This window comes from Spinacia oleracea, chromosome 4 (genome assembly GCF_020520425.1).
Source record: "Spinacia oleracea cultivar Varoflay chromosome 4, BTI_SOV_V1, whole genome shotgun sequence".
In the NCBI taxonomy this organism is placed as follows: domain Eukaryota; kingdom Viridiplantae; phylum Streptophyta; class Magnoliopsida; order Caryophyllales; family Amaranthaceae; genus Spinacia; species Spinacia oleracea.
In genome coordinates this window covers 48,125,477-48,197,565 of record NC_079490.1, presented here as the reverse complement: position 1 = coordinate 48,197,565, position 72,089 = coordinate 48,125,477, and the positions used below count along the sequence as shown (strand labels likewise).

At 39.9% G+C, this 72,089-nt stretch overlaps 5 protein-coding genes and 1 non-coding gene across 6 annotated transcripts; 1 reads left to right on the top strand and 5 right to left on the bottom strand.

The window, feature by feature from the left end:
* Positions 1 to 10,217: 10,217 nt before the first annotated feature.
* LOC130471517 (uncharacterized) lies at positions 10,218 to 11,186 on the bottom strand. The gene has a single exon (XM_056841698.1). The coding sequence runs from the start codon at positions 11,184 to 11,186 to the stop codon at positions 10,218 to 10,220; it is 969 nt and encodes a 322-aa protein (XP_056697676.1).
* A 12,461-nt stretch (positions 11,187 to 23,647) lies between these two features.
* On the top strand, positions 23,648 to 23,753 carry LOC130460156 (small nucleolar RNA R71). The gene has a single exon (XR_008920100.1). It is a non-coding gene; the product is annotated as a small nucleolar RNA R71 (small nucleolar RNA).
* A 26,447-nt stretch (positions 23,754 to 50,200) lies between these two features.
* Positions 50,201 to 52,623, bottom strand: LOC130459746 (uncharacterized). Its single transcript, XM_056827275.1, has 5 exons — positions 52,442 to 52,623; positions 50,920 to 51,024; positions 50,757 to 50,826; positions 50,565 to 50,663; positions 50,201 to 50,482 (listed from the first exon to the last, which is right to left on the bottom strand). The coding sequence occupies exons 1-5, from the start codon at positions 52,576 to 52,578 to the stop codon at positions 50,390 to 50,392; spliced, it is 504 nt and encodes a 167-aa protein (XP_056683253.1). The 5' UTR covers positions 52,579 to 52,623; the 3' UTR covers positions 50,201 to 50,389.
* A 77-nt stretch (positions 52,624 to 52,700) lies between these two features.
* LOC130471516 (uncharacterized) lies at positions 52,701 to 54,602 on the bottom strand. Its single transcript, XM_056841697.1, has 2 exons — positions 54,572 to 54,602; positions 52,701 to 53,024 (listed from the first exon to the last, which is right to left on the bottom strand). The coding sequence occupies exons 1-2, from the start codon at positions 54,587 to 54,589 to the stop codon at positions 52,701 to 52,703; spliced, it is 342 nt and encodes a 113-aa protein (XP_056697675.1). The 5' UTR covers positions 54,590 to 54,602.
* A 608-nt stretch (positions 54,603 to 55,210) lies between these two features.
* Positions 55,211 to 63,448, bottom strand: LOC130471515 (uncharacterized). Its single transcript, XM_056841696.1, has 7 exons — positions 63,116 to 63,448; positions 62,730 to 62,846; positions 59,798 to 59,843; positions 56,496 to 56,823; positions 56,174 to 56,392; positions 55,779 to 56,021; positions 55,211 to 55,660 (listed from the first exon to the last, which is right to left on the bottom strand). The coding sequence occupies exons 4-7, from the start codon at positions 56,811 to 56,813 to the stop codon at positions 55,211 to 55,213; spliced, it is 1,230 nt and encodes a 409-aa protein (XP_056697674.1). The 5' UTR covers positions 56,814 to 56,823; positions 59,798 to 59,843; positions 62,730 to 62,846; positions 63,116 to 63,448.
* On the bottom strand, positions 57,053 to 58,921 carry LOC130471514 (uncharacterized). The gene has a single exon (XM_056841695.1). The coding sequence runs from the start codon at positions 58,919 to 58,921 to the stop codon at positions 57,053 to 57,055; it is 1,869 nt and encodes a 622-aa protein (XP_056697673.1).
* Positions 63,449 to 72,089: the final 8,641 nt, after the last annotated feature.

Genomic DNA, 72,089 nt, shown 5'->3' with positions numbered 1-72,089 from the left:
GCTGAATTTGTGGTTGTGAGGTAGAGCCTGAGGGGAATCCTTGGCATGGTTGGCTTTAGTACTGGTGGGTTGGAAAGGTAATTTTTGATAGTGTCAAATGCATGCTGACAGTCGTCATCCCACACTTTGGGCTCGCTTTTTCGGAGCTTTCGAAATATCGGTTCACAGATCATCGTGAGTCTTGAAATGAACCTACTGATATATTGTAGTCTGCCAAGAAAACCCCGAATTTCCTTTTCATTTCGTTGGTGGTTGCATCTCGAGAATTGCCTTGATTTTCGAAGGATCGGCCTCTATGCCCCGAGAGCTGATAACATATCCGAGTAACTTGCCTGACGTTACCCCGAATGCACACTTTTGCGGATTGAGCCTCATGTTGTATTGCCTGAGCCTGTTGAAAAACTTTCGAAGTACTGAGGTATGCTTTCTCGCTCTTTGGATTTGACAATCATGTTGTCGACATATACCTCAATTTCCCTGTGAATCATATCGCTCATGATGGCTGTGGCTGTTCTTTGATAGGTTGCTCCTGCGTTCTTCAGTCCGAACGGCATAACTGTATAGCAATATGTACCCCACTGGGTGATGAAGGTTGTCTTCTCTATGTCCTCCTCTGCCATGGGAATTTGATTGTAGCTTGCATACCCGTCCATAAAAGAGAGTAAGGCATGATTTGCGGTGTTGTCGACCAGGATGTCGATGTGGGGTAATGGAAAACCGTCTTTAGGGCTGGCCTTGTTAAGATCTCTGTAGTCCACACACATTTGTACTTTTCCATCCTTCTTTGGAACCGGGATGACATTTGCAATCCATTCTGGATACTTTGCTTCTCGAATAAACCCGGCCTCTAGCTGATTGGAGACCTCTTCTTGAATTTTGAGGGAAACGTCCGGTTTCATGCGACGGAGCTTCTGCTTGATGGGCTTTGAACCTGGAATAAGGGGAATTGTATGATGACCGATGCTTGGATCAACCCCCGGCATATCATGATAGGACCATGCGAAGACGTCTATGTACTCTGAAAGTAGCTTGATAAAATCATCCCGCTCTGCTTGAGATAGAGTTAAACCAATTTGAACTAGCTTTGAATCACTATTGTTAGAAAGGTTGATTTTTTCTGTTTCCTCAATTATGGGCGTCCTGTTTTCATGATTTTCGATAGCTTTTAGAATTTCAAAGTCAGTTTCTTGTGAAGCAAAGTTGTTTGGATTAGGATTGTGTTTTGAATTAGAACTCGAAGAGTAAGTAGAAATTGAAGTGTTATTGAAATCAGCAATCATTACATCGATTGTTTTGACTTGAAGCTCGGCCTTTAGAGGCTCTTGATTGATGCAAGACTCTAGTTCTAGACTCTTAGACTCATTCCTAGACTCAGATCCAGACTCATCCTCCGACTCGGACTCGCTCATCATAAATCCTTCGCCCACAGTAATCTTGAACATCTTGCCATTTGGAGCAGATATCTTGAGAGACTTTCTCCAGCCTTTGACCATCTTCTCACTTGGAGTAATTAGCTTAGATGGGTCGAAGTCTTCGATTTGAGTGATCATCTGAACCATGGTGTCTTCGAAAATGGTTGGGGTTATTTCCTGGCCAAACAATAGACCGAAAGCTGACGAATTAAGGCATTCAGGGGTAGCCTTGTCTTGTATTGGAGGAGCATCCTCTAGAAAGTGACAATCTTGAAAGATCTCGAATCCGGGGTAAAGGATCCCCTCTGAAGAGTCATAGAAAGGATCTGGAAAGTCGAAGTATAGGTCCTCCTCTCCTTCTTTTACGAATTTCCCATTGAGTGTAAGTTGATGAGGAGGTATTTTGAATTGATCATTGCTAGCTCGACGGGCCTTTAGCTTAGCCTTTTGCTGCCTGTTATCGAACTTAGTTGGCTTGTATCCCAGACCGCAACAGTTGGTTTGTCCTTGGGCCTTGAAAGGAGATTCGGTAGGTGGTGGCAGAGTAGTGCCCAAGAAGCGCCCACGCTTGATCATCATGCGCTTTGCCGTGGGATTCATTTTGGACTCGATGGCTCCAACTTCAGCACTGAATCCCCAAAGGTCTTCATCATTGTCATCATGTTCGATTAATATCAGAGCTATCCTCGGATGGGACGCATGCAGGGTAATGACATTTCCTTGGACCTCCATTCACACTTTCTGATGGAGTGAGGATGGCACTGCTTTGAGGTCATGGATCCAAGGTCTCCCCAAAAGGAGATTGAAACTTGCTTTGATGTTGAGCACTTGAAAGCTTACTTTGCGCTCGATCGGTCCTGTGCGGAGTAGTAGAGTGAGAGTTCCCATTGCTTCCCGACGAGTGTTGTCATAGGCACGAACACCTTGTGAGGAACTAGAAAAGTCACTAGGGAGAAACCCAAATTTTCAGCAGTGCGAAGAGGACACACGTTGATGGCTGACCCATTGTCCACTAGAGTCATGGGAATGATTTTGTCTTTGTATTCAACAGACAGATAGAGAGCCTTGTGATGGCCTGCCCCCTTAGGTGGGAGGTCTTCATTTGTAAAGGTGATTCCTTCTTCCAGATTTGTAAGCAACCCGATTAACTCGTCAGGAGTGACTTCTGGGGTGACATTCAACTTGACAAGAGCATTGATAAGAGCAGTGCGGTGCTCCACGGAGGAAGCCATGAGTTGCCAAATATTAACCTCTGCCTTAGTGCGCTTCAATTGTTTGATCAAATGGTTCTCCTCGGTGGGTAGAGGGATATTAGTTGCCGGTGTCGTCCTGTTGACTGGCTCTTGAATTCGACCGGACCTAGTCATGACTTGAACACTGTTTTCTGCTTTAGGGCCCAAGTACCCGTCGGCGCTCACAATTTCTCGGCATTCATCGTCATAGATTTTTTCAATAGGAGGGTCCTGATATGTGTCTTCATCATCGCTGGCCCATATCCCACAAATGTCTTCTTGAGGTAATCCAGGCTACGAGTTTTCACTTGGCTGCGCAAGGTGGAGCACAGGCTTCTGGTGATGAAAGATTTCCCCTACCTCGAAAGGGCCCAGAACATGGAAAAGAGTTTCTTGATTGTCCTCGAGAGCCTTTATGCGAGTCTCAGCTTCCTCAACACGTTCATAGAGCTCTGCTATAGCTTCTGCTAGTGAAGTCATCTTGAATAGGATTCTGAGAGAAGGAGTCCGAGCACCTATTTAGAACATGATTTTGAACCTTAGAACTTGAACTTCCCGACACATGATATGATATGCATGCAATGAATGAGACCTAGACTTGACTCTAAGTGCCACTCCGATGATTAAGGATTTCGGATTTTTGTACTTGTATTCGGGATTTGCAACCCGTTGGAAGTTTTTGAGAGGAGCCTTTATTCTTTTGTGGGAGTTGACTCTTTGTACTAGAACTTGAAATATCGAAAAAGGATATTTCGACCAATTGGAAATTGAACTATTTTAGGGGAGTGTCAACCCATTGAGAATTTCGAAATTGGACTTGTACTAGGAAATAGAATTTTGTATTATTTGAAGGGAATTTCAACCCATCAATATTTTAGGGGAATTTCAACCCGTTGACTTGGAATATTTGAAGGGAATTTCAACCCATTTGGAAGGGAATTGATTTTGTATTTATTTCAAGGGAATTTCAACCCGTCAATATTTAGGGGAATTTCAACCCGTTGATAGGACTTGGAATATTTTAGGGGAGTTTCAACCCATTGATAGGATGCGAAATTTGAACTTGTACTATTTCAGGGGATTTTCAACCCATTGGAGAATTGGAACTTGTATTATTTCAGGGGATTTTCAACCCATTGGAAAAGAGGGTTTTGAACTTGTATTATTTCAGGGGATTTTCAACCCATTTGACAATTGGACTTGTATTATTTCAGGGGATTTCCAACCCATTGGAGAATTGGAACTTGTATTATTTCAGGGAATTTTCAACCCATTGGAAGTGTTTTGAGGGATCGAATATGTATTTATTCGGGGGAGTTTCAACCCATTGAAAATGTTTGGAATTTTGAATTTGAGAGCAACGGAAGGCAAGGATTTGCAGCTCGAAAATGAGTTTGAAGTTTGAATTTGATTCGAAGTTTGAACTTTGAACTGGAAAAGACGCACTTTTGTATATAGAATGCGAGGCTTTGAATATGGAAAATCCGGCATTATGCCGTCATGAATTTGAGAATTTGAAAGTCCGGCATTATGCCGCCGTGGACTTGGAATTTTGAAGTGTTTGAAAATGAGATTGAATGAGGGAGATTATGCCATCATGGATTTGGAATTGGAAGATTCGAGATTTGAAGGTTTGGAATTTAGAACTTCAAGTTTGAGGTTTGAAATATGGAATGGAAAAGTCGGCATTACGACGGTATGAATTTGGAACTTGAAACTTTGAGCATAGGACTTGAAACTCGAAAGATTGACATGGGATTTGAGGTTTGAAAGATTGAGTTGAAAAGGTTGGCATTACGCCGGTCATGAGCTTGAACATTTGAACTTGAGGTTTTGAGATTGGCAACTCGAACTTGAGGTTTGAAGACTCGAATGTTTGAACTAAAAAAATCTGGCATGACGCCGTTGGATTTGGGTTTTGAATTTGGAATTTGAAATTTTGATTAGGAAATCCAGCATTATGACGCCGTTGGATTTGAGTTTGAAAATTGAGGTTTGGACTAGAAAATCCGGCATTATGACGCAGTTGGATTGAATCTTGACTTGAAACTCGAAACTCGAAATTTGAATTGGAAAATCCGGTATTATGACGCCGTTGGATTTGGATTTGAAAATTGAGGTTTGGACTAGAAATTTGGACTTGAAACTCAAAATTTGGACTAGAAAATTTGGCATTATGACGCCGTTGGATTTGAACTTGAATTTGAGGTTTTGAAATGGAAAATCCGGCATTATGAAGCCGTTGGATTGGGACTTGAATTTGAAACTTGAGGTTTGAAATGGAAAATCCGGCATTATGACGCAGTTGGATTGGAACTCGAATTTGAAATTTGAGATTTGAAATGGAAAATCCGGCATTATGACGCCGTTGGATTTGAACTCGAATTTGAAACTTGAGGTTTGAAATGGAAAATTCGGCGTTATGACGCCGTTGGATTGCATTTTGAATTTGGAACTTGGAATTTGGACTCGAAAATCCGGCATTATGACGCCGTTGGATTGAATTTTGAATTTGGCATTTGTGCGTGAGGCGTGTTTAAGGGTTTTGAATCAAAAGGAGTGGCACTCCTAAAAGACCTTAAATCGGCGATTTTAGATGCATGAGGTTTGAATGATGCTCCTAAGGGTTTGGCTTCCTAGTTGGAGGCTAATTGGTTTTGGCAAGCTAGAACTCGAGGTTAGCCATTCACGCGTGCAAAGATGCCCACACAATGCACAAATAGCACGTTGTCACACTAACATGAATATGAATGCGACATGCAAAGTTCTGAACCTAAGGTCGGTCTAAGTTTTGTATGATGCAAGTGGTCGGCTTAGGGTGTCAAAAGGTACTCGACTAAGAGACGGATCAAGCGACAACTTGCACATCCGCCTAAGGGACGTGTGTGTTGGCAGACGGCCTCCATACTTGACATCGGGAATGTCAAGCAAATGCCAAGTTTTGGTAGGCGCGGAAATGGTCACACACTTTGGTCGGGAACCGTATGGAGAGTCACCATTTCGTTGCCCCCGGGGCTAGCCCGAATGTAGAACACATCCGTTTGGGCAAGGTAGAAATTCATTTTGCACAATATGGTTTTCGAAAAATGCATGAAATGCCTAGAAATTGAAATTTGAAATCGTACTAGAATTTGTATTTGTAAAACTCGTTTTTCGACATTCGTTCACGAGGTTTGGGAGCGTCCTTCCAGATTCAAAAACAGACAAACTCCCAACACGAAAAGTTGAGCAAAAGTGGGCGACAAGCCACTGTGAGCCACTGTCCTGGATGCAGGCAGGGGCCTTGGGCGCAGGTGGCTGTGCCTGGCGCCAGTGCTGGCATCCAGTACTTAAGCAGATCAGTGGCTTGCTGCTCGAAATCTGCTCGCATTTTCGAAATTGAAATTAGAAAGGTCCCCAGTGGAGTCGCCAGAATTGTAGGGGGTGTTTTTTGGTTCCGCATCGCAAGTATGCTCTTTCCCTACAAGGGGGAGGTTTTTTAGAAAACCATTGTATTTTTGTACCTCGAAGGAGTCGCCACCAAACTTTATTTAAAGTCTCGTTTGGAAAGACCGCAAGTGACTCTATTTTGGATAAGGCTTTGAATCCTCGAAACGGATGGGTGAGATCCGGGCACGGGAACGAGATGCTTATTCCGCGAGCTTTAGAAATTATTCGAGTACGTGACATAGCATTTTCGAAAATATACCCTAGATTAGACTATGTGGGTTTGAAATTTAGAACAAATAGAATCTCTAATTGTATGGTGGTCACTTTGCTTTAAAGGTAATTTAAGGGAACCTAAGATCGGTTTGTCCAAGAAATTATCTTTGTTAAGCGTGATGTAACCTTGCATTTTGTTGTATTTAGCATGTATGGTGATGAAAGCAATAAAGCAAATAAAGCAACATCACAATTGTAAATAAGTGCGGAATTAGTAAATACAAGACCCCCTAGAAACGGACTAGGGAGTAGGTCCACATTTCCTAGAAAGACTAGGCAAGTAAAGGTGCAGAATTGAAATGCGGAATTGAAAGTGCGATATTGAAATTGCGGAATTGAAAGTGCGATATTGAAATTGCGGTATTGAAAGGTGCATAATTGAAATTGCAATATTGAAAGGTGCATAATTGAAATTGCGATATTGAAATTTGTACTTGGGAACATGAGATTCGAATGCCAAGCGGCTCCTTAAAAATAAGTGCGCCCGACACGAATTCAAAGCCAAAAATCTCAACTTGGGAGAAGTTGCTCATCCCAAAGTATCCTAGATTTTGCATATAGAACTTGAACTTGAAAGTGTGAATCTTGAAATATTGAACTTGAAATAATTGAACTTGAACTTGAAATATTGAACTTGTACTTGAAATATTGAAACTTAAGAGACTTGAATCTCAAAGATCGAGCCTTTTAATGTTGAAAAAGTTAGATCTTTGATGTGCTCTTACTTTGAAAGGATCCTAGTTTAGGGAAGTAGTCATGAGCAACCCTAAACATTGTGGGATCTTGAAATTTTAAAACTTGAACTTGTATGTTGAAAAATGGAGTCTTGAATCTCAAAAGATTAAACCTTTAGAAGCTAAAAAGGTGTCATCTTTGATTACTCCATACTTGAAAGTGATTCTAGTTCAAAGAGGTGATTGCAAACAACTTTGAACATCCTTGAATCTTGAAAGTTTGCATTTTTGTATTTTGAAAAGTTTGGATTTTGAAAAGATGTATGATTGTTGCAAGTGACATTTTTAGTAGTAAAAATGCCAACTTGCTAATCATTTTTGAAATAGGAAAATCAAAGAAACATGATTTAATATTGTGGGATTCGGAATTACCTATTTAGGTTTAGGAAATAATTCCTTTTAGGGCTCCCAATTGCTTAGAACTTGAAGTTTGTATGTGTTTTTGAAGGTTTTTGGACTTGAATTTGAGGCGTAATTTTTGTATTACGACGTTGTATCTTGAAGTTGCCTCCCCAAATGCTGATAATTAGGGGGTATTTATAGGAAAAATGGCTGGAAACCGCCAGCCAGTGCCAGCGCAGCACGCCAAACCAGCGCTGGGCACTGGTGACGTGGCATGCGTGCTGCCAAAATCAAGGACGCGGGCTCCGTCCTTGATTTGTCTTGTATTGATGTACCTTCGTACGGATAGTACGATGCTTGGCACGTAGTGCTTTCTTGGAGGTTAAGACTTAATTTAGTGTAAAAAAACTAGTCGTTTCGGGTTTTGAATTCCGGTTGTACGGGACGGGGCCCGGCTTGCTCGGTTTTGTGGGTCGGCGCCCGAATTTGACTTGCCTTATATGATTTTGAGTGGAAAAGGCCTAGTAAAGCCAATGGAATGGTCTACTAGATAAGATTGTACTTGGATTTTGAAATTGGTTTTTGAAGATTGTATTTGTACCGAGTTCCGGGAGGGGAACGACCTCGGGGATTGGATTTTGGACCTTGTATTTTGGAGATGTTCTTAGCAATTGGGATTTTCGCACGGAGTTGCTCCAACCTCCTAGTAAGGATAATGGTATCGTCATCATCCTAGAGGGGAGACACAGATTAGGTGTCTACACAACCAGTATCTTATACCCAAGAAGTAGAATTTGCAAGATTACAATGTATAACATACATAGCTGAAGGAGAAGCAACGTTTACGTCCTTCTTCTCTTCCCTTAGTTTAAGGAAATCTAGTTTGTAATGACCAATTTCATTACAATTGAAGCATTGCGATGTAGATGGAGAACGATCCTTCTTCATTTTCTTCTTGGAGGGCGCCACTTGCCCTTCTGGAGTAGATGGAGATGCACCCTTGCTTTCGATCTTCCCCGGAACCCTTTTCTTTATTTTCTTACTCTTTACTTTTAACGACGCTTGCTTATCACTTACAAAGTCCAATTCATATTGATGAAGCAAATAAATTAGCTCACTAAGAGTGTTTTCCCTTTTCTTGGAGAAATAGAGTAATTTGAATTTTTAATAACCAGGGTGAAGAGAATTCAAAAGTATTCCCGCAGCAGCAGAATCTGGGAATGGATCACCAAGTAACTCAAGGCGGTTGAGAAGCCCAACCATTTTCTTTGTATGAGTTCTAATTGGCGTTCCTTCTGTCATGTTCAGATCAATGACCCTTTCCCTTGCCTTTTGTCTTTCGACGTCAAAGCAACAACCCAGTGGAGCATTAAGCTTTAGATCCCCAAATGAATGTACCAATTCAAAGACATTTTGGTCGACATGATGACCACCATGTTGGAATCTACCACGACATATATTCCTAAGATGCCTTAGGAGTGCCCATGGCTCGTATGCAACGAACCTTCCACTCCAATCCTTGGGGATTGAGCCAAGAATAAGATCAATCACTAGCAACATGTGGTTCGCCCACGCACAGTGCTTTTCTGGAGTTATATCCTTTGAGTAATAGCTGGGGATGGGATGGTCAACTACATATTCAATGTTGTTGCACCTGAAAGACTTGCTGAAGCTTCCTCTCCCAATCAAGAAAGTTTGATAGGTTCAATTTTACATCCAGAATTTCGGTTACTTTGAGTGTTGTTTTGATTGCGGCCATTTGATTACTACATTTGAAAAGAATTCGCAATAAATAACCATTCATAACTTAATAACTTTAAAATAAATGCTAGCATGCAATCATTAAAGCTATTAAACATTTCATTCATGCAAAAACAAAAACATGGTCCAAAATGAATGAAACGATTCCAAGACCCTAAAAGTCCTAAATCCTTAAGCAGCTTTGGCATGTCTTAAGTAGTTTAAGATTCTAGGTAAGCAAAACGTATTTCTAGTAATCTCCAAATTACTCTTGGTTAATAAATTAATACCATAATTTATCCCATTGCCACAACATAATGTCATTGTTGTTTGAGTTGAAACCACAATCAACGTGCTCCTTTGGGACGCCTTACCATCTAAGTCAACTAATATAGCACCTCGCTTTGGCGTAAACCTACTACGTACATTAGATCCTTAGATTTTTGTAAGTGCTTGATTTGGAAGGCAATTTTTAAACTCAATATTTCTTTGGACCTAGTTGTTTCTATGTTGGTTCGATTATTTAGTGAACTAAATCTAATCGAGTCATACAAACAACCTATTCATGCATAATATACATTCATTCAAGCATTATATATATAAAGTGCATAAATAATAGGTGAACTGGTATGGCCCAAAACTCTTGTCTTGAAGCATCCAATCTTCTTCACCATCTTGTTTGCTTGGCATCGTCTTGAATCTTCATTCAATGCTAACTTAAAGTTCTAAACTAGAAATACTTGAAAATAATAAAATTACATCAAAATTTCCATGGTTCGCAGACCATATTTATAACTTTACATTCAAAGATAGAACGGTTCGCATACCGTATTTAACTATCCTAAAATGGCCATACTAGTCACTTGGAGTACATGCATTACATAAAATATACATTCTATGCATTCACCCATTCGTATGCTAAAACGAATAGCCCATATAATTATGCAAGTATTTACATGAATTAATTAAAATTCACGTTCACATAAAAGCGTCCTAAAAGATTAATCAATTTCCAATTTTTTTTTTTTTTTTTTGACAGTAACATAACAAACACATCAAACAACCAGCCCCTTTCTTGTCCTGGAGGCAATGATATGGGCTGGCTTTACACACTCTCTTCCTACCTTTAGACAAATTACATAATCAAAATTCCTTGCAATCTCTCTAATTTCCCTAGCCATGTCCGCAACTCGGAAGTCCGCTCGTCCCGGGTCTGCTATGGCCATGATGGCGTCTTGGTAATCAGATTTCACGATGATGTTTCTCGTGATCCCAACACACCCTCTCATGCCATAAGAAATAGCCATGCACTCGGCATGCAGAGGTGATTCAGCAAAAACTCTCGTCCCTCCTTCAATGTGGTCATCTTCCCTCCTTTCGCCTTTCCACGCAACTGTAGCACCCCATTTCTTCGAGTTCCTTTTCTGAAAAGCCTTCCACGCTGCGTCCACCACTATTGACACAAAGCTCCGACCGACTGGCCTACCGTACACCCATCGAGCTGCGGTAAGCTTCCTCTCACCACCATGAACACTCTTACCTTCCACATTCCCTTCTCGAGCGTATGGAACCCCCCTTGAGCTCCACTCATTTTCCAGTCCCATTATTCGCTCCGGGGAGCAGGGATTGTTCTTAAATACAACCTCATTTCTATGTAACCATATAGACCATATCGTCGAGATAAACTCGATAGCTCTATAGTTATCCTGACCATCTTGTTTAAAGAATAGGGCTAGGAAATTTACCACCCAACTTCCCAAACCAATACTCGGACTAGTGGACCCGCATATGCCAAGCCCTCTCGCTTGCCAAATCCTCGAACTAATTGGGCACTCCCTAAAAAAATGCTCCGCTGTTTCTTGACAAACTTTGCACATCGGGCGCACGCCCTCAACACTCACTAGCCTTCTCCTCAAGTTACAACTTGTGGGCATTGCATTATTAATAATTTTCCAGCAAAAAACTTTCCATTTCGGGATTATTTTTTTCTTCCAGAACTGCTTCCAGAACCCGGGATTCACCATTGCTACTTAATGGGGGGTGATCAACTGCCAATAGGCAGACTTAGTAGCCAGACTACCCAACTTATCCTTGCTCCACCAGAACCCGTCTTCGCATCCCTCTCTTGGCGGTCTTGAAGCCATGATCCTCTCAACCGACTCATTATTGAACAATGACCTAATAAGAGACAAGTTCCACCGCCCAGCATTGCTTCCCAAATCCGCGACGCACTTAACATTGCCTAGATCGATGGTTGGACGTCTAAGCTTGACCGTCGAGTCCCCCGCCCAGATTTCATCACAAACCCCAATTGATTTTCCATCACCTATTGAACGTCTAAACCCACCCTTCAGCTTTGCTATACTGTTACACAAACTCTTTGCGGACCAAGAGGGTCTACGCAGAGGGCTGCCGCTATACCCTACCCGCACCGGGTCTTGCCCATATTTGCTTCTAAACAATCTACTCGACAGAAGATTCGGTTGTGAGTGGAATCTCCAAGCTTGCTTGGCAAGAAGAGCCGAGTTGAGGGAGTGAATGCTTCAGATCCCTAGCCCACCGTCATTCTTATGCATAAACAAGACTTCCTTCTTTCTCCAGTAGATTGGAGTTTTATCACCAGAAGAACTCCACCAAAATTTCATAATCGAAGCTGTTACCTTGTCTAGAATGTACTTTGGAATTGCGTAGAGTGATAGGACATTCGCCGAGAGAGCTGTGAGAATCCCATTAATAAGAACCACTTTACCTGCTTGAGAAAGATGGCTGAACTTCCACGAGGCTATCGTTCCCGAGACCTTAGAGTGTAGATCAGCAAGTTGTGCCGTGGAGCGGCCATCAACGTCCATCGGACACCCGAGGTAGATACCCAACTTTGACTTAGCCTCCACCCCTAGGGGTCTCTTTAGGGATTCTACGACATTAACCGGAGTATTTGGGCTGAACACCACATATGATTTGGCAAAATTTATTATCTCCCCTGAAATTGAGCAGAACCGATCAATACATTTTCGCAGCACTTTACATGTCTTTTCCGAGGCCTTGAAGCAGAACAGAGCGTCGTCGGCAAAGAATAGGTGAGAAATGGGCGGAGCCAAGCGGGCAACTCTAAGCGGGGGTAGCTGCCGTCTTAGTTGCAACCAAGATAACCTCCTCGAAAGAACTTCCATGCATAAAATGAACAAATATGGGGAAAGAGGATCCCCTTGCCTCAAACCAACGGTCGGAGAGAACGGCTCAGTCGCTTCCCCATTGACTAAAACCGAGTACGAGACGGTAGAGACACACTGCATGATACGCTGAATCCATACCGCAGGGAAGGCCATTGCTTTTAGAACATCTTCGAGGAAGTCCCACCGAACCCTATCGTAGGCTTTACTTAAGTCTACCTTGAGGATACCCGCACACTGCTTGCCTTTAGTTTTCCTCCGCACATAAGCCATTAACTCGGAGGCAATAAAACAATTGTCCACCATTAGCCTTCCCGGGATAAAAGCATTTTGGTAATCCTCCACCAGATCGGGAAGTACAACTTTTAATCTGTTCACAAGACACTTGGAGATAATTTTGTAAGACGAGTTACAGAGGCTTATAGGTCTAAACTTACTTACTTCATCAGGTCTGTCCTCTTTGGGAATAAGAGTAATGAACGTCTTGTTTGCTTCTTGCAGAAGATACCCCGAGGAGAAGAACGAATGGACCCCTTCGTACACATCTGATCTTATTTCACTCCAGAGTTTCTGGATGAACACGGGCGGAACCCCGTCATGTCCCGGAGACTTGAGAGGTTTTGGAGCAAAAGCAGCGGCCCTTATCTCCTCATTAGTGAAAGGTGCTGAAAGAATAGACGACTGATGGTCCGAAATACGGGGTAAGAGGTCCAGCCAAGACCCGTCGATTTTTTCCCCCGTACCTTGACCTTGTAGGATACCCATAAAGTGTTCCCGGAATGCTGCATTGACATCTCGTGGTTGTGAGAGCCACGAACCGTCTGGCCCTTTGATTCCTCTTATTTCATTACGAACCGACCTGCATTTGACGCTCTTAAAAAAGAACTTTGTAGAGTGATCCCCTAACTCGTCCCATCGGCATTTAGACCGCTGCTTCCAATACATCCACGGTCCCAAGCTTGAGTTGCAATGACGTCCCTTCTTTCCATGGCTAAAAGAGCACCCTGAGTATCCGAAATTTGTGCTTGGACCGCCAATAACTCCTTCTCAAACATACTCCAGTTAAGACCCATGTGTTTTTTAAACTCTAGACACCAATTCTTCGTAGCCCTAACCACATCCCGCAGTTTCGCTTGTAGCGAGAACATCTTCGACCCGGAGATGCTTTTCTCCCATATTTGTGACACTATAATTCGCACTTCCTCTTTGTCAAGACACCATGCATCTAGCTTGTATGGAGTGTTTTTCTTCCTTATCTTTCGGTGTAAGCTCAAAATGATCGGGCTATGGTCTGACAAAAAAATCGGGTGGTTGTCAATTGACAGGCTAAAGTCGTATCACCTAATCCAAAATAACCTAAGTCCACTAGCTAGGTAGCAAGGGAAGTCAGGATCGAATCCACAGGGAAACAGGTGTTCTTTCTACTATCAATTAATTAATCTAGACTATTGTGAACAAGAGTTGGTTGATGATTTGTATGCTTAGGCTACGAACGATAATTAAACGAGTATGAATCAAATATATTAAGGAATCTAGGGCAGAGGTTCACCAACAAATAACAATCCAGGACAACGAATAATCACGATAATCAACAAGGTAATTAATTAGACTAGCATGCTCTCTCAAATCGATACTAATCATAGACTTAGAATTAACGGGCTCTCGCTACGTATTTATCCTAATTCCACCTATTGACTCAAGCCTAAACATCAAATTGCATCTCTCGAATCTTAATTTGATATTGCATAACTACCACAATTAAACCTACGCAAATCTAAATGTATAGTGAAATAAACCAATCAATAGGAATTAATTACAATGCCAACAATCACAAATATTCAATGTCCCTTCATATTAATCATGGAACCTCAAACCCTAGAAATTAAACTACTCAAGCATATTAACAATAAACAAAGCAATTAGCATGATTGAAAACATAATTAAGAGCAAAACAAAAGATTGAAATAAAGAATAATACCTAATTGAAGAACAATGGCAAAGGAAAGCTTGAATTTTTGAGTGAAAATAAACTAAGTGTTTAGAACAATTTAGAGAGAAAAACTAAGCTTAAGGAAATAAAACTAAGTGTTTAATACTAGAATATGAGATAATAAGATGTCCTACTAAATTAACAAAGGCGATATTTATAGTTTAGCCCAAAAACACAACAGAAAACCGGAATAAAACTAAGGTAAACCGCGCGCTAAAGGCTCCAGGGTTGTCGTCGCCCGGTCGGGCGGCCTTCCGCCCGACGGGCGGGACGCTCGAAACCCGCCCGACGGGCGCAGGTCTTCCCAGCGGGCGGAGGGAGAAACTTTGGAAACCATCTGCATCCCATCGCCCACCGGGCGAGCAAGCCAAAGAAATCTCCAGTCGCCCGGCGAAAAGCTAAATATGTCCGCAACACCGAGTCTCACTTCCGGGTCTCAATCATGAACATCTAAGGCTCCCTTAAGTCGACAGTAATCGTCCCGAATCCTCTCGGGATCGTGTAGTGGCCTAAGTCATCTTGAAACGGGTCTAAAAAGACCAATTTCTCACTAAGTAGTCCTGAAACTCAAGGCACACTCAAATACATAGATTAGTACTAAAATGGCTCCTAAGAGCTCATTTAACACACAAAAAGTACTAAAGGACGGGGGTAGAATACTATATAAAACATGCATATCAAACTTCCCCAAGCTAGATCCTTGCTTGTCCCTAAGCAAGGAAATCATCGATGAATACAAGACCAACTTCACCCCCGTCATATTTCAAAATGAAAAACACAATTCAAGGCAAAATCCAACAAGCATGCATCAATGTCAACCAATCAAATCCATTCAACCGCTAATCCACCTTAACAATCGTCACGCAAAGCGAACCACAAATGCACAATGGAATTCAAGACTAGTGTTCACACACTCGTCACTCATTTACGTGGCGGATAAAAGATGTACCCGTTCGCTCTCCTCCCAACATATAAGTGAACAATGCCCTCCCAAACTCACAACACTCGTGTGTCTAGAAAAACATACACTCAACCTAATAGTCGACTCGGAATGTGCCATGTCATAACTTGCATTGATAAACAACTACTTTCATATTAATATGACTCTATGCACAAAGGTCGGAAGGTCTTCAAAGCTTGTAATGTTAGGCTTAGGTAAGGGTGCGGTAAATTTGGGTATAATGTGAGCTTTAAAGCCTTGGCTTTGGGGAGCATGAATCCTAAATAACCATGATCAACCATAAGATGATGACCATAAACCTCCCACTCAACACATGATGAAACAACAAACACCAACACCATACTTTCTTGCCTTTTTCACAATTAAAACCAATCACTCCTAGGAATAATGAACTTACGAAACATAAGTGAAACAATACTTCGAAATTTTCGATAGTAACTAATTTTTTTCTTCATTAATTTTTTTCAATCTCTCTCTTTTTTTTTCTTTTAGAAACCTTCACATTTATTTTGCTCTTTCATCCCCTTCATTTTCAGCTCATTTTCAACAACAACCATGATGAGACGAATTCCTTTTTCCACACTCAAAATGCTAAAAAATACACCACACTACAACTCCATCACCTCACTACTATAAGCTCCCCCAAGCTAGGCTTGGGACTAGTAACCAATGGGGAATTCACGGGTTTGTAATGTGGTTAGTCACCGAATAAAGGGCACAAGCACAACATGGGTAGAAAAAGAGGGAACAAATGCATCTACATTCATCTGAAGGCTACTTAAGTAGAAAAATGCCTTCGTCCTCCACAATGTGCATGTATATGAGTCATAAAACACTACTAACAGTCGGAAATCAATACTCAAAATCAATGACACACCAGGAAGATATCACACATCCTAACCAAGTCAACTAGTCAAGCACCAAGTCCACAAGTAGTTAGTCAGAGTTGACTCATGTTAAGGTATCACAACAATCGAATATCAAATCATGGCTGACACATCTACATTGCCCATCATCAAATACCAAGAATCAAAACAATTTTCGTTCAAGGGGCACAGGGAAGCATGATATTGTATTCATCGGAACGTATTTTTGTATTTTTTTTCCAAAGCAATAAACTACCCTAGAAAGCAATAAACACATCAAAAATAAACACACAACAATAAGTAAATGCTGAAATAAAAGGAAAACATACCTAATATGTACAGGTAATGTGAAACCCCCCCCCCCCAAACCAAATCAGACAATGTCCTCATTGGCTCAAGGGGTACCGAACCATCATCATCATCAACAGCATCACTGATGGCCTTGGCCATCATCACCATCATCACCATCGCCACCTTGGCCACCATAGCCGCTACTGCCCGCTCCAAACCCCCTGTAGTGGGTAGGCGTGAAGGTGCCCATGGAACCGGGGGCTCCGTACCCCTCCGCGGGGTAAATAAAACAGGAAGGGTGCTGATGATCTGGGGCAATGTAGCCTTGCCTGGCGTACTGATCGTAGAAAGGGAACATAGTCCTCTGGTGATCAGCGGCGAACTCATGGAAGCCTAGCTCAAGTCGACCCAACCTCTCATGAATGGCCCCCAGCTCCTCTGAAGACCCATGTTCCCCCTGTGGAGCCGGACTACCTCTCTGTCCCGACCCTCTCTCTCTATGCCCTCCCCGCCGGAAATAGGTGCGAGGCGCGGGAGGTGCCTGCTCACCTACATACAGATAATGGGACTGACCCCTCGTAAAACTGGTGAGCCCGGTAGTGTCCGGTAGAGTAAAGAGAGCGTTCCTCTGGAACATCCATGACATCTGACCGGGAAGAAGTTCCCCGTACTCAGAGTGCACTCTGTAAAGGCTCCCAAAATACTCCAAATCTAACAGATTGTTACCCCGGACCGCGGCATGGTCCCTCTCAGCAAAGTTTGCCACCGCTATGGCAATGTGGGTGACTAAACCCCCTAAAGCAATATCGGTCAAGTAGCGGTGGTTAGCAGTAGTGAGCAAATGCATGGCCAGTTGATGGGCCAAATTCATCCTGTATCCTTCATTTCCATCCAACAAAAACCCCCCGAGCACCTCTAACTTTGTGCTCCTCACATTCTCCTTTTGGTCCCTCCCAAAGATGGTAAATGCCATAAACCGGAACCAAACAAAAGGGACGGGGTGTTGCACGCTAGATGCGTGCAAATGCTGCATGCTACTGGGATTGAAATCCCCAGTCACCCCAAACTGATTATTAAGATGTCCCTCCCCGGGGGACCTATCATGCTCAACAGATAATCCAAATATTGCACCAAAATCTTTAATAGGAATATTAAAATCATTATTCAACAATCGGAAAGAAACTCTAGTGACATCCTTATATCCATTTTTTGTGACATTAAATGAGCTAAGGAATTCAAGAGTAAGATCCCTAAATGTCAACCTAACCATGGAAAACATGTGCTTCATGCCCACCCCATGAAATAATCTCCTAATATCCGTCTCAATACCCATGTCATGCAAAGTTTTCTGACAAATAAATCGAGTAGGGACTACCTTCCGAAGCTTGAGGTGTGCAAGACGGGTTAGTTGCTCCTCACTAGTTAGAATCATGTTCGGGAAGGCCGAATCCGGTGCAAACTGAGGTGGTGGTGGTGGACGGCTTGTGGAAGCCTCCTCTTGTCTCCTTGTTGCTCCCGTGCAAGTTCTCTTTGGCCTTGAACCCATTGTTGAAGAGTTTTGAGTTTTTATGAGATTTTGGTGAAAATTGAGGTTTTTGTGGGGAGTGAGAAAGGGTGAAAATTGTTTGGTGGAGGTTGAAGAGGATGTTGTGAGGATGATTTTGGTGTGTGGATTGATGAATTTGGGTGAGAGATGAGGGAGATATGAAGGTTTGAAGTTCTTAGGGTTTGGGGTTTAATGGAGTATGTGAGAGAAAGAAGAAATGATTGAGAGGAAAGTGTGAAGGAAAAGGGAGATTCGTGCCGTTTAAATCCTGTTTTCTCCTTTCGCCCGCCGGGCCAACACCCGCCCGTCGGGCGGGAGGCGACACTGTCAATTGTTTCGACGCGTGCCCAGTCGGGCGCTCCTCGCCCGTGGCCGGTTGGCGATCCTGCCACTTTTCCTTCGACACGCGCCCGGTCGAGCGCTCCTCGCCCGTCGGGCGGTTGGAGTTCAGATGCAAATCTTCGTAATGATCCACCAGTCGGGCGTCAGGCTGCCCGGCGGGCGAGAAGAGATCTTGCGAGTTCTTTCGACACGCGCCCGGTCGGACTGCCGTCGCCCGATGGGCGATATGCGAACGTCCTTCTACTATCGTTCTTCTAACTTTTTGTTTCGCTTAAGAGCCAATCCTGTACAACATCAAACGCCCAAAGCAGTAAAAATACCCTCTCCTCACCTCTCTAAAGCAAAGAATAAGCTACAAAACACACAAAATAGAACTAAACTATCGAAAGCAATGAAATACGGGTTGCCTCCCGCAAAGCGCTGGTTTATTTCTAGGTCCCGCTCGACCTTGTTACCTTGAATATGCAGTCTATGAGGCGGAGGGATTGAGGTGATGGATCTCAACCACTCCTACAGTAGCCCCATCATGGTACAACTTCAGACGTTGCCCGTTGACCTTGAATCGTTCACCATTATCATTCTCTACTTCAACAGACCCAAACTTGCTTACCATAGTCACGGTGAACGGCCCAGACCACCTAGACTTAAGTTTTCCAGGAAATAACTTAAGCCTAGAGTTAAAGAGTAGAACCTTGTCGCCCACCGCGAACTCTCTATGCAAAATGTGATTGTCGTGCCACTTCTTGGTCTTTTCCTTATAGATCCGCGCACTATCATAAGCTTGTAGTCGGAATTCATCGAGCTCACTCAATTGAAGTAACCGCTTCTCACCGGCTAGCTTTGCATCCATGTTGAGCTGTTTGATTGCCCAATAAGCCTTATACTCCATTTCTACTGGTAAGTGACACGCCTTGCCATACACCAACCGATATGGGGAGGTACCAATAGGTGTCTTAAAGGCGGTTCTGTATGCCCATAGAGTATCATCTAGCTTATCGCTCCAATCCTTCCTAGACTTCGCCACTACCTTCTCAAGGATAGATTTGATCTCCCGGTTGGAGACCTCAACTTGACCACTCGTCTGAGGGTGGTAGGCTAGCCCGGTGCGGTGATAAACCCCATACTTGCGCAGGAGCGCATCCAGATGCTTCTCATGGAAGTGTGACCCTCCATCACTAATCAAAGCTCGCGGAACCCCGAATCTTGGAAAGATAACTTTCTTGAACAGAGAAATGACCGTCTTGGCATCGTTAGTAGGTGAGGCAACGGCTTCCACCCACTTGGACACATAATCTACAGCAACAAGGATATACAGATTACCCTTGGACGATGGGAATGGTCCCATGTAGTCAATCCCCCACACATCGAAAACCTCAACCTCAGGAATCCCGTTCTGTGGCATCTTATACCTCCTCGAAATAGTGCCGGCCCTCTGCCACGCATCACAAGCCATAATAAAAGCCTGTGCATCCTTGAACATAGTAGGCCAGTAAAAACCACATTGTGACAACTTAGCGTTAGTCTTTGCCGGTCCATGGTGACCACCATAAGGTGAAGAATGACACCTACTGATAATACCTTGGACTTCCCATTCCGGAATGCAACGCTTGTACAACCCTTCAGCAGTCTCACAAAACAAATAAGGGTCATCCCAGAAATAGAACCGAACATCATGTAGAAATTTCTTCTTCTATTGATATGTAAGATCGGCCGGAAGAATACCCCCTACAATGTAGTTAGCAAAATCTGCGAACCATGGTGACTGACTGGCAAGTGCAAGTAAGTGATCATCCGGAAATCAGTCATCGATCGGTGTAGGCGCTTTACCATCATCATATCTCAATCTAGACAGGTGATCTGCAACAACATTCTCAGCCCCTTTTTTATCGCGAATCTCCAGATGAAATTCTTGTAGCAGTAGTATCCATCGAATAAGTCTGGGCTTGGCTTCCTTCTTTGAGAGCAGATACTTAATAGCCGCATGGTCAGTATAGACTATCACCTTGGACCCAATCAGATAGGTGTGAAACTTGTCCAAGGCATAGACTATGGCTAGAAGCTCCTTCTCAGTAGTAGCATAATTAACTTGAGCTTCATCTAAGGTCTTACTTGCATAGTAGATGGCATGCAAAACCTTTTCCTTTCTCTGACCCAAAACTGCCCCAACTGCATAATCACTTGCATCACACATTATCTCGAACGGAAGATCCAATTCGGGAGAACGAATGATGGGAGCCGAAATCAGTGCCTGTTTAATCCTGTCAAAGGCCTCGAGACAAGCATCAGTAAACACAAACGGGGCATCCTTGAGGAGGAGCTGGGTATGTGGTTTAACAATTTTAGAAAAATCCTTGATAAAGCGGCGATAAAACCCCGCATGACCAAGAAAACTTCTAACACCCTTCACATTAACTGGAGGGGGCAATTGTTCAATCACTTGGACCTTAGCTCGATCCACCTAAATGCCCTTATCAGATATCAAATGTCCCAAAACCACCCCTTCAGTAACCATGACATGACACTTTTCCCAGTTCAAGACTAAATTACACTCTTCACATCTTTTCAAGACTTTAGTCAGATTTAGCAAGCAAGAATCAAAAGAAGTACCATAGACGCTAAAATCATCCATAAATACTTCCATGATAGACTCAATAAAATCAGAAAAGATACTCATCATGCAACGTTGGAAAGTAGCGGGTGCATTACACAGACCAAAAGGCATCCTACGATATGCAAAGGTACCATAGGGACAGGTGAAGGTGGTCTTTTCCTGGTCGTCTGGATGTATGGGAATTTGAAAGAAACCAGAATAACCATCCAGATAACAGAAAAACTTGTGACAGGCTAGCCTTTCTAACATTTGATCAATGAAGGGAAGGGGAAAATGGTCCTTTTTAGTAGCAACATTAAGACGCCTATAATCAATGCACATGCGCCAACCTGTGAGTACCCTAGTAGGTATCAACTCATTTTTTTCATTTCTCACCACAGTTGTCCCCCCTTTCTTAGGCACTACCTGAACAGGACTCACCCACTTAGAATCAGACACATCATAAACAATACCCGCATCAAGCAATTTCATAACTTCAGCTTTGACTACATCTAGCATGACAGGGTTCAAACGACGCTGGGGTTGGATGCATGGTTTATGATTTTCATCTAGATGTATCCTATGCATATAAAAGTCAGGGCTAATACCCTTTAAATCATCAATACTGTACCCAATGGCCTTTTTGTGCCTTTTCAACACAATAAGAAGTTGGGATAACTGGTATGCATCAAGTGCAGTACTGACGATCACAGGGCAAAGCTGTTCATCATCTAAAAACGCATATTTAAGGTTAGCAGGAAGAGGCTTAAGTTCGGGTTTCTTTACCTCTTTAATAGGACAAACCAGCCGAACTAACCTCTTTAATTTGGTGCTCTCCGGCTCAGATTCTCCACCATTAAGAGCAAACTCCAGAGCATCCACTTCAGCAATCCAAGAACTGCTATCACCTGCAGAAGACTCACAACAAAGCACTGCCTCCAAGGGATCTCTTTCGAGAACTTGGGAGACGTTATCACGAGTAATAAAATCAACTACATCTATACGATAGCATTGTTCTTCCTCTAGCATGGGACTTTTTAAGGCACTATTCAGATTAAAAGTCACCTTATCATCCCCAACAGACAAAGTCAATTTCCCACTTTTAACATCAATGACCGCCCCCGCCGTGTGAAGGAAGGGTCTACCTAAGATTATGGGAATTTGAGAATCCTCCTGCATGTCTAGTACTACAAAGTCTACAGGTATATAGAATTTACCTACTCTAACAGGGACGTCCTCTAAAACACCTAAGGGGTATTTGACCGAACGGTCGGCCATTTGTGGAGTGATATTAGTAACCTTAAGCTCACCCATATTCAGTTTAGTACAGACAGACAAAGGCATGACAGACACACTAGCACCTAAATCACATAAAGCTTTATCAATAAATACAGTGCCAATGTTACATGGGATGAAAAAACTCCCGGGGTCCTTAAGTTTAGGTGGAGAGTTATTTTGCAAATAAGCACTACATTCCTTAGTGAAAGCTACAGTCTCTACCTCACAAAAAGCACGTTTCCTGGTCAAAATATCTTTCATGAATTTAGCATAAGCAGGAACGTGTAAAATTAATTCAGTAATAAGGAACCGTTACCTGCAAATTTTTGACCACTTCCAAGAATCTGCCAAACTTCTTGTCTAGCTTATTCTTGAGTTGCCGGTTTGGGAAGGGGAGTGCAATAGGTGGTACTTGAATATCTGTCCCCTTCTTAACCTCAGTTGTAGCCTCATTCTCATTGACTACCTTTTCAGCTTCCTTACCATCCATAACTATCTTTGGGATTTCCTCACTGACCAGACCACTAGCAGACACCCTAGAATCAACTTTAACCGGCATAGAAGGACCATCATAATCCCTACCACTCCTCAACATAATTGCATTAGCAGTCTCCCTATTTTCGGGCTGTGAAGGAAATTGGCCTGGTGGCCTCCCTGCAATAGTAGTAGCCATCTGTGCCAACTGTGTATCAATGATCTTGTTGTGAGCAGTAAGAGCATCGATCTTTGCGTCCTTTTCACTTAGAGATTTTTGCATTTGAAGCATCATGTTTCTCATCTCTACTAGCATAGGGTCAGGCTGTGTGGCTTGAGGTTGTGGTGGTGGAAGTGATGTGTGTTGTCTAGGGAACCCAGGTGGTCCACTAGACTGTTGGTTGTAGTTGTTCCGTGGTTGGTAGGATTGTTGATGTGGGGGTTGGTATGGTTGTTGTGGTGGATGTTGGACTTGGTGAGGGTTCTAGATATTGTTGCTCCTGTAGGATAGTAGAGGGTTGTTTTTGTAGCCCTCATTGTAAGAGTTGGAGAATGGGTTATTTTGTTTGTAGGATTGAAATGCGTTACATTGTTCAACAGAGCTCCTACATTCCTGTGCATAATGACCAGACATTCCACAACTTTCACAAACAGTAGCAGGTTGGGCACTCATAGCAGCTACACTAGCAGGTTGGGCAGATTGAGCATTGGCTGCTTGCATATTATCAAACTTATAGTGTAAAGCAGTCAATTGGGCAGTTAATTGTTCAATAGAATTTAAATCATGCTTACCACCCCTATTAGATAGACCTCTAGGATTCCCATACTGGGCATTGTGAATGGCTATCTCCTCAATCACCTCCATAGCTCTAGGCACCTCAAGTTGCATGAACCTCCCACTGGCAGCCGAATCTAACAAACATCTAGACTCATTGGCAAGACCATTATAAAACTGGTGAATCAAGAACCAATCTTCCAAACCATGGTGCGGGCATTCTCTTTGCAAATCCTTGAATCTCTCCCAAACCTCGAACAAACTCTCATCTGCTTGTTGTGAGATACCTAATATCTGACCCCTCAGATGAGCCGTTTTCTCAGGTGGAAAATATTTAACATAAAAAGCAAGAGCCAAGGACTCCCAATTAGTGATTTTCAAAGCCGCCCGATTCAACCCATTAATCCACAGTTTAGCTTTTCCACTCAAAGAGAACGGGAAAAGTATCTCCATAGTCTGCTCCGGAGTCAATCCCTTTTGTTTGATGGTGGAACAATATTGGATGAAGGACTGAATGTGAAGATTCGGATCTTCACCTGGTTCCCCACCGTACTGGCGTCTCTCAATCATGTTAATCAATGCAGGCTCAATCTTGAAGGTCTCAGCTGAAATAGAAGGCATGATTGCCTTTGGTAGCACGGACAGACTTGGCTTAGAATAGTCTGTAAGCCGTGGGGTAGGTGGCGGTAGTAGAGTTTCGTCACCCATCTCTATCTCTGAAGCTGAATCTGTATCTGAAGGAAAAAGATCGCCAATATTATGATCAGAATCAGAGTAATTCCCACACTGTGCAATGAAAGTTCTTCGTCTACGAAAGGTTCTTTCGGGCTCAGGATCGAATGGAGTAAGATTACTAGTACCTATGGTCCTGGGCATAGACAAAGACTACAAAAGAATGTGAGATCCGGTCTCAAGGAACGTGAGTTCCTTGAGTAGTAACAAACAATAATCTAGGATAAGCAATTAACAGCAGAAAATAAAACCGTTTCCCCGGCAACGACGCCAAAATTTTGACAGGCTAAAGTCGTATAAATTAATCAAAAATAACCTAAGTCCACTAGCTAGGTAGCAAGGGAAGTCAGGATCGAATCCACAGGGAAACAGGCGTTCTTTCTACTATCAATTAATTAATCTAGACTATTGTGAACAAGAGTTGGTTGATGATTTTTATGTTAAGGCTACGAACGATAATTAAACGAGTATGAATCAAATATATTAAGGAATCTAGGGCATAGGTTCACCAACAACTAACAATCCAGGACAACGAATAATCACGATAATCAACAAGGTAATTAATTAGACTAGCATGCTCTCTCAAATCGATACTAATCATAGACTTAGAATTAACGGGCTCTCGCTACGTATTAATCCTAATTCCACCTATTGACTCAAGCCTAAACATCAAATTGCATCTCTCGAATCTTAATTTGATATTGCATAACTACCACAATTAAACCTGCGCAAATCTAACTGTATAGTGAAATAAACCAATCAATAGGAATTAATTACAATGCCAATATATAATCACAAATATTCAATGTCCCTTCATATTGATCATGGATCCCCAAACCCTAGAAATTAAACTACTCAAGCATATTAACAATAAACAAAGCAATTAGCATGATTGAAAACTTAATTAAGAGCAAAACAAAAGATTGAAATAAAGAATAATACCTAATTGAAGAACAATGGCAAAGGAAAGCTTGAATTTTTGATTGAAAATAAACTAAGTGTTTAGAACAATTTAGAGAGAAAAACTAAGCTTAAGGAAATAAAACTAAGTGTTTAATACTAGAATATGAGATAATAAGATGTCCAACTAAATTAACAAAGGCTATATTTATAGTTTAGCCCAAAAACACAAGAGAAAACCGGAATAAAACTAAGGTAAACCGCGCGCTAAAGGCTCCAGGGTTGTCGTCGCCCGGTCGGGCGACCTTCCGCCCGACGGGCGGGACACTCAAAACCCGCCTGACGGGCGCAGGTCTGCCCGGCGGGCGGAGGGAGAAACTTTGGAAACCATCTGCACGCGCCCGGTCGGGCGCCTCTCGCCCGTCGGGCGAGTGGAGATCTTCCATAGCTGCTGCTCTGCTCGGCGCCCGGTGGGCACCGGGCGGATGTCTGCCCGTCGGGCGTCGGGCGACTGGAGATTTCTTTGGCTTGTTCTCCTGGTGGGCGATGGGAGATCTTCCGGGCGAAAAGCTAAATATGTCCGCAATACCGAGTCTAACTTCCGGGTCTCAATCATGAACATCTAAGGCTCCCTTAAGTCGACAGTAATCGTCCCGAATCCTCTCGGAATCGTGTAGTGGCCTAAGTCATCTTGAAACGGGTCTAAAAAGACCAATTTCTCACTAAGTAGTCCTGAAACTCAAGGCACACTCAAATACACAGATTGGTACTAAAATGGCTCCTAAGAGCTCATTTAACACACAAAAAGTACTAAGGGACGGGGGTAGAATACTATATAAAACATGCATATCATCAATCGAAGCATATGGGAAACTAGTCCGCCACCCATCCGTGGCGTAGGCTCTATCAAGCCGTTCCAAAATCAGGTTATCTGCCTTTCTATTATTACTCCATGTATACGACGCCCCAAAGAAGGGGATTTCCGAGAGACCACATTGCAACTTCCAGTCCAAGAAAGCCGCACCCCCACGAACCCTAGACAAACCCCCAAGTTTTTATGACTGATCCTCTATTTGGTTGAAGTCACCAATGAGTAACACTTTCTCCAAGTTGCTGATTCTCGCGTGGATATAATCCCACACTCGAGGCCTATTTTCAAAGTAAGGCGATCCGTAAACAAAAGCTACATAGAATTCATAATTAGGGGTGGTCGAAACCTTACATAAGATAATATTCTCCGATACATCGATAACTACTACAGCAATACGAGGGGACCAACACACAAAAAGCCCCCATTTACTTCCTACACTATCCCACCCTAAACAATTGGAGTAACCCCTAACAGCAAAGATACCCTCCAACTTACCCACACTACACTTAGTTTCTTGCAAGAAAATAACGTCTACATTAGATGAGGATGCTATACTACTAATGAAACTAACTAAAGGGGATGCACCCTCCGAGATCCCCCTACAATTCCATGCCAAAATACTCATACATTGTCAGAAGACTGTCCCTGGCCATTCGCGCCATTTGCACTGCTACTACCGTCATCCCCTTCCGTCGAGCCTGCCTCCTCCGAGGACTCTTCATCATCACCACTACTCAGACCATACTTGAGCTTGCCTTTTCCTTTGTGTGCTTTCTGTATCTTTCTCTTTTTCTGAGCTCCCGGAGAAGAAGCTTCGGAGTTGTGCTCCTTGATCACTGTGCCCTTTCTTTTCGAACCAGATGCTTCTTCCCCTTCCTCTCTGTGCAAATTCAGCCCCAGAAAACCCTTAGGAGACCATACTGTACCCTTGTTCTTCTTTGCTTGATTACCTGCAGACTTCATTCCTCCCCTTTTCTTGATTGATGAACTTTCCCCTCGTTCCTTACCTAGCTGGAGCTTACCCTTAGAGTCCTCACCCCCCAGAGAGCTCTCCCCATCTGATGAGGTCAATATGGAACCGAACTTTAGACCCCGGAGAGAATTCATCATGCCCTCGTCACCGTCAGAAAGAGGGAAATCCGAGAAGGCTGAGTCAAACGAAGAGTCCGATTTAGGCGAGTTTGGGAGTGCTACAAGGAAATAGGATGGGAATTCAGGTAGAGAGCTTTCAGATGCCCTAGGCTTTGGCTTCTCGATGGAACATATGGTTGGAAAGGAAAAACCGTCTTCCGATTTTGGGCCGCTTTGAGTGAGGTTGGGCCTATTCGCTGTGGGTGGTGTGTTTGATGGGTGGGCTACGGGAATGGGAGGGGTGGGTGTGATTGAGTTTGGTGAGTTTTGAATGACCGAATCCGAGGTGGGAGATGGGCTTGGGAGTGTGATTGGGCTAATTTTAGAAGGGGTGTTATTTGAGAGGCTTTGGACTTCTAAAGGAGGGAAGGACCCAAAACTTATGAACATTGACGCCCCATTTGTGACTTGGGGGCCGTCAAAACCGGGTCGGAAAGGATCCTCCATGGGGTCAGATGGGAACATTAATCTGTCTCCCTCACCAAGACAAATCTCAAAATTCGGGTTAAGAAGATACTCCGGGTCATCATTTTCAAAGGATAAGTCTTCCAAGTTTGGAAATTGGTGGACCATTATGCTTAGAATAAACTGGACAAGAATGGAGAATTTAGGGAGAAGTGGGGAACCTAACACTGGATTGGGTGAGGGTTTAAAAGATTTGCATGGTTGGGAATTTATATTGGCTGAAATGGGAAAGACTTCACAACTGGCAAATGGGGGTTTACTATTCCTTCCATAAATAGACTTGTACCTTTCCTTAACACAGCCAGTGGTAGAGCTCGAGTACGAGCTTTGGAACTCACCCATATTAAATGTCTTACAACCAACCACAGGCAATGAAACTTCAACTGGAGAAGGACCATGCGAAAAACCGAACGTACCCTTCTCAAAATCAATTAATACAGAAAGAATAGGGGTAGTGCTGACCTTTCGCGCAAGTTTCCCTTGCATGGCATGAAGAAAGATTATAGAGCCAGCTTTCCCATTAATACAACTAGCAGATATAGCCTCCCTAGATTGAGTTGGAAATAAATGCGAACTCAACTTTTGCTTTTTTTCATTGGCCCCTGGATTAAATGGTTGAGTTGAAAATTTCATTTTCAAAGCACGTGCCTTCCACACGGACTGATGGCCCACCTCAATAACTGGTAGTTTCGACATTCCACGTTTTTCCCTCAACGAAGGCCTTTCCACCACTCTACGCGGTGGAGGAGATTGAGTTGTCGGCGAGTATGATGCACTCGACGACGAGAACGATGGTGCAACACCCTTTTTTCTTTTGTTTGAGCCCTCTTCCTGATTAGCTTTTCTTTTTCTACGATCTGGCATGTCGCCCTCAGAGTCCCCGTCGTTTGAAGACGGGTCAGAATCACTAGCACCTTCCACTGGTATCGGCTCCAGCGCGTTCCGCAGGTCAACCCTTGTCGTTCTTAACCTCTCGATATTTTTCAGCCCTTCCAGCTTGTTTGTGAACAGAGGTTGAGGTGGGTTATCCATCATGAAATGTTCATCACCTCCACAAACCCTAATAATTCTATTGCTCATTTGTCTTTCCGCTTCCCTCACCGGGACCGAGCAAACTGATACCTTGTGGCCAATCCTGCCACACTTTCTACACATCACAAACACTCCTTCGTACCTTATGAACGGCCAATGGAAAGTACCAGGACGGACTTCATAGAAAAACCCAAGAATCAACGGGAGATTTGCAGAGAACTTCATCTTTGCACGCACAAACGATTTCGGCCCACCGTCCAAGGACTTGTCATCAAACTTAATAACCCTACCAATCCTCTCGAGGGCTCTTCTGGCAATGAAAGGTTGATTTGTTGCTAAAGGGATACCCTCCACTTTTACCCAGAGACAAATTTCCGAGAAATCAAACCGGATGCTTGATGCACCAGGGAACCATGAAATGAAATTCATAAGAGCACCGTTGAAGCAAGCTGAGCCCAGAGCTAGGAGATTATCTCGATCATCAGTGTGGTTGCAAAAGAAGAAGAACAGGAGGTCATTCTTTAGCACGGTGATATGCTCACTGGTTAACCAATGCAAGTTAACCCATTCTTGGATCTGGCTTTCTGAGAACGATCGGAAGTCGCAGAACTTACCTACCACCGACATAGAATAGTCAAGCATGTCGGGGTTGATGTCTTCAGATAGGGAGTTTACCTTCAAGCCCATTCTGCTATAGTCCTTTTTAACTTGAGCCCTACTAGTCATTGAGAGAGAGATTTGCGAGAGATACAGGGGGGAAGAAGAAAGAAGAGAGAAGAGGATAGTAGAGTTGGATGAGGAGAGAAGAGAAGAAGAGAGATGGGAGAACAGAGGAGAGGATGCTCGTCAATCGTCATCTATTATTAATCCTTAGACTTTATTCTAATTAAAATTGAATTTAATTAAAATAATGCGACCTACGAAAATAATTAAAATAATTATTTCATTTTTAATTTCATTTAGCGGCTTCCACTCAAACCAATAATTATTCCGGATAATTAATTATTTAAATATTAAATTAAATTTACGGCTCGGCCTAAGTAAAATAAAATAATTATTAATTATCCCGTTAGCCAATTTTAATGCAATCATGAAATTCAAGCCCAACAAAACAAAAAAAAATTGTTTAAATGCAATGCGGGCTAGGCTTGCGCCCGACCCAGCAATGCACGTTGTGGCCTACGAGGCACACGAGCAATGCCCATGCCCCTGCAGCCAGCGCCCACGTACCCGCAGCCATGCTGCCCCTGTGTGCCTGCGGTGATCGATGCTACGCAAGTCAAGGCTGCCTTACTTGCTCGCACCTCTCGCAAGCCAAGGCGCCTGCCTTGCTCGCCCCTTCCCTCGACCAGCGCGTGCGGCACGTAGCACGCTTGCTGCTGCCCGCGTCGCTGCGGCTCGGCACAGGCGTGGCAGCCCGCATGACTCGACGAGCCACACGTCCAACCCACCTCGAGTTCGTGCCTTTGGTTGGTGCCTACGGACCAACTTAATTAAAAAAAATTAATTTCACGAACGTTTGCATTAAGTTATTTTTCATAAAAAAATTGCGATTTTTATTTTCGAAAAATAACGTTTTTACGATTTAATTAATTTAACAACAATTCCAATTTCGTTAAAATTATTAAATCAAGGCTAAAATTATTCAAATTTAAAGAACGAACGATTTCAACTGAAAATTTGAACTTTTAAATAATCAAATCTAAAACTTTAAATCGTTCTAAACATTTAATTAACGAAACTATTCAAAATTTTAATCCAATAATTTTTAAAATTCTCCACTGACCATGAAATTATATTCCCTTTCCCAATTAACCAAATTTCTAGATCCAAATTATTTAAAAAATCAATTAGCGATCTAAAATTTACGATTTTGGGGGAAGCATAATTATGGTTTATACTTATCAAAAACGGCTGAAATTTTAACCATAATTGAAGAATATACCCAACAACATTGTGTCAAAATTTCAATCAATTCCGAGTAGCTTAGTTTGACCAGATAATTGAAATACTTTCCGAATTTAAAACGCCCAAAAACACATACTTCGAGGCCTGTTTTTGCAATTCCATTCCCATGAGTTGATCTTAGAAAATCGTTTTCAATCAGATTAAGGTCAGAAAAGTCGAAAATACAAATATTTTTGAATTCAGAACCTATTACGCAATTAATCCAATAATTCATAATAATTCCAAAAAATCAACAAAATTCCAAAAATTTCGACAACAGCAAAAACAATTAAATCATGCTAAAAATGCTTTGAATACATAAGGCTCATGATACCACTGTAGGGGAATACAGTTAAACATACATAACATGTGCGGAACATCCCCAAAGCCAGGAAACATGTATAAAGCACAGTTTAAGCAAACTTATATTCGAAACGTGTTTTCCCGAATATTGTATCAAAACAAAGAACTCCACTTGTCGTTCCTCTACTTGGTTCACCGACACGTTCAAATCCATCTTGATTATTGTAGCTTAGACAACGCACAAGATTTTTTCTTTTCGGGATGAACAGTTTTTCATAGAGAGAGAAAAACTGAAGAACGTAATTTTTGAATTAGGTTTAGGTTAGATTGGAAAAATGAATGTTGGAGTGTGTGCAAAAATATAATAACCTAATTATTATATTAGTGTAACCGGCCAAGACTAAGGGCCTTGACCTACCACACTTGCACACGGCCACACCACCCGCGCCCAGCCACACGCTGCAGGCCGAAGCCCACAGCACGCGCAGCCGAGTAGCTGGGCCGTGGGCCTTGCGTGCTCGCTGCTGCGATGCTGTTGTTGTTGCGCGCTTGTGCCACGCCCCCGGTTGGCTTGCTTGCTTTCTCTCGAGCTTGCTGGCTCGTTGGGCCTTGCGCGCTTGGCTCGACGGGCCGGCAGCTCCGATGCGGCTCGTATTCGCGACTAACGTCTTACGGCTATTATTTATCGTATTGTATATGACGAATCACCGTCGTACGATACGATTATTTGTATCGCCCAGCTTACGAATATTTACGATACGATATACGATTCAGACGCAAGGTCGTATCGTATAATACGTTTTCCAAAACTAATTCCCGAAAAGCTATTAAATGAATTTCTGATTCATTTAATCCGGTGATCTGTTACATGTCATTGGTGTGACCTTATAGGTTCAGTCAAGAGTAAGTTGTGAGCTTAATATCCATTAGAAGTCACTGATCGGAAGCATTGCTCCAGCTAGCTGTTCCGATCACTTGATCTTACTGAATTAATTGTTCGCAATTAATCTAAACCTTTGTATTAGACTTAATGCACCTTGGGTGAAGAACATATTTCCTTCATTTTAGTATTTCAAGGTCAGTTTCTTGTGAAGCAAAGTTGTTTGGATTAAGAATGTATTTTGAATTTGGACTTGAAGAGTAGGAGGAAATTGAAGTATTATTGAAATTAGCAATCATTACATCGAAAACTTTAACTTGAAGTTCGGCCTTTAGAGGCTCTTGATTGATGCAAGACTCTAGCCCTAGACTCTTAGACTCATCACTAGACTCAAAAATTGAAAGACAGACTCTGGGCTTGAACATAAGACACTAATCATAGAGATAGTTCTCAGGGTACTCCCAAACGTCTTCACCCTCATCATCATCAGGAAGGCTACATCCACAGATGTGTAAGATTTGATGCCAGACTTGACTCCAGGTGCTGTAGGGAAATGCAGCGAAGCGGCTTTTGCACGGAGTATTGAGGCCTAGGAGAAACATTCTCACCATCTTCCCTTCTGGTAGCTCAGGGTGGACTACTCGAGCAGAGGCATTCCACCTGTAGTAGTATTCTTGGACACATTCATTCCTCTCTTGGCGCAAAGTCGGTGTATGCATGATAGAAGTGTCATGGAAGCTATAACCCTTGAGTGTGAGACAGGCAGGGTCGTCCAATAGCTCCTCGAACCAAGGTTCTCCAAATAGTAGATCAAAGTATGCAGGCACGTCGATGACCAGGAATTCAGCATTGTTGTAGTAAGTCTCAAAAGAAAAGACCAGATCGAGGACCCCCAGGATTTTGTATGCAATGCCCTGGAACTTGATGGTCTGCTTAGTGGTTAGCATTAGATCGTACTCGGAGAAGCCCAAATCCTTCAGGGTGGCAAGGGGACAAATGTTTTCTTGAATGTCAGTGGTTACCCTGGGTTCGGGGATCACCCAGTTTTGAGCATATGGAATGAGATGGTAAAATCTTGGAACCATCATCTCGAAGCCTGGCTTGTACATTGTAGATATTAGGTTGCACGAAAAATCCTCCTCTTCATCTTCACAGTCATAGGAGATAGCTTGCACCGAAGGAGACTGCTTGGCTCCTAGAGGTAAGGGCAAGGTCTTTTTGTCGACCATATTCGGGATTAGATGCTTGAGCTTGAAGAAGATTTCAATGTCATGTCCGTTCCCCTGGTGAAACTTGGAATATGCCTTAGGGTCCCAGCTTTTGGACCTTTTGTCCACTGGAGGGTCTGGTGTAGGACCGATGGGAGTGATGACTTGCTTCTCCGCCAATCGATCGAAGGCGTCGTTATAGGACATTCTGAGGTTGGTAAAGACCCTTTGAGGCCTGCTTTGGAAATTGTGCTGATTGATGTTGTTCTTAAGTTGCTTGGCTTTGGACCTTGAGGAGATTCTAGAGCGTTGACCTCGTGGTCCCTGTGTGTTGCTTCGATTTTCTTACCCTTCCACTTTTCAGCTTGTGGAGTTGGTGCTAATGGTGCTTTCATCAGATCATCCTCTATATCCACTCCGATGTCATATGTTCTCTTGAAACTTTCCAGGCCTAGGTACTTCATATGAGTATTGTACTTTGGAAGGAGCCCAGCAATAAAAATCTTGACCAATTCTCTCTCGGAGGGTCGGGTCTCCATTTGGAATGTCATTTCTCTCCACCGGTTGAGGTAGTTAGTAAAACCTTCTTGAGGCCCTTGCTTGAGAACCTCCAATTCTCAAAGAGTGGTTTGAAGTTGAATGTTGGGCTGATACTGCACCATAAATGCTTGAGCGACCGCTTCCCAAGTACTGGTTTGATGCTCTTTGAGTGAGTAATACCACTTCTCGCAGACTGGTTCTAGGGACATGCATGGGGAACAGGGCCGACTAAAGGGAGGTCCAGGCGGACCTCCAGCACCGGGCCACAAAATTTTGGGGCCCCAAAAAGAAATTATGTTGGTTAAACCCCCCAAGAACAAATATTATATATTTAACCGATGCTTTGTTATGAATTAAGTAATCTTTGTCCCAATTGGTAATGAATTATTAGTGTGGTAGCCAAGTCTAGGGTTCAATTCTTCTCTTGCCCCCTTTTTTATTTTCTTTTTTCATGTCCATCAAACCTTTACATCAATTTTCTCAAACCATCACACATAAAACGTTAAACCATATTATTAATTTGACTTTATATTTTGTATAAATAAAACAATATTAATATAATAATTATATGTTTTACATTAAATAAGTGCCCGTAAAAATTTATAGGAGCCCAATTGTACAGGGCCTCCAAATTGCCGGAGACGGCCCTGATGGGGAATACCACGGGGTATAGCTCAGGTTCAACCCCCTTAATGGCCATTGTAGCTCTGAAGTTCTTGAGATGATATTTGGTATTGTCAGTTGACTTGAATTTCGGAATATCATTGGCGGAGAATTTGTCTGGCAAGTTTGCCCTCCCCTTGAGATTGTCCTCCATCGAGGTGTCGAAGTAGTTTTCTTGATTGGTAACTTTGTTAACCAGGCTCTCGATCTTTTTGGTTAGGTCATCTGCGGGTGCGGCCTGCTCCACTACACCTAAACGGTTGCCTACGTTCTCTAGGTTGGTGCTGAGGTTGGCTACGGCGGCCATAAGCTGAGTGATTTGATCGACAACGGCCATTTGAATTGATTCTTGAAAGGGACTAGAAGCTTGATTTTTAGAAGGCGAACTGGCTGCTCGTTCGATGCCGGCTATAAGATATGCTAGGGCTGATGGAGTTCTCTTTAACCTTTCTCCTCTTCGGCGAACCCACAGGATCTTTGGACTCCTAGTTAGACACATGACATGATTTTAGAACTTGGACTTCCCGACACATGATATGATATGCATGCAATGAATGAGACCTAGACTTGACTCTAAGTGCCACTACGGAGATTCGGGATTTTGGATTTTGTATTTGTATTCGGGATTTACAACCCATTGGAAATATTTGAAAGGAGCTTCATTTTTTGTGGAGGCTTTCTCCTTGTACTAGGACTTGGAACATTGAAAGGGGGTTTCGACCCATTGGATTTTGTATGTCATGAGGGAGTTTGACCCATCATAGTGCATGGAATATTTTAGGGGAATTTCAACCCATTGAATTTCGAAGTATTTTAGGGGAATTTCAACCCATTGAATTTCGAAATATTTTAGGGGAATTTCAACCCGTTGATAGGACTCGGAATATTTTAGGGGAATTTCAACCCATTGAACTTCGAAGTATTTTAGGGGAATTTCAACCCATTGAATTTCGAAGTATTTTAGGGGAATTTCAACCCATTGAATTTCGAAGTATTTTAGGGGAATTTCAACCCGTTGAATTTCGAAGTATTTTAGGGGAATTTCAACCCGTTGGAGTATTCGGAGTATTTTAGGGGAGTTTCAACCCATTGGAGAATTCAGAGTATTTTAGGGGAGTTTCAACCCATTGGAGAATTTGGATTCGGACTTGTATTATTTCAGGGGATTTTCAACCCATGGGATAGGAATTGGAATATTTTAGGGGGATTTCAACCCGATGGATTTGGAATGTTTCAAGGGAATTTCAACCCGTTGGATTTTGTATTATTTCTAGGGATTTTCAACCCATTGGAAATATTTTCGAATTTTGTATTTGGGAGTAATGGAAAGCAAGAATTCTTGTAGTTTGAAGATGGATTTGAAATTCGAATTTGATTCGGAATTTGAACTTGGAAATGGAAAAGATGCATTTTGTATAGAATATGAGGCTTTGAATTTTGAAAATTCCGGCATTACGCTGCCATGGATTTGAGGAATTGGATTTGGAACTTTTGACTTTGAAAAGGGGATTTGAATTGGAACTTGAAAGTTGAAAGTCCGGCATAATGCCGCCGTGGACTCGGGGTTTTGAGGCTTTGGTCATAGAATTTTTAATTTGTATTGAGTGGGAAAATTCGGCATTACGCCATCATGGATTTGGAATTTGAAGCTTTTGAGTAAAGGACTTGAAATTTGAAGGATGGAATTTAGGAATTCGGTCTTGAAGTTTGAAAGGTTGAATTGAAAAGTCGGCATTATGCCAGCATGAGTTTGGAAATTAGAACTTGAAGTTTGAGATTGGAATTGGGAATTTAAACTTGAGGTTTGAAAGATGGAATTGAAAAGTCGGCATTACGCCATCATGAGTTTGGGCATTTGATTCTTGAGGTTTTGAACATGTAATTGGAGGTTTGAATGCTTGAACTAGAAAATCCGGCATGACGCCGTTAGATTGAATTTGGAATTTGGAATTTGGACTAGAAAATATGGCATTATGACGCCGTTGGATTGAGTTTGAATTTGAAATTTGGACTAGAAAATCCGGCATTATGACGCCGTTGGATTGAATTTGAAATTGTAATTTTGAATTTGGACTAGAAAATCCGGCATTATGACGTTGTTGGATTGAATTTTGATTTTGGCATATGAAATCTGGATTAGAAAATCCGGCATTATGACACCGTTGGATTGAATTTTGATTTTGGCATTTGTGCGTGAGGTGTGTTTAAGGGTTTTGAATCAAAGGGAGTGGCACTCCTAAAAGACCTTAAATCGGCGATTTTGATGCATGAACTTTGAATGATGCTCCTAGGGGTTTGGTTTCCTAATTGGAGGCTAATGGTTTTGGCAAAGCTAGAACTCGAGGTTAGTCATTCACGCTTGCAAAGACGCCCACACAATGCACAAATAGCACGTTGTCACACTAACATGGATATGAAATGCGACATGAAAAGTTCTCAACCTAAGATCGGTCTAATTTTTGTATGATGCAAGTGGTCGGCTTTAGGTGTCAAAAGGGTACTTGACTAAGGGGCGGATCCGGCAACAACTTGCACATCCACCTAAGGGACGTGTGTGTCGGCAGACGACCTCCATGCTTGACATCGGGAATGTCAAGCAAATGCCAAGTTTTGGTAGGCGCGGAAATGGTCACACACTTTGGTCGGGAACCGTATGGAGAGTCACCATTTCGTTGCCCCCGGGGCTAGCCCGAATGTAGAACACATCCGTATTGGGCAAGGTAGAAATTCGTTTTGCACAAATATGGTTTTCGAAATATGCATGAAATGTCTAGAAATTGAAAATTGAAAATCGCATTTGAATATTGTATTTAAAAGGCTCGTTTTTCGACATTCGTTCTCAAGGTTTGGGAGTGTCCTTCGAAATTCAAAAACAGAACTGACTCCCACTCGAGAATTTGAGCAGCATGGGCAACCAGCCACTGTGAGCCACTGTGCTGGATGCAGGAAGTGGCGTTTGGCGAAGGGGTCCACGCCTGGCGCCAGAGCTGGCATCCAGAAAATAAGCAAGGCAGTGGCTTGTTGCTCAAAGCATGCTCGTATTATCGAATTTGAAATCAGAAGTCCCCAGTGGAGTCGCCAGAATCGTAAGGGGTTTTTTCTTCCGTTGACAAATTTGTATTTCCCCTACGGAAGGATTTTGTATATTTTTGGATTTCGAAGGAGTCGCCACCAAACATTTTAAGGGTCCCGTTTGGAAAGACCAAAATTGACTCTTTATCGGATAAGGCATTGAATCTTAGAAACGGCTGGGTGAGATCCGGGCAAGGGACGAGATGCTTATTCCGCGAGCCTTAGAAATTGTACTCAAATGCATGGCATAAAACATTTTCGAAATACCCTAGTCATGACACTATGTGGGTTTGAATTTAGAACTTGCACAAATAGAAATTCTACTTTTGTATCGTGACCACTTCGCTTTAAAGTTAATTTAAGAGAACCTAAGACCGGTCTGTCTAAAAAATTATCTTTGTTAAGCATGGTGTAACTTTTCATTTTGTTGTATTTAGAATGTGAGGTGATGAAATCAATAAACAAGTAAAGCAACATCACAATAGAAAATAAGTGCGTAATTAGCAAAATACATCACTCCCTAGAAAAGGACTAGGTGGGAAACCACATTGCCTATAAGGACTAGGAAAGTAAAGTTGCATAAATAGAATGTGTGAAATTGAAAGGTGCAATATTTAAAGGCGTTATTGAAATTGCAATATTGAAGTGCATAATTGAAAGGCGATATTGAAATTGCGGTATTAAAGTGCATAATTGAAAAGATGCGATATTGAAATTGAACTATTGTATTTGAGATCCAAACGCCAAACGACTTCTTAAGAATAAATGCGTCTGACACGGATTCAAGTCTAAAAATCTCAACTTTAGGACAAGTTGCTCATCCTAAAGTGTCTTAGATTTTGGACATAGAAATTGAACTTGAAATATTGAATCTTGAATATTGTACTTGAATATTGAAATGAGGAGTCTTGAATCTCAAAGATTAGACCTTTAATGCTGAAAAGGTTTCTTCTTTGATATGATCCATGTATTGAAATGATTCTAGTTTAAGGAAGTGATTACAAACAACCTTAAAAAACATTGAATCTTGATAATGAAACTTGAACTTGAATATTGAAAAGTGGAGTCTTGAATCTCAAAGATTAGACCTTTAAATATTAAAAAGGCCTCACCTTTGATTACTCCATGTTTTGAAAATGATTCTAGTTTAAGGAAGTGATTACAAACAACCTTAAACATCATTGAATCTTAGAACTTTGTATTTGTATCATAGAAAGTGTTGATTTTGTAAAAATATGTGATTGTTGTAAGTGACACTGTTAAGAGTAAAAGTGCCAACTTTACTAATCATTTTGAAAGAGAAATTATAGAAACATGGTAGATTAGGTTTGGGATTCAGAATTACCTAGTTAGGTTTAGGCTAGAATTCCTCTTGGAGCTCCCAATTGCTTAGAACTTGATATTTGTATGGGATTTTTGAAGAATTTGTATTTGGATTTTGAGAGGCAATTTCAGAATTACGACGTTCTGGTTGTGAATTGCCGTCCTAAAGTGCTGGAAATTAGGGGTTTAAATAGGGAAATGAGAGGATAATCGGCAGCTGACAGTTGCACCCAGCGCATCAACGGCGTCTGGCGCCGCTGACGTGGCACAGAAGACGCCAAGCAAGGACGAAGATGTCGTCCTTGCGTTTGGCTTGTAGTGGGCGTACCCTTGTACGAATTGTACTGTTTTTTGGCACGTAGCTTTGCTAGGTGGTTAAGGAAATTTGCGACTGAAAACTAGCCGTTTCGGTTTTTTGAATTCGGTTTTACGGGACGAGGCCTAGCTTGCTCGGTTTTGTGGGTTAGCGCCCGAATTTGGATTGCTTAGTGTCATTTTGACTGGAAAAGGCCTTATAAAACCAATGGAGTGATCCATTGGGTGAGATTGTACTTGGATTTTGAAATTGATTTTCGAAAATTGAATTTTGTACCGAGTTCCGTAATGGGAACGGTCTCGGGAATTGGATTTTGGATTTTGGATCTTGGATTTTGGAGTTTTAGCAATTGGGACTTCCTCACGGAGTTGTTCCAACCACCTAGCAAGGATAATGGTATCGTCATCATCCCAATGGGGAAACCCGATTTAGGTGTCTACAACAAGTAAAGCGACAAGGGTCGAAATCCACAAGGACTAAAGTGCACTTGATTATGCTAATCAATCGATAAGCTAGGTTGGAACGGGGTTTTGGAAAATCACTAATCGAATAAAACTAATAAAACTAAACCAAGCAATCAAAAGTAAACAAGATTAGGGAATGGGTCAAACAACAACAAATCATGGAATGGACATAAAAGAGCTAAAAACGGGGAAGATTCACAAGCACTACATGAATAGGCGTTGAATTCACAAACAGCTTCGACTATCCCCCGACGTGCGAGCAATTTCCCTAAGCATCAAGGATGAACTCCCGTTCTACCATATCGTACCCGGGGTAAATAAAAATCCCAATTCAACCACATAATCAAGTTTAGGTCTTTAATCCCTTTCCAACCCAACAAGACTACTCCAAGCAATCATGGAACACTTAATTGATCAAGTTAAATGCAACATGTATTGGAAATGCCTAAACATGCAATAACTTAATCATGAAAATCCCTAATTTCCAATCACAAACACCTACACCAATCAATGTTGAGTTTTCACCAAACCCTAATCAATAAACTACTCCACAATCATAAAAACACAAAATTTATAGAAATTAACAACTAAAAACATGATTCTAAACAATAATAACAACTAATCTAAACATGAATTGTTAAACTAAACAAAAATAAATAAACTAATTAAAACGATAAATAAAGTAATAAATAAGAAATAAATAAGGAGAGAGAGTAGAGAATTCTCATTGATTGGTGAATGAATGCTTCAAATCTTCTTGTATTATCCATTAACCTCCATTTTCAATGATTTTTCCTCACTTTCTCACTCTTAGAAAATAGAAACTAAACTCAAGAAAAACCCTAAAATTATTCTAAGTATTTACATGCTAATGAGTCTCCCCCAAAAAATGGGTATTTATGCTACCTTTAAATAAAAGAGAGAAACAAAAACTAAAGAAAATAAAGAATTAAAAAAGTGTGAAAAAGAAAAATTAAAAACAAAAAAAAAATGAAAATAAAATAAAATAAAGAGAGCCTAAAAGAAGAAAGGAAAGAAAGCCCAAAAAGAAAAAGAAAGAGAAAGAAAAAGAAAAATGAAAAGAAAAGAAAAGAAAAGGAAAAAAATCAAAAACAATAATCCCCTCCAACTAATTCACCGAGTCAGACCCATCTCCTTCGTCCTTTCCTTCGTCCAATCATTCATCATCATCACCGTCCATCATGATAAATCCCCACCATCAATCAATCATCAGCGTTCATCAAAACACCATCCATTCATCAACTCGCCGTTCATCATCATCGTCTCATTCAATCCAAGGGACGAAACTCGCTGCTATTATCAATCAATCGTAGTCGTCGAGCTTCATTAATTTCGTACAAGAACTTGAGTGCTCAAATGTTCGAACGAACACCTGTGAGGTTTGGGCGAACTTTTTTCGGTTTGGGCGAACACCATATCGGTTCGATCGGACCTTTTCAGATTAGTAAGTTCTATTAATTTTGGGTTCGCCCGAATTTACGTTCGGGTTCGACCGAACCGAAATGCTCTGTTTTTCTCTGTAATTGACTGAGATTTTGGGCGCCTTTGGGTGTTTGTTGTTGCGTGGTTATTGTTGTTGTTGGTTGTGGAATGATTTTGGTGTAGATGGTGAGGAGGTGAAGGTGGTGTGGCGAAGTGTTGTGTTCTTGTGTCGAGGAATGCGGTGGAAGGCTGCGGTGCCCAGTACGTGAAGGAGGTTCTGGAGGAGGAGGTATAAAGCTGGGCTGCCTGCGGGCTTGGTTGTGGATGTCAGGTGGTTCGGTAGCTGGCTCGGTGTTGATAAAAGGAAGGGTGGCAATGGTGTGTTGTGTAGGATAAGTAGTTGGTGGTGAGATAGAGGGAAAAGGCAGCAAACAAAAGTTGGGCTTTGATGTGGTCTTTGGCAAATCTTGGGCACAAACACCTATCAAGATTCAAGAGGGACAAAAGAACGTGATTTAGAAAGAAAATAAAAGAAAATAATACTAATTGAAAAAGGAAAAAGGAAAAGGAAATAAATAAAACATAGAAAATTAATAACGAAATTATAATAATTAAACTATAAAATTATAAAATAATAAATTACGAAATTGAGATCTAAAAACTAATAAAAATAACTAAAAACGCTAAATTAAGCTATAAATAATTAAAAAGATAAATTAAGAAAAATAAAGACTAAAACGCTAAAAATATATTAAAACGACTCGAATTATGCCTAAATTACTACCCTATGAGCGACATAAATGTCACTCATCAATTGTGATGGTAATCTAGTGGTTGGTAGGTTCTTTGAGAAGTTAGACCATAGAAATTTTGAGTGCTTTGCTAAGAATGGAAAGCCTAACCAGAATAACTCACAAAATAACCGCCAGAACAACAATCGGAATAACTAGGACCGAAATGGGGGAAATTCCAATAATAATGGTGGAAACCAGAGAGGTTACCAATGCGGTAACAACAACAACAATGGCCAATGGAAAGTTTGGGGGAAACTTTCAGCAGAATGGGAACCGAAACACCAATGGGAATGCCAATGGAGGTGGCTACAACAAAGAAGTTTCTCAAGGAAAGTTGAATGTGATTACTAGGAAAGAAGCGGAAACTTCATCCGACGTCATAGCCGAAACTTTTTCTATTAAATCCATTTTAGTTAAAGTACAGTTTGATTCTGGTACAACGTATTTGTTTATCTCGGTGAATGTTTTGGAGAAATTAGAACTGAGTGAGTCTGAAACAATTGAGGTACCCATAGTTATACCAACTGGTAGTATAGTGAAGTGTACCAAAATCCATAGAGATGTGCCTTTGACCATAGCCAAAACCGTATTCTTATCTAGCCTAATCGAGTTTTAATTGGAAGGACTAGACGTGATTCTAAAAATGGATTGGCTGGCCATGTTCAAAGCCAAGATTGATTGTGATAAGCAGAAGGTTCATTTAAGGTCTAGCTTAGGGAAGGTAGTGTCTTATCGTCATTTTGGTAAGCCTAGAAGTGTAGGAATCATCACGACAAGTGAACTCGTGAAGATAGTCAGTAAAGGGAACCCAGTTTTCTTGTGCAATGTGAGAAACCTCGAATAGGTAACTAAGGATCAACCTGAGGACATTGCAGTAGTGAATGAATTTCTAGACGTGTTTCTGGAAAAGATCCCGGGAATGCCTCGCAACCGACCTATTGACTTTACCATATATCTAATGCTTGGAACCGCACCTAATTCGAAAGCTCCATATCGAATGGCTCCAGCAGAAATGAATGAGTTGAAGGGTCAACTAGAGGATTTGTTAGAGAAAGGTTATGTCAGTCCAAGTGCATCGCCATGGAGAGCACCAGTCTTGTTTGTGAAGAAGAAGGATGGGAGTGAGACTTTTTATAGACTACAGGGAGCTCAATAAGGTCACAATCAAGAACAAGTATCCTTTACCTAGGATAGACAACCTGTGTGATCAGTTGAAAGGAGCATGAATCTTTACAAAGATCGATTTGCATTTGGGTTATCATCAGTTGAGAATCGCAGATCACGATATACCAAAAACTGCATTTAGGACTAGATACGGGCATTATGAGTTCACAGTTATGGATTTTGGTTTAACTAATGTACCTGAAATATTTATGGACTTAATGAACCGTGTATTCCATGCATTTCTGGACAAGTTTGTAGTGGTTTTCATATATGACATCCTAGTGTATTCAAAGAGTGAAGAAGATCATGATGAACACTTAAGGTCTGTGTTGAGTACGTTGAGAGACAACCAGTTGTATGCCAAATTCTCGAAGTGTGAGTTTTGGTTGGAGAAATTTTCATTTTTGGGACATTTTGTGTCTAACGAAGGAGTTGCAGTGGACCCTGCAAACATTAAAGCTGTTAGTGAATGGCCTACACCTAAGAGTGTCAACGATTTTCGAAGTTTTCTTGGTTTAGCTAGATATTATAGGAGTTTTGTGCAAGATTTTTCTAGAACATACAAGCCAATGACTGCTTGGATGAAAAAGGAAGCTTGGTTTGAGTGGAATGAGTAGTGTGAGAAAGCATTCCAAGCTTTGAAGACGCAATTGACAACCGCGCCAGTGCTAACTCTACCAGATGGAGGTGATACCTATGATATGTACAGTGATGCGTCGAAGAATGTTTTAGGGTGTGTATTGATGCAAAATGGGAAAGTGATTGCGTATGCGTTAAGACAGTTGAAACCGTACGAAGCAAATTACCCTACTTATAACTTAGAACTAGCTGCCATAGTGTTTGCATTGAAGATATGGAGATGCTATCTGTATGGTGTGAAATGTAAGATATTCACGGATCACAAGAGTCTGAAGTGCATTTTCACACAAAAGGACTTGAATATGCGTCAAAGGAGATGGTTAGAATTGATAAAATATTATGATTTAGACATCCAATATCACGAGGGAAAAGTAAATGTAGTTGCAGATGCCTGGGGTAGGGAAATCGAGCCATAGTGTGATTGCGTTAGTAGTTGCTAACGAGCTGTGTAGGATATAAAATGATTGAATTTAGAAATAGTGAATGGTGAATGTCTGGAGGGAATGATTAATGCATTGACCATCCAACCGTCAGTGTTTGATGAGATTAAAGAGAATCAGGCTGGAGATGTTAAGCTAGAGCGAATCAAGGAGAAGATTTCGCAAGGAAAATAAACAAATTTTAAGGTCCATGATGATGGAAGCTTGAGGTACAAAGGAAGGTGGTGTGTGCCTCAAAAGTGTGGAGAATTGAAGGAAAAGCTAATGAGAGAAGGTCACAATACACCGTATTCTGTTCACACGGGTGGTGACAAGTTGTATAAAGATCTAAAGAAGGTCTATTGGTGGCCAAGGATGAAAAACGAAGTAGCTGAGTTTGCAGCTAGATGCTTGACTTGTCTAAAGGTCAAGATAGAGCATAAAATACCTCAAGGAAAGTTCCAACCATTAGAAATCCCTAGTTGGAAATGGGACTGTAATGCAATGGACTTCGTCACTTGTTTGCCAAGGTCGAAAACCGGAAACGACACCATTTCAGTGGTGGTAGATAGGTTGACTAAGTCGGCAATGTTTATACCAATGAAGGAAACCTGGAAGATGGAGCAACTTACCAAGGCTTATATCAAGAACGTTGTAAGACTATATGGAGTTCCTAAGGATATCGTATCAGATAGGGATCCAAGGTGAAGGAAATATATCCTTCACCCAAGGTGCATTAAGTCTAATATGAAAGTTCAGATTAATTGCGAACAATTAATTCAGTAAGATCAAGTGATCGGAATAGCTAGCTGGAGCAATGCTTCCGATCAGTGAGTTATAATCTATATTAGGATCACATCTTACTCTTGACTGAACCTATAAGGTCAATCCAATGACATGTAACAGATTATCGGATTAAATGAATCAGAAATTCATTTAATAGCTTTTCGGGAATTAGTTTGGAAAAACGTATTATACGATACGACCTTGCATCGGAATAGTATATCGTATCGTGAATATTTGTAAGCTGGGCGAAACGAATAATTGTATCGTACGACGGTGATTCCTCGTGTACGATACGATAAATAATAGTCGTAAGGCGTTCGTCGCGAATACGAGCCGCATCGGAGCTGCCGGCCCGTCGAGCCAAGCGCGCATGCGCGCAAGGCCCAACGAGCCAGTGAGCTCACAATGTAGCAAGCAAGGAAGCCCATCATGGCCACGGCAGCGCGCACAAAGCACAGCAACACAGCAGCGAGCAAGCAAAGGCCCACGGCCCATGCTGCTTGGCTGCGCTGTGGGCTTTGGCCTGCGGTGTGTGTTGTGCGCATGGGTTGTGCGTGCGGTGTGTGATGTGTGGCCGGTCAAGGCCTTGTGTCTTGGCCGGTTACACTTAAAATATAATTTAGGTTATATTTTCACACACACACACACACACAATCAATTTTTCCCTAACCTAAACCTAATTCTAAATTACGTAGTTCAGTTTTGCTCTCTACTCAAAACTGTTCTTCCCGAAAAAGCAAACTCTCTTGTACGTTGTCTAAGCTACAATAATCAAGACGGATCTGAACGTGTCGGTGAACCAAATTGAGGAACGACAACTGGAGTTCTTTGTTCGTGTTCGTTGATACTATACTCGGGAAAACACGCTTCAAATGTAAGTGTGCTTAATCTGTGCTTTATACAAGTTTCTGAAGGAAATAATGCCCTTGGTCCAAGTATGCATTCAATGCTAAGTCTAATAAATGCGGTTCATTATTAATTAATTATGCAAGTTAATAATTCAGTGAGATCAAGTGAGCTGAATGCCTAGCTAGAGGTCGGTTCAGTTCGAGTGGAATTAATAATATTAATCCACAACTTACTCATGACTGAACCCGTATGGTCACACAAATAGTACGTGAACGGGTCAAGTATTTAAGTGAATTAAATACTCTAATTATGAATATTCGGAATCGACGGATCTCGGTTCCAGTGGGTGCTGAAATCGTCAAAAGGAAAAATATGAATACTCCGGAAACGATGATATTGCCGGAAACGGAAATATGGATCGTAACGGAAATATAAATATTATCCAAGTTGTAGATGTTGCCGGAAACGGAAACACGGTACGTATCGGAAAATATTATTGGAAACAGAAATATAGCCGGAATCGAAAATATTACCGAAAACGAAAATATTACCGGAATCGGAAATATTATCGGAATCGGAAATAAATTCCGGAATCGGAAATATTAAATATTTGTTCGAAACGGAAATAAATTCCGGAATCGGAAATATTAAATATTGTTCGAATAGAAAATGAATTCCGGAATCGGAAAATGAATCGGAAGCGCGACGTATGAAATGATTGTCCGACGAGCTTGCTAGACGTAAGGCCCAGCACGAAGCCAGGCCCGCGCCTAGCGAAGCCCGCGGGCAACAAGGCCGGCGAGGCCTGCGAGCAGCGAGCAAGGCATGGCCAAGCCCGCAGCAAGCGAGCCATGCGAGGCCCAGCAGCAGCGCCCAAAGGATGGGCCGCGTGCTGCCAGCCTACCTTGGGCCGAGCCGTGCACCGTGGCCTTTTGGGCTGCGTGTGTGTGTGCTTATGCAATGCTACGAATGCTTGGTCGTTTAGGATTGCTCGATTAATTGTTTTCTTAATTCCACAAGAATTAAATGTTTGATTAAACACTAAATTCTAATGGATTAATTTAACTAGAATTCTAATTGAATTAGTAAATTGAATCCTAGTGGAAATCTAAGTCCGATATTTCCTCCCTATAAATAGGTGATTCATACTCACAATTTATACATCACAATCAACAAGTATTCATATAGTTTAAGTTTAAGAACTAACTTAACAATTTGCCTAAAATATAATTAAGCTTTCGAATAAACATATAACCTTAGATAATATTCTAGTTAATTGAATATAAGGCGGATCCGAATGTGCTGTGGACTATCTACGGAGGGGCGACATTTGGAGTCCTAAACTTGTTCTTGTCCGGTTTGGGAGCAGCTAGGGAAGGCACGCGTCACATATATGTATCCTAAATTATGCTAATTGACTATGTGGCAATTAATTTGGATTCCTGGCTTTATGGTTCTTCCACATGAAATATATGTTTTATATTTGTCATAACCTAACAATTTCCTGGATTTGGGGATGTTCCGCACATGTTATGTATGTTTAACTGTATTCCCCTAAAGAGGTATCAAAGTCTTATGTATTCAAAGCATTTTTTAGCATGATTTATTGTTTTTTCTGTTGTCGAATGTTTTTGGATTTTTTTATTGAATTTTTCGAATTATTATGGATTATTGGATGAATCGTATAATAAGTTATGAATTCAAAAAGTTTCGTATTTTCAACTTGAAATCGATTGAAATCTGATTGAAATCGATTTTCTAAGATCAACTCATGCGAACGGAATTGCAAAAATAGGCCTCGAAGTATGTGTTTTGGGGAGTTTTTGTTAAATTTCGAATTAAAATTAACAAATTCGAAACGTTTTTCAATTAATTGGTCTAGCTAAACTACTCGGAATTGATTGAAATTTGGACACAATTCTGTTGGGTATATTTTAAAATTATGGTAAAAACTTAGGCCATTTCTGTTAAGTATAAACCCTAATATTTCTTTCCCCAAATTCGTAAATTTTAGATCACTAATTGATTTTTTTAAATAACTTGGATCTGGAAATTTGTTTAATTGGGAAAGGGAATATAATTTCATGTAAAGTGGCAGATTTTAAAAATTATTGGATTAAAATTTTGGTTAGATTCGTTAATTTTAATCAACACTTAAACCAAATTGGTAAAAATCTGAAATTTAAATGTTTAGAACGATTTAAAGTTTTAGATTCGATTATTTAAAAGTTCAAATTTTGGTTGAAATTGTTCGTTCTTAAAATTTGAATAAAGTTAGCCTAGATTTAATAAATTTAACAAAATCGGATTGTTGTTAAAAATTAATTAAAACGTAAAATCGTTATTTTTCGAAAATAAAAAGCGTTAATTTTGTGAAAAATAACTAAATGAAAATATGTTTGTGAAATTAATTTTTTTTAATTAGTTGGTCTGTTTGCACGAACCAAAGGCACGAACACGAGGGGTGTGTGGACGTGTGGCTTGTCGTAGCCACGCGGGCTGCCTCCCCACTGCCGAGCCACAACAACGCGGGCAGCAGCAAGCGAAGTGCGTGTCGCGCGCGCTGGGCGAGTGAGCAAGCAAGGCAGGCAAGCCTTGGCTGGCAAGCTGCGAGCAAGCAAGGGGCAAGGTTGTCTTGCCTTGCGCGCAGCGTCGAGCACCACAACGACACAGCAAGTCCCACAGCAGCGACGAGCTTCGGTATTGTGCGCGGGGCTTGCGGGGGCATGGGCGATGTGCTTGTGTGCCTCGTAGGCCACACAGCACGAGGCAATGCTGGGCTGGGCGCAAGCCTAGCCCGCAATGCAATTTTTTGGCATTTTTGTATCGTTGGGCTTTAAATTTTGTATTTGCATTAAAATGTTTAACGGGATAATTAATTAATTATTTTATTTAACTTGGGCCGGGCCGTGAGTTTAATTTAATATTTAAATATTTAATTATCCGGAATAATTATTGGTTTGAGTGGGAGCCTCTTAATAAAATTAATATGAAATAATTATTTTAATTATTTTCGTAGGTCGCTTTATTTTAATTAAATTAAATTTTAATTAGAATAAATTCTAAGGATTAATAATTTGGAAATTGATTAATCTTTTAGGACGCGTTTATGTGAACGTGAATTTTGAATAATTCACGTAAATACTTGCATAATTAAATGGGCCATTCGTTTTAGGATACGGATGGGTGAATGCATAGAATATATATTTTATGTAATGCAGGTACTCCAAGTGACTAGTATGGCCAATCTAGGATAGTTAAATACGGTCTGCGAACCGTTTCATCTTTGAATGTAAAGTTTTAAATATGGTCTGCGTACCATTGAAATTTTGATGTAATTTTTATTATTTCAAGTATTTCTAGTTTAGAACTTTAAGTTAGCATTGAATGAAGATTCAAGACGATGCCAAGCTAACAAGATGGTGAAGAAGATTGGATGCTTCAAGACAAGAGTTTTGGGCCATACTAGTTCACCAATTTTATTTATGCTTTTATATATTGGATGAATGTATATTATGCATGAATGCGTTGTTTGTGTGCTCGACTAGATTTAGTTCACAAAATAATCGAATCAACATAGAAACAACTAGGTCCAAAGTAATATTGAGTTCAAAAGTTGCCTTCCAAATCAAGCACTTACAAAAATCTAAGGATCTAACGTAGTAGGTTTATGCCAAAGCGAGGTGCTATATTAGTTGACTTAGATGGTAAGGCGTCCCAAAGGAGCACGTTGATTGTGGTTTCAACTCAAACAACAATGGCATTATGTTGTGGCAATGGGATAAATTATGGTATTAATTTATTAACCAAGAGTAATTTGGAGATTACTAGAAATAGGTTTTGCTTACCTAGAATCTTAAAATACTTAAGACATGCCAAAGGTGCTTAAGGATTTAGGTCTTTTAGGGTATTGGAATCGTTTCATTCATTTTGGACCATGTTTTTGCTTTTGTATGAATGAAATGTTAAATAGCTTTAATGATTGCATGCTAGAATTTATTTTAAAGTTATTAAGTTATGAATGGTTATTTATTGAAAATTCTTTTCAAATGTAGTAATCAAATGGCCGCAATAAAAACAACACTCAAAGTAACCGAAATTCTGAATGTAAAATTGAACCTATCAAACTTTCTTGATTGGGAGAGGAAGCTTCGGCAAGCCCTCAGGTGGAACAACATTGAATATGTAGTTGACCATCCCATCCCCAGCTATTACTCAAAGGATATGACTCCAGAAAAGCATTGTGCGTGGGCGAACCACATGTCTCTAGTGATGGATCTTATTCTTGCCTCAATCCCCAAGGATTGGAGTGCTAGCACTAGTACAAAAAAGGGATATTGCTTCGAGCCTAAAAGGGGTTATTGATTCGTATTATGTGCGAAGCATATAGACTCGATGCAATTGAAGGCATTCAATTGCTTCGCACAAGTGCGAAGCATTTAAGACTCCTATTGCATTGCACTTACCAATATTTTGAAGCATTTGATCGTAGCAACTATTAAAACGTACTAGCAATTGCTTCGCGCCTATCAATTGTTCGAAGCATTAAAAGTTCTAATTGCTTCGAACTTATGAATTATTCAAATCAATTGATTTAAGTAATTGCTTTGGTCTCAATCGTAAGCCCGAAGCAATATATGCAACTTTTCTATTTTTAAAAAATATTCCACAAAGAGGGAATAACACCTCCATTTACAACGAGGCAATCTAGTATACCACACATCCCATCATCTATCTCCAAAGCGCTTCATTTTGTACCAATAATAAGCAATTAAAATCAAAAAAAAAAAAATCAACTATCATAAAATATTGCCCATGACCAATACAAAATCATTAACCATTCAAAATCCATAAAATCATCCTAAAACGACATCTGTTACAAGTTGTCCAAAACATCAAAATATTTCAAAACAAATAAAACTGCAATGGAAGATAAGCTTTAACAGTTACAAGTAAATATCTTCTAATAATAGTAGCTTTTAATTCTAACAAAATACTATACTTCAGGAGAATACAAAGTCCAAAAAGTATAGAGCCCAACAAGTTAAAACTTCACGAATTTGCCCATTAGTATAAGGTTTAGTCACCTTAAAATCCTGGAAAGAGAAAAAAAACAATGTTAACATATATAATATCTATAGAGATCATTAACTTAAATTTATTTAAAAAAATTCGTACCTTGAATAGATTTTCACTTCCACTATATGAGTGGACTATGTCATACATGAACCTTGAAGTAAAATACCCGCACTCAGTACCCCCATCCTGTTGAGCACACTAGAGAAAACCAATTTAATATTTCATAGGTCAACAAGTCATCACTTAAATTAAATTTCCAAAAAAGAAATGATAAAAACTGTAGATATTTACCACAGCAGCACCCCATTGTAATTGTGGACCTTTACTTTTCCCACCATATGCCTTGTAAGTTTCGAAGGCACTGTTCAATTATCATTATTCACAAATATTATGAGATAATTGTACAAATTAATCAATTTATAGATAAATGTTGAAAAAATAAATATGAACTTACCTATCCAATACCACTCTTATTGCTAGGCTGCGTTTCTTCTTAATTGAATCAAATACGTGAACCGTATTTATGGTAGGGTAAATCACAAGAAGCACCCAATGATTGCTACATGTTTAAAGAACCAATGAACAAAATTAGCTATTGTTTATATGATAAAGGAAATCCTATAATAATAAGAATGTCAATAGCGTGTGAAATAATATTTACCACTCGTACTGGTTCTGCGAGTAGAATCATTCTAGTCTGAATCCAACCTGTATTGTGAATATTTCCTTTTCTTTACATTTATAGTGGGCTTCATCAGTGGAATAGGGCTATTACTGGTTCTGCGAGTTCCCTTTGCAAATGTTTTAGCTCTAATTTACTTTCTAAAGCATACTACGGGGACTTATGTGCAGGGTTAGCAGAATAGTGACAAAAAAACTTCTGATGCACGTTGGATGTGATGTCTTGGCTGTAGCGTCTAGTGAGGAATGTTTGTTAGCTATCTCCCGAGAATACAGGGTGGTATTACTTGATTTGTCTATGCTGATTTGATGGCTTTGAAGTTGCTGTTCAAATAAGAAAAGGGTTCTCAAAGCGTCATGAAAGGCGTTAATTGTAGCACTCAATGGGAGTGCGGACAGGTTGACCCGAGAAAATTATGTCAGGGTTGGTATGGATGGTTGCGTATTGAAACCTATATCTGTTGATAAAATGAGAAGTGTTTTATCTGAGCTCCTAGAAAGACGAACTGTGTTTGAGCCGCTCTAGGTATTTGTAGAACACATGGTTCAGTGATATAAAGGAAGGGAGAAACATAGATTATTCTAGGCATGACAAGATAGTGCTGCCAAATTTCTCTCTTGTTTTTACTTTCTTTAATTTTTCTTTGTAACCAATCGGGTGACTGGAGGTGTTGGTGTCTGACATTCAGTTCCAGGTGTTCATTCAATGTATATACCATAGTGTTGAGAATATCACAAAACATTCAATGTATATACCATAGTGTTGAGAATAGCACAGAACTACAGAAGAGGCAGTTATCAAGCAATGCTAATTAAACAGATATAGAATAGCACTTTTAACAGATTGCCACAGGGGAGCTAAAATTGACAATTCTGTGGCAATTTTGCGGCTTTTTTTTAATATTTATTTTGGACAATCATTGGTAATTACAGTAGTTAACTACCAAATGTATGATATTACTCAAGTGTACATAAAATTTCAAGCTGCAGGAAGGGCTTCAACTAAACTGAGATCAATGGTGGTGAGCTTTTGGTGTTAACTTTATCAAAGCTTGGCTCGAGATGTACTACCTAAGAAGCCTAGGCCAAACATGAGGCCTGATTAGTGATTACACTTGTTCTGCCTTTTATTAGAGTTTCTATTTTTGACAACTTAGTTTATTTGAAAAGAATATACTTCGTATTTATTTTGATGTCAAAAATATTACTCCAACAACAAATATATTTCTTTTGATGTAAAAATAATACTCCAACAAATCTATATCTATCAAGAGTAGGTGTTAAGATTATCTTACTTCTGATGATATGGGGCTAGGATCTTTTGATTGTTTTCGGAAGCTGCTTTCATTACCCTTGCCATGTATTCACATGCTTCATCTATGTTCTCCGAACTTGCCAACAATGTAGTTGCTGAAATCAATTGCGGACACATGAATGTGATTGAGTCAACACTCAAGTTCTTGCATTTTTCGTGTAAGGCCCTAAACATATTGCACAAGAAAAAATAACCATTAGATATTAAAGTCAAGTTTTTATAACTATAACATAAAGCTATTAAAATTTAATAAAGAAGTTTAAGATATCTGACCTGATAAATATTTGTATGGTTGATATATTTAACCAAGCCCCACTGAGAAGTTGGACAACATCCTCCTTTGAGATATAGCTAGAAAAATTTTCCTTGTATCCGAATACCTCAGCATCTAATTGAAAAGATATGGATTCCACACCAGGGGGCAGATCAGTAAGAATATTAGCGAGTCGTTTGCATGACTCACTCAAATGCTTCATTACACTATGTGAAACAAGCGGCGTCCTTTCCATAGTGAACTCAACAGTGTTTTGAGTATCAACAATTTTTTCCTTATCCCGCTTGTCCTGTTAAGAAACGCACAATTTAATTAGGGAAATTTCCATTAGTACACTCCTACTATTGACTTTTACCAATAGTACACTCACTTCTAATTATATTGCCAATGGTACACTTAAACTATTTAGTTTCTTATTATCCTTACTATTTTCATTAAGTAGCTTAACTATAGTTAATTATTAGAAAATAAAAAAACAAATAAAAACCTAAAAAGTTGATGAACGAGAAACCTAGACACGTTTTCTTCCTCCCTGTACTCCTCTCTTCTTCCCCTGTCATCTAAAAACCTAGAAAAATTCTACAAGGTCTATACTTCTCTTTGGAATTGTAATCTTTAACAGCAAAATTGTTGGGAAATTATTCAACTTGACCTCAATTGGTGAATCAGTTTTTGGGGCAATTTTGTTGCCACTTTGATCGAGTATATAATTGAAGCGATCATTGACGGTGGAACAAGGAGGTGTGTTAATTACTCACTTTAATTCAAAAATTCTTTAAATTTGGTTATTATCTGTAACTTTGCACCTTCTATGTGATCAATTTCAATTTGTAACTTGATTCCCGGTTGTTAATTAGGTTTTGCAATTTCACTCTGTTTAAGCGTTGATAACAAATACTCCTTATGATATATGAATCATGTCTCAAGCAAGATACTACTGATGTTGCTTGAAGGTAATTTTGCTAATTCCATTTACGACACTTTTGATTATTACTAAAGCTCCTTATAAAAGGAACACATCAAGAAAAGGATTTTAAATCATGGAATTAGCAAAATAGATACTCGAATGATGAATGACTGATGTAACAATAATGTAAACGCATATAATAAACCATTAATAATCAGTAACAATTTTTGCAAAGGCCACATTCTAATACCATACTAATAACGTAATAGTAGAATATTAGGATTATACTAACATTTGTAGTTTAAGACTAGTCTAACTCTTATCTTAACAGTAGCCAACATCCATCTGATTGTCTCTTGCCAGCTCCATATTTTCATTCAGTTTATTGTTTGCTCTTGTATTAGCTACTCTGGGTTAACATGGGTATGCCTTTTTGTTATCTGAACTATCCCACCAATACAAACTCTCAATTACTTTGCCATATAGTAAACAAAGAAATTGGAATTCTAATTTAGAGTTGACCTTGAATGAGCCAACAAAACATATACATATACAAGTATACTACACCACCAAGGTCATTAACTTCTCTTTCCAGGTTGGTAGAAAAATAAATTTAGACACCTGATACATGTATATATTCTGCCAATACTTCACAGAATTCTCACATTCATAACCCCAGATAATTCTTCAATCTTACAGGATGGTGTGATTTATTTGATTAGCACCCATCTCTTAATGGAAGCAAACATATGAAATTATATGCAAAAACTGCTCATGCTCCATAAAATAATTTGGGGTTGCCTAAGAAACTAGAAACAGTGGCAATTATCTTTTTGTTTGCTATACTGATACATGATTTTCAATTTTTTTTTTTTTTTGCAGAATGGATAATGATGGTAGAGTTTAAATAAATAAATCATACTCTATACCTGTACCTTCAACTTCATAGACGAATCAGGCTCCACAATGATATCACTACTAACAGCAACATTAATCGCTAACGGTTGGTCGCTACTCATCTTGCGTCGCGGAACAAACTCCTAATAAGAGGTCAAATTGTCATCATTTATGCTTCGAGATTAATATTAAAATTACATGAAATTAGAATATTAACAAATTACCTTGTCCCCTATAATCAATTTTCTAGGCCATTGGACGAAACTTTTTACGGCTCCCCCAACATCCTTCATCTCTAAGTTGGGTACAGGTAGAGGTGCAGTTTCATAGCCAGGAACACATGAGTTCACACTAACTTTAAAATAACCAGGCTTCATTGCAGAATGGTGTACTACATCTTCAGCATTGAACGGATATGCTACACCCCTAGCCACGACTACTAATTGTTGGGAATCATCAAGTTGGCACAGACGACATGCTAAAGGACTCTAAAACATTATTCGACACCCAGCATTAGTAAAGTACTAAAGTACAGTAAAATACTATAGTGAATTTACGAATAATTTAATATACATATAATATATACTTTGTCCTTGACTAATGTCACTTTAACCAATTAGAAAAATATCATTTACAGCAATGACAACAGAAAAGGAGAAGTGCAACTTAGATCATACCTTCAACTCCGCAAATGAGTCAGAATTAGGCTCTAGCTCCACAGAAGGTGAGTTGCTACGACTCCGCGTAGTGGTTGTAGTGGTTGTGGTCTTTCCAATCTCCATCCCAACCGGCAATTTTAGACCTAATTTTGTCACCAAGTTAATGAATTTTTCCTCAACTACGGCCTCCATTTTCTTTTCCATCATAGCTATAGTTTCCTTTCGCACTTGCTCTATTCTAGCCTCAAAATCGCCTTCAATCTTTTTTAGTTCGGCTTGTGAGAAATGATCATATTCTCCATTATTTCGAACCGGTTTCCCCCAATATGCTTGATGGCCGATTGTTCCTCCAACTGCAACCACACGTCCACGACGGTCTTTCTTTCCAAGGGAACGGGATAAGACATCATCTTGCCTATGTGGAGTCCAAATTCCTTGCTCGACTTCCTGAACCTCCTTGTCCTATTGACAAACACATGCATTTATTAAAGAATTACAAAAACACATTTTTTAGCAAGAAATAAATATATTAATCGACGAACAAAAGTGTATGTACAAAGGAAAAACTACCGCAACTTACTATTTTTTCACCAACCAGGCGTGCTTCATCTTTAGGGAAAACATATTCTCCTTTTTCGTTTTTCTTTTGCCGGCCAAAAATCCAATTTAGATGTCGTTTTCTCATGGTTGAATCTGTACTTCCGACTGAAGGGTATCTTCCTTCAACCTCCCATTCAGTTTCCTTCTGTGAATAGCTTTTTTGCCCCATAAAATGAGGATGCAGATTGTGCGACTGACTCTTCCGTGCCTTCTCGCTTATTTCCTATTAGAAAAGAAGAAATTAGTATGGCAGATTGTATATAAGTGTAGATGATTGAACATGATGAAGATTAGTGGGCAAGGTTGTTGGTGCATCTAATTACCGAATGCATAACAGTGTAATCATAATATATCATGCATTGAATTGTGTTTTACCTTAAATGTATCGGTGGTCTTAGCTGCAACAAATTGCTGCCATATTTCTTCAGTGATGGCTTCATATACAAGGTAAGGTGGTTTGGCATTAGGCGAGATTTTTCTTGTCTTTGTGATATGTCCACTTACCAACTTAGCTTTCCAATCCCTAAACCGGTCACTCAAGTGTGCCATTACATACTTTTTCTTCAGTGGATTGTTGTCAATATGATACATAGTCTACATGGTAAAACAATAATAATTAGACAATCATTAGTAGAAAACTTTCCACTAGTCATGTAATTGGATGATGCATATAATGTAACAGTTGATCTATTCTTACCTTAATGTAATCCCAAAGGGTGTCTTGAAGACCTTGAGGTACCTCTTCCCATTTGTTTGTCAAAATACTGACCTTAGTATGCACTGTCTTCCCAATTTGTTGCCTATAGTCCTTCAACCAATGACCAGTTGGTCGATTAAATGAATCCCATTCTAGGAATTTTGGCACATTAGGGGACTTTAACCCTTTTACTTCACCTCGATACCTTTTAGTGCCTTTTTGAGAAATATCATGCTCCGTCTCAGTTGGATGCTCATAACACAAGGGATCATTGTCCCTAGACATCCCATCATTATACAAGTCTTCTATATCCTCCATGCATAAAGACCTGCATTATTAAAAGAAAAAATAAATCATTAGAACAATACCCGACTTTTTAGGAGTTATCCTCCATGCATAAAGTTTCGTGATTCTAGCTATTCAACTTGCTCATTTGAGGGTTTTTAAATATTGTGTGCAAGTTTCGTGAACTATGCTGATTATATGTGTTCATTGGTTGTTAATTGATGTAATTAGTTTCCTTTGTTCGCATCCTTCTAATTTTCAATAATTTTAATTCAACACTCAAAAAAACTTATTTTCTCATTCTTAGACATAGTGTAGCATGCTGGAGGAAGATATTTTCCTTTTTCCTTATCTTCAGGCGCCAGCTCTGGACGGATCTTCAATTTTTGCATGTCTTTCCTAACATTTTCACCATCCTTTGTCTTTCCCGTTATATTAAGCAATGTCCCAATAATACTTTCAAAAACATTTTTTTCAACGTGCATAAAATCGAGACAGTGCCTGACCTCTAAATGCCTCCAATACGGGAGATCCCAAAACGGGGACTTCTTCTTATAAAGGGCTCCTTTTACAGCCTTGTAAGGCTTTCCATAGACTGTGTTGATATCTTTGACCCGCTCGTACACCTCGCTTCCAGTAAGAGGAGGACGGGCAACTCGAACCTCTGTTTTCCCATTGAACGGTTTTTTCTTCTTTCGATAAGGGTGATCAAGAGGTAACAACCTACGAGTATGCCAGTATATGTTCTTCTTACAATGTTCTAAGTACTCTCCCACCATATCATCTTCACAAATCGGACATGCTTTTGCTCCCTTGTTAATATAACCCGATAAGTTTCCGTATGCCGGAAAGTCATTCACAGTACAAAATATCATAGCACGCAAAGTAAAGTTTGTTTCAGTGTAAGAGTCAAACACGGGAACACCTTCATTCCATAGCACTTTCAAATCATCAATAAGTGGTGCTAAGTAAACATCAATATCATTTCCCGGCTGTTTTGGCCCTGATATCAAAAGGGACAACATGATGTATTTTCGCTTCATACAAAGCCAAGGAGGGAGGTTATATATGGATAAAAGAACCGGCCAAGTGCTGTGTTGAGTACTAAGTGTGCCAAAAGGGTTCATTCCATCCGTGCAAAGACCGAGCCTTAAATTTCTCATTTCCTTACCGAAATCATCGAACTTCTCATCAAAATTCTTCCATTGTGGAGAATCGGCGGGATGTCTAAGATATTCATCTTTCTTTCTCCCTTCTTCGTGCCACCTTAAATTCTTTGCTTCCTTCTTATTCGCAAACAAACGTTTAAATCTTGGTATTATCGGAAGATACCACAACACCTTTGCCGGAGGTCCTTTCTCATCTGGTGTACCATCCACTTTCTTCCGCTTGTAGCGCGATAACCCACATCTTGGACACTTGTGGAGATCTTGATACTCTTTCCGATACAATATACAATCATTCGGACATGCATGTATCTTTTGGTACTCAATACCCATAGGACAAAGCATCTTTTTTGCTCGATAGTTAGATATCGGAATTTCATTCCCTTCCGGAAACATATCTTTCAAATCTTCCAATAGAGAAGTGAAACTCTGATCACACCAGTTGTATTTTGCTTTCTTATTATACAGCTTCAACATAGTAGATAAGATGCTGTACTTAGAGCAACCAGGATACAATGGCTTACTCGCGGCACTCGATAAAGTCTCATACATACTAGGTTGATCATTGAGATAGTCTTCTACATCCTGCATCATCTCATTTATCTCATCATCCTCAACGTAGTCCAGCTCATCATTATCCATATCATCGCTACCATTATCGTCATCATGGATATCATTATCACCTCCGAAGTTGCTTCCTGAGTGCCCATAGTTAATATTGCACTCCCCATGGTTAACACTCTCACCATGCCATATCCACCTTGTATAGTTCAACCTAAAGCCACGACGAACTAAATGTTCCCTAATCTGATCAACATTACGAAACCTCCTAGAACAATCACAATTAGAACAAGGGCAAAGTATTGACTCGTCACCATTCTTCAACTGATACGCAACTGCACATGCGATGAACTCCTCAACCCCTAGAATGTATTGATTCGTAGTTCTTGAACCGTACATCCAATTGCGATCCATTTCTAACAACTAGAGGCAAACACAACAACCATATTAAACAGGCCCGACTATTAAGAGGCCTATCCGGAGAGGCCTATCCGGACCTACATCACAGGGCCCAATTATTTGGGCCCTAATTGGGCCCTAAAAAAATTTGTTGCAGTTTAATACAAAGGAAACGATTCTATTTCCTGAGTAATTACTCGTCCCTTGTGAAAAGACTACCCCATTACCAAAAATTTCAAGTTCTCAGTTTCTCACCGATTAATTGCTTAGTTATCTCTTCCATAAAAATCCTCTAGTCCATCAATTATGTTCATAATTTGACTAAAACTTGCATTTGCTAAACTAGCTTCACAAATACAAACTCAAAACTGATTCTAATCATGTAGGACTATTTATAGTTTCATAGTTGATGCAACAAGGAATAAAAGGGAATTTGTTCAAACAAGTTACATATATAGACAAAGACAATTAGACAACTACTAGTATTAGTTTGAAATTTTTGACATCTTATAGTAGGTGGTCCAAAAAACCTCCTTGTGCACTCGTACTTAATCAAATTCAACATAGGAGCTAAATAAGCCTTACTTTGCAACAAAACACAGGGGGGGGGGGGAATTTGAAATAATTGAAAATGGACATAAAATGAAGAATTTGAATTAATTGACCAATGGAACACCAATTTATAGTGTTGAAAGTGATTAAATATAGAAATTAACCATTTTTCAATTTCGACAAGCCAATCATTGAAATATATTCAAGTTCACTAACAACAAGAAATCAAAACTATAGGTCTGAAACTCGATGATAATCCAAAAAAATTACATACAAATATATACCCATGCAAAAAAAAATGGCATTAAAGAAAGAGATCAAAGAAAATAAAAATGTTACCTTAATCAACAAAGAATATCTATCTGCTACTACTAGTCACCAACACCTAAAACAAGAAGAAGAAAAAAACAACAAAAAGAACCCATTAATTAATATTCAAAATTTGAAAAAATAAACAAAAACGACATGAAATTAAAATCTTTAAAGGGTGCCCATACACGGGACGAAGTTAATTTTTTGTTGAAACATTAATTAAATGGTTTGGGCAAGTGGTTAAGATAAGGACAAATTATTTTTACCACCTTTTTTTCACCAAGTTAATTTGTAGTTAAGTTCAAAATTTGGTTCGAAAATGTGGAATTTTACCCTAAATATGACATAGAATGACCCAATTAGCCTTAAATATGGAATAATTGATTAGAACGAGTCTTAGAAAGTTATAACTATGCATATGAGACATGTAATAAGTTTGAAAACAATCCTTAGGTTGTTTAGTTCAAATTTGGGTTCGAAAACGCCATTTTAGCCTAAATATGACCAAGAATGATCCAATTGGCCTTAAATGGGGAATAATAGATTAGTACGAGTCTTAGAAAGTTATAACTATGCATATTAAACGTGTAATAAGTTTGAAAACATTTCTTAGGTTCTTTATTTCAAAGTTGGGTTCGAAATTTGCCTAAATATGACCTAGAACGACCCTATTACCCTTAAATGTAGAATAATAGATTGGAAAGAGTCTTAGAAAGTTATAACTATGCATGTTAAACGTGTAATAAGTTTGAAAACATTCCTAAGGTTCTTTAGTTCAAAGTTAGGTTCGAAAATGTCATTTTTGCCTAAATATGTACTAGAACGACTCAATTAGCCTTAAATGTGGAATAATAGATTGGAAAGAGTCCTATAAAGTTATAAATATGCATATTAAACGTATAATAAGTTTGAAAACATTCCTTAGGTTGTTTAGTTAAAAGTTGGGTTCGAAAATGTCAATTTTGCCTAAATATGACCTAGAACGACCCTATTAGCCTTAAATGTGGAATAATAGATTGGAAAGAGCCTTAGAAAGTTATAACTATGCATATTAAACGTGTAATAAGTTTGAAAACATTCCTTAGGTTCTTTATTTCAAAGTTGGGTCGAAAACGCCATTTTAGCCTAAATATGTACTAGAACGACCCAATTAGCCTTAAATGTGGAATAATAGATTATTACGAGTCTTAGAAAGTTAGAATTATGCATATTAAAAGTGTAATAAGTTTGAAAACATTCCTTAGGTTCTTTAGTACAAAGTTGGGTCGAAAACGCCATTTTAGCCTTAGAGGGGGAATTCTTAGAGAATGTGCTGAGAATTACAACCAAGATGCTCAACTGTTTAATTCTAAGCTATCTGATGAACTTGATTCTTTTCACTCAAAAGCTTCCAAACCCAAAAATTGTTTATACTGACATCTACACCCCTTTGTTTGATATGTACTGTATCATTTATGTTCCTTCAATAAGAGAATGAAATTAGTAGTTTCTGTAAGTCTGTAACTACGTACCATGAATGCAAGAGTTGAATATTAATCTATTGTTGATCAGAACTGTGCAGATCAGTGCACGGAACTGATCAGTTCTGATCAAAACTGTGCACTGATCTGCACAGAACTGATCTGAGCTGTGCAGATCAGTGCACAGTTCTGATCAGAACTGATCAGTTCTGTGCACTGATTTGCAATGTTCTGATCTGAGCTGTGCAGATCAGTGCACAGAATTGATCAGTTCTGATCAGAACTGTGCACTGATCTGCACAGAACTGATCTGAGCTGTGCAAATCAGTGCACAGTTCTGATCGAAGCGCAGAGTTTTAAAGGAGAAAGATAGTTTTGGGGTAAGGGATGGAAAAGGACTCTGTAATGGAAAATTAAAGGAGAAATTTTTGGATTTTCAGTGCTGAAGGAGAAAGTTTTAGGAGGAGAAAGATTGGATTTTTCAGAAAATTAAAGGATTCATGTTTCTATTGCTGAAAATTCAGACACTTCTATAATATCTTTTGCAGAAAATTAAAGGATTCATGTTTTTATTGCTGAAAATTCATCTTCGCATATGTGTTTTGCCACAATCACAAACTCCAACACCCCAATATATGCAAACCGCCTTTTCTTGGATTCACATGCATCTTCTTTTGCAGAAACATGTGAAATACCCACTCTTAACAATTGCCAATTCTCATTCAAGATTATACTTTCACCTTAGACTTAGCTAATTGCCAAGAGTTTAAGTAGTTTGACAATTTACCATTTTTATATTCAGGAATACAAACAGACTGGATAATATCATAACACATTTGTTTCGTACTTTTTACACGACTTATTTTCACTAAACTTGACTTATTTTGGATACTCTGACCTATCTTATTTTGGATACTCCGGCCTAGCGACCAACCATTAACTAACTGATAATTATATTGACACTCCAAACTCTACAATAAAGTCTAAATAATACAAAATATAGCTAAAGTTTTTTTTTTTGACAAAAAATATAACTATAGTTGAGTGCCACAATTCTCTTTAACCTATAACAACATGCTCCTTTGATAATCCAACTAACAAATATATGTTGTTGCTTTCACACATCTATTCTAACTTTCTAAGGCTAAGCTTGATTTAATACAAGCAATCATTCATACTCTTCACCATGAACTACAAGAAGGATATTAAACTACATTTATCAACTACCCTACTACTCCAACAGACCATACCAGCGACAACCAAACAGAACCAACACACCATCAGAAAGAATCCAGCAACCAGAAACCACCAACAACCAAACACTCAAAACGGAGTATAACAAATAATTCCAAATTAAATCGCAATAATTTCTAGTTAGGAATTGAGAGACATGAAGTTACTTAGAGCATTCAAGGTACATCAAATCACCAAGTCCTTTGAGAACAGAATAATGTTCCAATTTCAATGGACAAAAGGGGGAAACTGTTATGCGTGCTAACCTCTAGAATCTCCTTCGCTATGTCTGACTTGTTCACTTTGTCCAGGACAGGAACTTCTCAGCTAAAACTTCAACTTCTGAACCAACTTCAAAGGATAGCAGGAGCGCCCTTCTTTATCTGCGATATGAGTTTCAACAAATTATTAGTTTCCATCCTCTTTAAGCAATCAATCTAAAACAATTAAACCAAATTAAAATTCTAATTATTTTATACAAGTATAATCAGTTATGGTAAAGAAAAGCAGTAGTCATTTGCAATGAATACCTCACAACACCACCAACGCCATTGAAACAGACATTTGGTGGGCAAGAAACGCGAAAACCCCCCCTCAACTCCGACTAATTACATCATAAATAATAGGAAATTAAACCGGTAGTGCAACTAACCTTTCAATTCCGATGAATCTTCGAATGAATCTTCCAATTCCAATGAACTCGAGTGCAGAACCGATCGATGAAAGTAACAGCTTACTAGCAGCAACAATGGTGGGTGGTATATTTTGGTTGTTTTTTCTAATTTACTTTTTATGATTGAATTTTCTTGCGCATATGTATGATGTTCCATAGTGAATCACGTCGCCCTGTGACCGGAGAAGTGCGCCGTAGAGACCGGAGAAGTGCGCCGTGGAGACCGGAGAAGTGGAGAGAAGTGGGAGTTAGTAATGGAGGTTGCTCGTGGTTCTGTATTTTTGGGGAAGGAGGGGTAGAGGTCAGTCGTGGGTTAAGGTATACTGGTATAGTAATTAGTAATTACAGCTTGGAATGGGCCATCAAATGAATTGAACTTTCGCGTGGCCGATTCAATTGGGCCTGCGCAGCAACAATGCATCCAAGAATTTTATTGCACCGTTTATAAATAGGCCCGAAGCGTTTTCTTTTTGGCGGAAATATTAAATATTTTGGCGGATTTATTTCATGCTTAAATGCTTCGAACTCTATTAAGTCCGATGCAATATACTTGACAGAATCTCAAAATCTATCAAATGCTTCAATCCCAAAAATAGTACCGAAGCAAATGTAACTTAATGCTTCGAGCATGTTTAGGTTCAATGCATTTAAGGTGAAGCAACATGCATTTTTTGTACTAGTGTAGGTTCATTGCATATGAGCCATGGGCACTCCGAAGGCATCTTAGGGATATATGTCGTGGTAGATTCCAACATGGTGGTCAACATGTCGACCAAAATGTCTTTGGATTGGTACATTCATTTGGGGATCTAAAGCTTAATGCTCACTGGGTTGTTTCTTTGACGTCGAAAGACAGAAGGCAAGGGAAAGGGTCATTGATCTTAAAATGACAGAAGGAACGCCAATTAGAACTCATATAAAGAAAATGGTTGGGCTTCTCAATCGCCTTGAGTTACTTGGTGAACCATTCCCAGATTCTGCAGCTGCGGGAATACTTTTGAATTCTCTTCACCCTGGTTATAAGAAATTCAAACTACTCTATTTCTCCAAGAAAAGGGAAAACACTATTAGTGAGGTAATTTATTTGCTTCATCAATATGAATTGGACTTTGTAAGTGATAAGCAAGCGTCGCTAAAAGTAAAGAGTAAGAAAATCAAGAAAAAGGTTCCGGGGAACATCCAAAGCAAGGGAGCATCTCCATCTACTCTAGGAGGGCAAGTGGCGCCCTCCAAGAGGAAAATGAAGAAGGATCGTTCTCCATCTACATCGCAATGCTTCAATTGTAATGAAATTGGTCATTACAAGCGAAATTTCCCTAAACTAAAGGAAGAGAAGAAGGACAGAAACGTTGCTTCTCCTTCAGGTATGTATGTTATACATTATAATCTTGCTGATTCTACTTCTTGGGTATTAGATACTGGTTGTGGCTCTCACTTATGTTCCAATTCACAGGGACTAAGGAGAAGTAGAAGGCTTGATAAAGGCGAGATGGATCTACGCATGGGAAATGGAGCACGGATTGCTGCATTAGCCGTAGGATCTTATTTTATTTCTTTGCCTAGTGGTTTTGTTTTGGAACTAGAAAACTGTTACTATGTTCCTAGTATCACCAGAAACATCATTTCCGTTTCAAGTTTGGATTCTAAAGGTTTTAGTTTTCAATTTAAAGACAATAGTTGTTCTTTTGCTTTGAATTGAATGTTTTATGGTTCATCACAACAAGAAAATGGTCTATATGTGCTTGATACGAGCAAACACATTTATAACACAAATACTAAAAAGGCTAAAACTGGTGATTCCGATCTCACATTTCTGTGGCATTGTCGATTAGGCCAAATAAACACAAAGCGCATGAATTACTTCAACAAAAGGGAATTCTAGAATCATTCGACTTAGAGAAGATTGATCAATGCGAATCTTGTTAACTTGGCAAAATGACAAAGCTACCTTTTTCAAAGGTGGGAGAAAGAGCAAGCAAACTACTAGGGCGAATACATACGGACGTATGTGGGCCTATGGGTACGAAAGCTAGAGGTGATTTCAGATATTTCATAACGTTTACGGACGATTTCAGTAGATATGGTTATATTTACTTAATGAAACACAAGTCTGAATCGTTTGAGAAATTCCGAGAATTTCAAAATGAAGTAGAGAATCAACATGGCAAGAAAAACAAAGCTCTAAGATCAGATCGAGGAGGTGAATATCTTAGCCACGAGTTTGATGACCATATAAAAGGTATTCTTTATAAATTGACTGCTCCGGGGACACCTCAATGGAATGGAGTGTCGGAACGGAGAAACAGAACCTTACTCGATATGGTCAGGTCAATGTTGAGTCAAGCCGAACTTCCTTTACAAGTTTGGGGACATGCGTTGCAAACAGCAGCACTCACACTGAATCGTGCTCCGTCAAAAGCTGTTGAAAAGACTCCATACGAATTATGGACTGGGAAACTTCCAAAGTTGTCTTTTCTAAAGATTTGGGGTTGCGAAGCATATGTCAAGCGATTAATTTCGGACAAGCTTGAACCAAAATATGACAAATGATTCTTCGTTGGGTATCCAAAAGAAACAAAGGGGTATTACTTCTACAACAAGTCAGACAACAAAGTATTCGTTGCTCGTGACGGTGTCTTTTTGGAAAGAAATCATATTTCCAAATTGACAAGTAGGAGAATAATAGACCTCGAAGAGATTTGAGACGAACAACGAACAAAGAACTCTTTAGAAGCAGTTCAAGGTGATGAACCTCCAAGGCCTTTAGAAGAGCCAATGGGAGTAGTTCCTCAAAATGTTGTTGCCCCTCGTAAGTTAAATAGAACTAAGGTTCAGCTGGACAGATGGACAAGAGTCCTCTTGACTGAAAACTTAGACGTTCTCATATTAGATTGCGATGAACCTATGACTAAGCAAGCTATGACGAGCCCCAGCTCCACTAAATGGTTAGAGGCCATGAAATCCGAGATAGACTCCATGTCTGAAAATCAAGTCTGGGATTCGGTAGATTTGCCGGATGGGTTCACACCTATCGGATGAAAATGGGTCTTCAAATTGAAGAAAGACAAAGATGGAATTGTATACATATACAAGGCTAGATAGGTAGCAAAAGGTTACAGGCAAGTTCACGGCATTGACTACTACGAAACCTTTTCTCCAGTCGCGATGCTTAAGTCTATTCGGATAATCCTTGCGATTGTCGCGTTTCATGATTATGAAATATGGCAAATGGATGTCAAAACTGCCTTCTTGAATTGTGTTCTTGAAGAGACTGTGTTTATGACACAGCCTGTAGACACCTACATTTGTCCCCATTCCCGAAAGGGAAGGTTCGATGATCAAAACATAAATCTCCACTTGACAACGCATCTCCTATAAAATAAACGAATCTCAATTCCCCTTTTCATTTCACCCGAAACCTGCTATTTATAAAAACCTGCTATTTATGGAAACCTGCTAAAAATAGTAACTGCCGTAAAGGGTAGTTTCTAAAAGTGGCAAGTCATAAAAGATAGAAACCTGTCAGAATTAGGTATTGCACTCCAACATAAATCCTAAATGAGATAGAAAACTGCGAGAATCCTATTCCTAATATGATTCGGAAATAAGAGTTACGTATTAATTAAAATCCTAACGAGCCTAGAGTTCGTAACGGGCCCAGACGCATTCCGTCATGAAATTGATACGCACTAAAAGACTCGATTAAGTCTCAAACACTACAGATTTCAGGAATTCGAATCTGACTAAGAAAACAGCCCATACCCTATTTTCAACGCCTGGCTCTGGGCGCCGAAATCTTCGGCGCCCAGGCCTGGGCGCTGAAAATACCTGGGTACGTGTTTTTTTCTAATTCTTTGTGGATTAGAACTCTGCAATTCTATCTTTCCACGAACTCTCCCCTATAAATACAGCCCAAATTCGACGTGAAAAGAACACACACACAACACACAATTCATATTCTGAGTATTGACTCCAACCCTTAGCCTAAGCCTCTCGCTGCGAAATTGTTCACGCGTTCTGTCGCAATCGATCCATAAATCGAACAGAACGCATCCTGTCCCATAATTGAGATTCGTTAAATAAAAAGGAGAAATAGCAAAGTCAAAGTGGTTAGTTTTCTGAGAACCGTGACGCACCTCTCAAGGGTGCGTCGTAATGTGTCCCTTTTCGATGATTTAATTGCTTTCCTCGCCCTTTTTATGAACTGTTAAACTAACTAAATCTTATTGTTCTATCACGCCTAACAAATATAATATTTTTGGGAAATTGGATTATCATGCTAGTGAAGGAAATAATGCCCTTGGTCCAAGTATGCATTCAATGTTAAGTCTAATAAATGCGGTTCAGTATTAATTAACAAGTTAATAATTCAGTGAGATCAAGTGAGCTGAATGCCTAGCTAGAGGCCGCTTCAGTTCAAGTGGAATTAATGATATTAATCCACAGCTTACTCTTGACTGAACCCGTAGGGTCACACAAATAGTACGTAAACGGATCAAGTATTTAATGGCATTAAATACTCCATATATGGATATTCGGAATCGACGGATCTTGGTTTCAGTGGGAGCTGAGATCGTCACAGGCAAGAAATGAATACTCCGGAAACGATGATATTGCCGGAAACGGAAATATGGATCGTATCGGAAATATAAATATTATCCAAGTCGTAGATGTTGCTTGAAACGGAAACATGGTACGTATCGGAAAATATTATCGGAAATGGAAATATTGCCGGATTCGGAAATATTGCCGGAAACGGAAATATTGTCAGAAACGGAAATATTATCGGAATCGGAAAATAATTCCGGAAACGGAAATATTAAATATTTGTTCGAAACGGAAATTAATTCCGGAATCGGAAATATTAAATATTGTTCGTATCGGAAATAAATTCCGGAATCGGGAATTTAATCGAAAGCGTATCGTACGAATTAGCATCGGACGAGGCTCGCTAGACGAAGGCCCAGCACGAAGCCAGGCCATCGCCCAGCAAGCCACACGCATCACCAACACACGCCAAAGCCTCGACCAGACCCAGCGCAAGCCAGGCCCAGCCGAAGCCATGGGCGCGCGCGGACAGTAGCATGGGCCGAGCGCTGTGCGCTCAGCGTGGACCGCAAGGCCTGCGCGGGTGTACGGTGCTCGTGCGATGCTCGTGTGCGAATCCTAAAGCTATCGGGATTCGATAAAAGATTAAATCCTAAACCTATTAGATAAGTTTATTTAAATAGAGTCCTAGCAGGATTCTAATTAAATAAATTAGTATCCTAATAGGATTCCAATTCCTTTTCCATACCTCTATAAATAAGGGCCTAGGGTCATTATTTATACATAACTTTTCAAGTATTCAAAGCTAGGATTTTTAAGCAGAAAAATCAGCCATAACTCTTGCCCATTTAGCCGAAAATAAGTAGTACCTTAAGGGCGATCCTAGTTGGTCAAGCTTAAGGCGGATCCGGACGTGCTGTGGACTATCTACGGAGGGACGACACTTGGAGTCCTAAAGACTTGTTCTTGTTCGGTTCGGGCGCAGCTAGGGAAGGCACGCAACAAAGAGTATGCATCTAAACTATGCTAAATGATTATGTGTAAATAATATGTTTTCCTGGCTTTATGGTTTTTCCGCATGATTTATGAATTGTCATATGTATCATAACCTAACAGTGGTATCACGAGCCTCTTATTATTTTCATAATCTAAATTGCATGAACATGGTTAAATATTACAAATTTGCAAGAATTAAAAGGGGTGATTAATTTTCGTAATTGTTAATTAATTGCAAATTGCGTTTATTTAATTATACGTACGCAGGTTTTCGGCAGTTTCTTCGTTACTCATCCAAATCGAGTGATTTTTGTGTCAATTCCGCATGTAAAAGGCATTCTAAAATTTTGACCAAAATAGTCTTTTTCGGCCGAACCCAGAATTCTCAAATTCGAAGCCTAACTATGACTTTTCGGAGGTTTTAGTTTTTCGAATGCAAAATTTCGTAAATTTAAGATGTTAAATTAAATATTTGCGATTCTTGTTGATAAATCTTGAATTTTTGATTGACCTACTGTATATGTTTAACAAGTTTGAATGCCTAACCTTGTTAATTATGCAATCTAATTTGTAATTATGATTAATTTGTTGAAAATTGGAATAATTTAGAATTAATTTGATTTTCATAATTAGTTATAATTTAATTAGATACCTATGATTAAAAACTACCATAAAAATTGTAAATTTATGTTAAATTTTAAATTTTTATGACCTAGACTTGAATCCATGTTAATCGGAAATCAATTGAATAATAAATTTTCGATTTTTTCGCCCTAAAATTATGAAATTAATATTATTTATTAATTTGTCATTAATTTTGAATATAAATTTTAAATTTTTATGCGATTCGCTCATATAACTTGCACGCACAAAGCAATGGACGCTACGTGTTACCCTTAAGGGGTGTTGTATAGTGCGGGCGTGTGACGACGAGCAAGGGAGCTCGTCGCCCATGCGGTACGAATGCAATGAGCAAGGCCATGGTGCACGAGCACAAGGTAGCAGCCCTGCCTTGTGTCGTGGGCTGTGTGCAATGGGCGAATGGGCGAGGGCGAGAGCAAGGCACGAGCAGTCGCGTGTGGGCAGCAAGCGAGCTGCGCCACAGCGCGCACTGCCTCGCGCAAGCGTGCGGAGCCTCGCGCGCAGCGAGCGTAAGCTCGCGTGCCACGAGTGCTGCGCCAAGCATCGATCGCTCGCGCGCAGCGAGCGCTGTTGTGCGTACGACGAGCGCTGCGCCCAGCGATGGCGTGCGAGCGCTATTGTGCGTGCGACGAGCGCTGCGCCCAGCGATGGCGTGCGGGTGCGTGTTGCGACGTGCGACGAGCGCTGCGCCCAGCGATGGGCTGCGGCAGCATGCTCGTGCGTCGAGCGCTGGCGCGCGCAGCGAGCACCATGCGTGATGCCTTGCGATGGTGAGCAGCAGCGATGCGAGGCAGCGCATGGGCTGCGCGCACATGGCCAGCGATGGCTGTGTGCGTGTGGCCCATGGGCGTGCGTTGCGTGGGATTGTTGCGTTGCGATTAGATCGTTTTGAAATTTTAATTTGAAATTTTCAGTTTACGTAATTTTAATTAATTTTAAAATTAATAATTTAAATTATTTTCTTGGATTTTAATTTTGAATATTGTAATTATAATAAATTTTATTTATTCTAATTATTTTACTAAAATTAAAATCATGAATTAATTTAAATACGACTGAAATTAAATTAAACTTTGTGGATTCAATTATAAATTTATATGAGCTTTAAATTTTAATTAAATTTGTATGTTTCCGGTTAGACTAGAAATACATTTTTATGTTTAAAATTAGTAAAGCATATGAATTTATTGGTTTAAGTGGGAGCCCCTTTTAGTCATAAACTCTTGATTAGGTCTACAAAACCTTAAGGTTAAAACAACTTGATTAGAATTAATAAGGACTGAATAATTTGTAGATTATTGGTGCCCTTGATTAATTGACGCAAATGTTTATGTGATGCATAATGTGTTTTACTAACCAGCTATGTGGGCCATTCATGTTAATGAATGGATGAATGGTATATATTGTATATGTACTGTTTTGCAGGTTATGAAGTGACTAGTATGGCCCAAATAGGATAGAAAATATGGTCTGCGTACCATTAATTTGAATGTAATTGGTCTAAAGGACCAAAGTTGTTTTTCAATTCAAATATGGTCTGCGTACCATCAAATAGTTGTAATTAGTTTTAATTATAGCTTATTCTATTTGAAGAAAATGGTGCCTCCCACGGAGATTTTCAAGACGGACTTTGAAGTTAAAGCTTCAAGATGAAGTCGGGTTATACTAGATCACATTTATCTTATGCATGTTTTAAGTTATTTATTGCTTTTAAATATGTCTTAAAATGCATGAGATCAAAAGCTTGATTATGTTGCATGATTAAGGATTTTAGTTCACTTAAAATCTAACCAACATAGTAAGAGCCTTAAGTTCCAAACTTAAAAATTGAGTTAAAAGGTGCCATGCCAAAATATACACTTGCTTGGATATCCTTTACATCAATCTAGTAATAGTTTTCGCTCAGCGAGGTGTTACTTATTGGTCCTAAAGGGGCAAGGTACACAAATAATTTTGAGTACATGTTAGTTTTGGTGAAACTCAACGATATAAGTAAGGAGTCCTTTTATGTCGTGGCAAAATCGATAGGTTTACCTAATAAGTTCTTAGACGTACCTATCAACCAAGAATAGTTTCTAGACTATTAGCAAAAGGCTTTTGCTTACCTAAGATGTTTTAGGATTAAGTCGACAAACTGTGCTTAGTTCTTCAATGATTTTAGGATCTTGGAATCATTTTATTCACACCTGCCGGAACACATAACTTGAATAAAATGCTTAATAAACATTGAATTATGCATGTATGCTAGAATTTAAGTTTATTAAGAGAAACTGTGAATGGTTATTTATTTGTTTATTCTTTTCAATTGTAGTTTTAAATATGGCAAACAACAATCAAAACATCATCATAGGTTCTGAGCTTATGGTCAAGCTGAACCTGGCAAATTTTCTTGAATGGGAAGCAAAGCTAGTTGAAATAGTCAAACTCAATGGACTTGAGTATGTACTGTCACATCCCATGCCAAGCTACTATGCCAGAGACATGACCCTCGAGAGATTTTACGCCTGGGATGCGGATCTCAAAAAGGTTATGAGTCTCATGCTGAACAATATCCCTGATGATTGGGCTAGAAGGTTTGTAGCCTATGAACCTTTTACGCTCATCAAGAATCTGAGGGATATCTGTCGTGGAAGCACGGAGGACAGGGACCTGAACGTCCATGAGTTGATTGAATCAATGTCTGGTCTAAAGGTTAGTTCTCCCAACAGGTGTTATAGGATGGAAGTCCAAGAAACACATGTTCAGCTCCTTCGCACTAAACAGAGGG

Bases quoted from the DNA above. Each gene is read 5' to 3' on its own strand.
- LOC130471517 (XM_056841698.1), bottom strand. From the start codon at position 11,186: ATGGTGAATCCCGGGTTCTGGAAGCAGTTCTGGAAGAAAAAAATAATC.
- LOC130459746 (XM_056827275.1), bottom strand. From the start codon at position 52,578: ATGTGTCCGCAATTGATTTCAGCAACTACATTGTTGGCAAGTTCGGAG. The intron at 50,664-50,756 runs GTAAATATCTAC...GGTTTTCTCTAG, and splicing joins TACAATGGGGTGCTGCTGTG to TGTGCTCAACAGGATGGGGG. The intron at 50,483-50,564 runs GTACGAATTTTT...TTCTCTTTCCAG, and splicing joins GAAGTGAAAATCTATTCAAG to GATTTTAAGGTGACTAAACC.
- LOC130471515 (XM_056841696.1), bottom strand. From the start codon at position 56,813: ATGGAGGATATAGAAGACTTGTATAATGATGGGATGTCTAGGGACAAT. The intron at 56,022-56,173 runs GTAAAACACAAT...CTTTTCTAATAG, and splicing joins AGACCACCGATACATTTAAG to GAAATAAGCGAGAAGGCACG. The intron at 55,661-55,778 runs GTAAGTTGCGGT...GTTTGTCAATAG, and splicing joins GCCTGGTTGGTGAAAAAATA to GACAAGGAGGTTCAGGAAGT.
- LOC130471514 (XM_056841695.1), bottom strand. From the start codon at position 58,921: ATGGATCGCAATTGGATGTACGGTTCAAGAACTACGAATCAATACATT.